General features: G+C 38.8%; 2 protein-coding genes and 1 long non-coding RNA gene across 6 annotated transcripts; 1 reads left to right on the forward strand and 2 right to left on the reverse strand.

The window, feature by feature from the left end:
- Nucleotides 1–11785: 11785 nt before the first annotated feature.
- On the reverse strand, nt 11786–12435 carry LOC124629554. The gene is made up of 2 exons (XR_006984307.1): nt 12023–12435; nt 11786–11816 (listed from the first exon to the last, which is right to left on the reverse strand). It is a non-coding gene; the product is annotated as an uncharacterized LOC124629554 (long non-coding RNA).
- Nucleotides 12436–24554: 12119 nt separating this feature from the next.
- LOC124629550 (serine/threonine-protein kinase grp) lies at nt 24555–44140 on the reverse strand. Of its 4 annotated transcripts, none has more exons than XM_047162983.1 (6): nt 43926–44140; nt 43346–43438; nt 38192–38584; nt 27792–27943; nt 27437–27619; nt 24555–25531 (listed from the first exon to the last, which is right to left on the reverse strand). In XM_047162983.1, exons 2-6 carry the CDS (start codon nt 43417–43419, stop codon nt 25056–25058), a joined length of 1278 nt encoding a protein of 425 aa, XP_047018939.1. In that variant the 5' UTR covers nt 43420–43438; nt 43926–44140; the 3' UTR covers nt 24555–25055. The 4 variants fall into 4 exon arrangements, with proteins under 4 accessions (XP_047018939.1, XP_047018941.1, XP_047018942.1 ...); XM_047162985.1 differs by lacking the exon at nt 43926–44140 and adding an exon at nt 43547–43913; XM_047162986.1 differs by lacking the exon at nt 27437–27619 and having other exon boundaries at nt 43926–44135.
- Nucleotides 44141–47255: 3115 nt separating this feature from the next.
- Nucleotides 47256–54551, forward strand: LOC124629552 (myosin-2 essential light chain-like). Its single transcript, XM_047162995.1, is given in 6 exon segments — nt 47256–47309; nt 47312–47371; nt 47455–47482; nt 47934–48115; nt 50270–50416; nt 54309–54551. Coding segments are annotated over 6 exon segments (540 nt in total). The 5' UTR covers nt 47256–47270; the 3' UTR covers nt 54393–54551.
- Nucleotides 54552–59485: the final 4934 nt, after the last annotated feature.

Raw genomic sequence — 59485 nt, forward strand, 5'->3', positions numbered from 1 at the left:
CATAATAAGCTGTTCCTCGTTATTCTGACAATATTTCAGTCTTACTTTAAAAGATTTTCGCTTCTCACACATTTCATCATAGATAGGACCTGAAGAGGGACGATTGTTTTGTGTCCAGGTTTGAAAGCTAAACCTAGCCTCTCTGTGAGCGTCTTTAACATATTTGTTCCACCCACAAACGCGCCTACCCCGCCTCGGTGCCCCCTCCCGTGCCGGTTTGGACTGCCTAGCCGCCGCACATAGTATTCCAACAATTTGATCATACAATCTGTCCAGAACAACTTTATGCTCGGCCAAGCCGCATGAGCCCCTACCGCAACTCTCAAACTCATGGGGAAAATTAACGTCTCGCAGCTTACTATTACAAAAGTTATGGTAATCTTGCGATTCTGACTTAGTTCTTTCTCCCCATAATACAGAGTTCCGACAGTAACCTCGACTCTGAAACTTTGGCCTAACTACTTCTAAATTACATTCAACACAAATGGGTAGATGATCCGAAACATAAAGATCTTCGGAAACATCAACACCTTTTACAGTATGCCAAGCTGACACTGACACCAGAAGGTGATCCAACCATGTCCTACTTCCATAAACATCACTTATAAAAGTGTAGGTATCACTGTCCACCCCCAGCTTCTCTATGTCAGCACAAATCCAAGACTGGTCACTGCAAAAACTCATTAATTCTTTATAGAACAAGCTGTGAGGGTGAGCATTGAAATCCCCCAACATAAACACGTTTTCTATATCACTACTTGCTATGGTAGCACTGATTTCACTTAGTACGTCTGTAAAGATTGGTAAGTTGTCTGGACAGTTTACAGGCATATAAATGGAGAACACAAGAATCGTACGCCCCATTGATGTAGCCGTTATAGCCACTAATCTAGGACTGATACATTCAACTACCGAGACAGACTCAAAAATCCCCTTTCTCCAGAGAATGGCTACCCCCCCATGAGGTCTTCCTCTCAATAGGCCCTCGGAAGTGTCCACAGCCGACTTACCCGTCCACTCAAAGTCCGGACAAATTGTTCCTAAAATGGGAATATCATGGGGAAGAAGCCAAGTCTCCTGTAGGGCCACCAAATCTGACCACATACATATATCTCTAATATTATCTATGGATCGCTTGACCGACTTACAATTAAAGCTAGTAAACTTGACGTTATTATTGGTTTTATTATCCATTAATTAAAAGACTAACTGACTTTAACTTTAAGTTCCTGAGGTTTCGTTCGATACATAAAGTGTACAAAACGTCTAAACACAATTCCATCAGGCCACAATTCATCGTTTAAAAACAAGTCAACTTTGTGTTTAGAAACATACAGTTTGAACGCATTATACTTTCTAAAAGATTTCATATTTATCTTTTTCAATGTAACGATTTCACTAGTTTTGTCTTTTATGTAACTAATAATGTCATCTTCACTTGCTTCAGTACTAACATTAGAAATTAACAACGGCACTTTGATATCCGCGGCACGAAATTTACCCTCGGGCGCAGTTAAAGCCCTTCCTTTTTGGCTAGATATTCGATTTTGGTTGTACCGTTTATTATGCACTAATTTCCACTCAGTGTTTACGTCCACATCACCTACCGTTTGCACACTACTCACAACAACATCACGCCAACTCGCACTCTGTGTCGCCTCCACCACCGCATCGCAAGGCGCTGGCGGACCACATATCTCACTCGATACTGACGCATGTGATGCCGCTGTGACCACATTCGCTCGCTGACCACTCGTAGGGGACGTCGCATGCGTCGTCACGCACTCGTTCTCGCTCGCACTCACTGGATCCGCTGTCCCTTCTCGCTCGCCCACATGCCTACGATTCTCTGTCGCCCTGTTTTGTTCTTGCGAAACAGAGATGCAGTTATTATCGCATTGATCAGGTGTTGATGACGTATTTTTTCTCGCCGACCCGTTATCATTTGAATCAGCTGTTATTTGCGAAACTTTTATGGGCATATATTGTAAACCTATAGGGCCACTATCTAAATTGATACTGTTTTGTAAACATGCTCCTCTTCGTATGTTTACATTCCTTTCTACCGGATAGTCATGTATCGAAGAGTACTTCATGTTTTCTACTTCTGCCTTAAATAGATCAAATTGTTCTGTTGTGATAACTTTTTGTTCTAAAGCACTAACCTTATTTTGCAGCTGCAGCAAGTCCTTTAACAGCTTAGTGACATCCACATGATCGAATGACACTGGAGGGAGCTTGTGCAACTCCTTGGCCACAAAAATCGGGAACAACTCAGGATCTGATCCCTTTAATAAACATATCATGTCGTCTAGGTCCCGCGACACTTTCTTCTTGCCATTCTTTCTACGTACAGGCATCTTCTTCCCGCTAGGAATAGACTCGAACAGCAGAGTCTTGGCTTTCACTATCTCTTCCGCCGTAAAGGAGGAGGTACACAGCTGATGCACACTCTCTTCATCCATCACGTCAAGGACATTTCGCAGAAACGCCAACAGTTCATTTATAACTACATTGCAACTATTGCACTTCACAGTAATTAGCGACATTTTTCACTACAAATGAGTCATCGAAAAAAAACAACGGCACCGTCCGCTCGTCTCGCGTCCGCGCTCGGTCGCTTGCACGACAAGACTCTATCCTAGATTAGGGCCTTTAACGACTAATATCTTAGATAGAGATAAGTTACCTACGTTATTTAAAGTTAGTAATTAGTAGGCGACAAAAATGAAACTCAGTTTAAATTGAAGGTAAGATTTATTATTATTTACTAGCTTCTGCCCGCGACTTCGTACGCGGATCCTGTCCCTTATGCCAGCGACTACGGGGTCAGCAAAATCAAAGATCTGAATTGTCTGATATTGAATTTTAAGGGCCCGTTGACTTGAAAACAACGGAATACACATAACCATTAGAAACGTTCCATATATTTCATTTTTGTACTTTAACGGCAAAAGCACAGCAGACTAAACAAAACCCTGAGAACTGAACCGCAATAGACGTGACCATAGGGATAAAAGTAGTGATTCTAATTAGTCCGCATTTAAGTGGTGTGTGGCAAAAATATTACACGTATTATTACGCAAAAAAACATTAAATAGATGACAAAGTCGTGGTGACTTAGTGGAAGTCGTGGTGGTTTAGTGGGTAGAGAACCAATCTCTCAAATATGAGCGTGCGTCTTTGATTCCAGGTCTGGCAAGTGCCTGCCAATGCAAGTTTTCTAAGTTCGTATGTACTTTCTACGTATATTTTGGATACCAATGACCGTTATTTGGAGGGGATGTTAATCTGTAGGTTCCGGCTGTCATTGAACATTCTTGGCAGTCGTTATGGATAGTCAGAAGCCAGTAAGTCTTACCAAGGGGTGTTGGGTTGAGCGGGTAACCGGGTTGTGGAGGTCAGATAGGCAGTCGCTCCTTGTAAAACACTGGTACTCAGTTGCATCGTCACTGGAAGTCGACCCTAACATAATTGGGACAAAGGCTCTTGAGATAATAACGACAATAATAATGAGATATAGGCACCGCAGGACATCTGAGGCTGATGACGGGGAGTAGCGACCCCGCGGGGCTATATATACTGAGTTCTCCAGGGAGAGTATACTGCCCCCATCTCCGGCCGGTCGGAGTGAACCATGACGGGGGTAGGTCTCACGCCTCTGGTTTGGCTTGGCCGTCCAGAGTGGAGTCGCTAGAGCACTATTAGTAGCCCTGCTCGGAGGGTGGGTGCCTCATGGTAAGCACAGGGAGCGCGTAATCTGCGTTTAAAGTCCGCCGAGGTATCCTCACCCTTCAGCCGCTCATGTCCCTGTTGCCCTCTTGTTGCTATTCAGTGACTGGTTCCCGGGGGCCCAGTAAGTGAGGTGGCGAGTCTCCACCTGCCATTTTTACATGTACCTAATACATTGTCATCCACTAACATCCCATCACAATAGCCCAAGTAGTTTCCTGTAGTCCCGAGGTATGGAAGAGACATACAAAATAATAATGAGATATAACGCAACAAAGTCGGCGAGTGGGGGCTCGTGACGCCAAGTGCTTATCAGATTGAACCACTTTTGCTAAAACGTCATGTCTTCATATGCTATAGTCTAGCTGGGCTCCTGGAGTTCCACATCAGGTGTTTTAGAGAGTGCTTATCAGATTGAATAACTTTTGCTAAAACGTCATAGTTCTATATGCTATAGTCTAGCTGGGCCCCTGGAGTTCCACATCAGGTGTTTTAGATCTTCAATTTGTATAAGTCAATAGAAAGTGCTTATCAAATTGAACAACTTTTGCTAAAACGCCATACCTGTATATGGTACAGAGAAGCTGGGCTCTTGGGGTTCCACATCAGGTGTTCCAGATCTTAAAATTTATTATCTCAGCTGAAAATGCTCATCACATGAAACAATTTTTGCCATGGCATCATTTTTGTATCTCTTATAGTTTTGTTGGTCTGTTGGTGTTCTGCATCAGGTCTTCAAGTTTCGAAGATACATTATAGCCTATATGTTGACCAGGCTTAATACTGATACAACAAAGAAAAAATCATTGAAATCCGTCCAGTAGTTCCGAAGATTAGCGTGTACAAACAAACAGACATACAGACAGAATTTTTTTTTTGGATTTGTGCTCCATTACTGTTTCTAAACCCCACCCAATTATTATTTTTTTAATATATTCAATGTACAGACACAGTTTTTTTACAGATTTATTATATGTATAGATGATGTTCGAACTGTCGTCCTTCAGCAGCAATACATGCACATCGTCTTAAAAAAGATCTACATATTTGTCGGGCGTATCTCCTATTATTTATGAATTCGGCTGCCTCCGCTATTCTCTGCCGAAGCTCTTCTACATTTTCAATCGGCTTGGAATAAACTTTTTCTTTTAGTGCTCCCCAGTAAAAAAAAATCTATTGGATTTAAATCTGGTGAGCGGGCTGGCCACGATATTGTACCAGACCGTCCTATCCATCTGTTTGGAAATTCTTGATTTAAATATTCCCTAACTGAACTAAAGGAAATAAAGTGGTAAATGTTATACCATTTTAGAATCCCTATAAAATGCGCCAACTTTTTGAGTTACTTGCCAAACTGACGTAGTACATTTTTTTTTCAGTACAGTCAGTTGAAGTTGAGAGAATTAATAATCTGGAATACAGTTTGGAATTAAAACCCACATTTTCTTCCAAACCGGAGCAGTTAGGGTGGGATGTCGGGTTACACATTACAGAAACACTATTCAGAATTGCAAACCAAAAAAAAATAATTGGAATAAGTTAAGATTTGTGGCAACAGGAGTCCAAAAATCATCACAGGGTGTACATTTTTCAAAAAAAAGTAATATTGAAATAACTTTAAAAATAAATACGATAATTTTTTTATTTTATTTTTCTGATGACCACAATAAACAGCAGAATCACCCAGTTGCGGCTTGACGTCGACTTCTGGGACACCCTGTATAAACTAGGTACCTCGTGTTTGGGCTTATATTATTTGAATTGACTAGACCTTTGCAACAGTGAAGGTTCGGAGCTGACCTGATGATGGAGACCAGAGAGGGTCGAGGGAACTCGATAACTGAATATGTAAACTACCTCGTGTTTGGGCTTATATTATTTGTATTGACTAGAGCTTTGCAACAGTGAAGGTTTGGAGCTGACATGATGATGGAGACCAGAGAAGGTCGAGGGAACTCGACAGTTGAATATGTAAAATACCTCGTATTTGGGCTTATATTCTTTGTATTGATGAGAACTTTCCACTTATATGGATAGTGACAACTATTCGTATCACTGAAAAGCTGTAAATAAAAAACTTTTTTACAAAAAAATTAAACCGACTTCCAAAAACACTAAAAAGCAAAAAAACTCATTTTAGGTGCATCGGCCTAGAAGTCGGTGGCAAAATTAACTTAGTAACATCCATTGGACACCGAAAATATTTTTTAATAATAATGCCACTATCTACGATAAAAATAAATCTTCAATTAACAAGTACTTCTCTATTTAAATATCGGTGACCAAAAATATATATTATTATTACTTACATAAATTACTTAACTACGTGATTAAAAATAACGTTAATAAACGTTACGTATTTTAACTAAAATACTTATTATACTAATACTAATATTTATCTTTATCGTACATAGTGGCATTATTATTAAAAAAATATTTTTCATTCAAGAAATGCAATTGTTTTATTTTTTCCTAACGCTTGTGTACGCAACTGTACCATATTAATAAATATACTAACCTTCCAAGTTAAGAACGTTGCTTAGACATATGGCACGGCCGCTTTTTTGTAGCTATCCGAACTTGGTCGGATTATGTAGGGTTTCGATGCTCCGTCAGTATTATAATTGTCTTTCTTTAATTACTGAATTTAATGACATGAAATTTTGCAAGTGAATAGTTGAATGATTAAACTAATTATTGGCATACATTTTACCATGCAATTCCTTTAGAACGTCGTGATATTCGACTGCTTTGTAAACAGTGATCTGTTCATGGTAAAATATCCTATAACTTTTTAATTACTAACGGAACATCATTGATACTTGGCAACATGTTGGAGACACTTACAAGGTTTGTGTAAACGTGAAAATCTAGACCCCAAACTGCATACTTTAAGAACTAAGACCTAATAAGTGTATTTTACGTTTATATTTTTATCTTTTAAACCCTACGACTTTTTCTAAATCTGTTTTTTAAACAAATATAAACAAATTCAAAACAACGTATGTAAAAATCTACAGCTCTCTATGTAAGCGCTTTATATGAAAACTAGCTAATGGCCAAACGTTCGCGTAGCGGAAACTTGAATTTCTCCGAAGTTTATGCATGCACTGATTTCATTCATACATAATCAATTATACACAAATACACACTAATTTTCGGACACGTCTCTTTTCTTCTAAAGTCTATGGATTAAAAAAAGTTCCGCCAGGACAACGTTCGCCAACGTTCGCCTAGCGGAATCTGTTTTTGGTGAATTTCTCCACAATGGCTGCATACACAAATTTTTATTTACCATACACAATTATAGGACGTCTTACACTAATTATCTGCATAATTAAAATCTTTAAATTCAACAACATTCCGCTGCGCGAACGCACACGCGGTTTGAGTGTCATTTGAATTTTTACTTTATTCCCATTAGTATAATGTATATTTTCGCATGACAAACTCGAACGAGTCGCGCCGCGGGAAGTCCCGCGGCGCCGCGGGCATGTACGAAAGTAAAAAAAACTAAGTACATGATTTTTTAAGAACTGAATATCATCATAACTTGTTAAATACTTACAGGATACTAATGAAACTTCAGATACTTTTGAAGGCAGTTACAAGCTTTAAAATAACGTTTAAAGTAAGTCTTTAGACTTCTTATTGAGAGTGCTGGGACCAATTGAAATGTTTTTTCATGTAATGAAATAACTTTTAAGATATGCATTATTTTGGTTTTATTATTGCCGAACAAATTTAAACTAAGTCCTAGGAAGTCATGTACAAAATATGATAAGAATCCGCTTAACCATTTCAGAGATCTAGCAAAACCAAAAACGTTACCCCAGCAAAATCTCGAATAACTTCGCAACCGAAGAAAGAACAAATACAAAATATGGCACAACATTTACTTTATCTAGACAACTAATTTTATAGGTAATATTTATTTAAATATTCCCATTAGAAAGAAAAAGGTCTGGCTGGCGTAACGTTACGCCAGCAGGAAATGTTTTTGTGAAATAATTAAAAAACTATAAGCGCAACTAATTTAAAAATGTGCGCAACAATTACAGAAGCCGCACAACTAATTATCTATAAGATTAAAATGACCATTTTCGACAACAACTGGCCAACATCGGCCTAGAAGTCGGTGTCCAATGGATGTTACTAAGTTAATTTTGCCACCGACTTCTAGGCCGATGCACCTAAAATGTGTTTTTTTTTCTTTTTAGTGATTTTGGAAGTCGGTTTATTACTATTTGTGCATCACTACATAGTATAAGACAAAGTCGTGTGCGTTACCCAGGCCAGTTGTTGTCGAAAATGGTCATTTTAATCTTATAGATAATTAGTTGTGCGGCTTCTGTAATTGTTGCGCACATTTTTAAATTAGTTGCGCTTATAGTTTTTTAATTATTTCACAAAAACATTTCCTGCTGGCGTAACGTTACGCCAGCCAGACCTTTTTCTTTCTAATGGGAATATTTAAATAAATATTACCTATAAAATTAGTTGTCTAGATAAAGTAAATGTTGTGCCATATTTTGTATTTGTTCTTTCTTCGGTTGCGAAGTTATTCGAGATTTTGCTGGGGTAACGTTTTTGGTTTTGCTAGATCTCTGAAATGGTTAAGCGGATTCTTATCATATTTTGTACATGACTTCCTAGGACTTAGTTTAAATTTGTTCGGCAATAATAAAACCAAAATAATGCATATCTTAAAAGTTATTTCATTACATGAAAAAACATTTCAATTGGTCCCAGCACTCTCAATAAGAAGTCTAAAGACTTACTTTAAACGTTATTTTAAAGCTTGTAACTGCCTTCAAAAGTATCTGAAGTTTCATTAGTATCCTGTAAGTATTTAACAAGTTATGATGATATTCAGTTCTTAAAAAATCATGTACTTAGTTTTTTTTACTTTCGTACATGCCCGCGGCGCCGCGGGACTTCCCGCGGCGCGACTCGTTCGAGTTTGTCATGCGAAAATATACATTATACTAATGGGAATAAAGTAAAAATTCAAATGACACTCAAACCGCGTGTGCGTTCGCGCAGCGGAATGTTGTTGAATTTAAAGATTTTAATTATGCAGATAATTAGTGTAAGACGTCCTATAATTGTGTATGGTAAATAAAAATTTGTGTATGCAGCCATTGTGGAGAAATTGTGTCCCTTCGTCCAGCATACTCACCATGGAATCCTGATATTTCATGAATGTCAAAAAACTGTTCTGAAATAGTGCTAAATAGTGCCCAAAGGAAAAAAATAGCGCTCTTGTACTTGCGAAGTTATAGCCATAGTTCGATGAGTATGCTGGACGAAGGTTTCGCCCAGCATACTCACCTCCGTCCGGAGAATCTGTATACGCTTCAAACATAATTCATACTTCAAAAAATAGTTCCCAAATAGTGCCAAACGGTGCCCAAAAAGAAAAAACAGTGCTCGAATAACTTCGGAGTTATAGGCTTCGTTCAGTGAGTATGCTGGGCGTAGGTTCTACGCCCAGCATACTCACCTCAGTGCGCGAATATCGAACGAGCTATAGGTACAATTTACGTCTCAAAAAATTGTGCTTGAAATAGTGCCCAATATCAGTCCAATTTTTGCTTGACTTTTGACCTAGAAAACCATTAAATTTGATTGTAAACTTCTACATACAATACATTGAGTACAGTCGAATACAATATTATTAACTTTCTTTCTAACAATTTTTGTCTTGTGTAAATTATTAATTGTCTATGTAAGGGAGTATTTACTTTAGAATCGCAATATTATTAATTACACATTATTTTAATAATACTTTATAATAATATGGTTAAGCCTTCGCGCGTCGCATGGGACCCCGGTAGCTAGGAACAATGATTTTATATATTTTGTCTAGATCACGGCGCTTGAAGGATTAAGATATCAAATGAAGTAAATCATGCATGAAAAATAAAGTTGCTGTTATTAATGCTTACATTACAACCTTTCATTGATGAAACTATTGGAAAGAGTTTTAAAAATTTGTATAACTATGTCACAGTACTAGTTTTGACTGGTTATAAGTTTTGCCTGCAACATATATACAAAAAGAAACTGTATAATTTCCTTTTTACAATTTTTCAAGATATTAATTTTATTGGCTGCAAATGACTGTTTTTATTCAGACAAACACACAATGCAATGAAGTAATAGACTTCATTTACGCTTAAAGTTTCATTCATTTATTATTATTTATAAAATATATAATAATGCATTTAATCGAAAGTTTTTGACATGTGAGAAAATACCATAATTATTTCCAATAACATGAAGTCTACAATTAGAAAGTTTAATATTTTTGTCCAAAAACATGTGTCGACGACTGTACCCCATTTTACGTTAGTATGTAGAAGTTTACAATCAAATTTAATGGTTTTCTAGGTCAAAAGTCAAGCAAAAATTGGACTGATATTGGGCACTATTTCAAGCACAATTTTTTGAGACGTAAATTGTACCTATAGCTCGTTCGATATTCGCGCACTGAGGTGAGTATGCTGGGCGTAGAACCTACGCCCAGCATACTCACTGAACGAAGCCTATAACTCCGAAGTTATTCGAGCACTGTTTTTTCTTTTTGGGCACCGTTTGGCACTATTTGGGAACTATTTTTTGAAGTATGAATTATGTTTGAAGCGTATACAGATTCTCCGGACGGAGGTGAGTATGCTGGGCGAAACCTTCGTCCAGCATACTCATCGAACTATGGCTATAACTTCGCAAGTACAAGAGCACTATTTTTTTCCTTTGGGCACTATTTAGCACTATTTCAGAACAGTTTTTTGACATTCATGAAATATCAGGATTCCATGGTGAGTATGCTGGACGAAGGGACACGAGAAATTCACCAAAAACAGATTCCGCTAGGCGAACGTTGGCGAACGTTGTCCTGGCGGAACTTTTTTTAATCCATAGACTTTAGAAGAAAAGAGACGTGTCCGAAAATTAGTGTGTATTTGTGTATAATTGATTATGTATGAATGAAATCAGTGCATGCATAAACTTCGGAGAAATTCAAGTTTCCGCTACGCGAACGTTTGGCCATTAGCTAGTTTTCATATAAAGCGCTTACATAGAGAGCTGTAGATTTTTACATACGTTGTTTTGAATTTGTTTATATTTGTTTAAAAAACAGATTTAGAAAAAGTCGTAGGGTTTAAAAGATAAAAATATAAACGTAAAATACACTTATTAGGTCTTAGTTCTTAAAGTATGCAGTTTGGGGTCTAGATTTTCACGTTTACACAAACCTTGTAAGTGTCTCCAACATGTTGCCAAGTATCAATGATGTTCCGTTAGTAATTAAAAAGTTATAGGATATTTTACCATGAACAGATCACTGTTTACAAAGCAGTCGAATATCACGACGTTCTAAAGGAATTGCATGGTAAAATGTATGCCAATAATTAGTTTAATCATTCAACTATTCACTTGCAAAATTTCATGTCATTAAATTCAGTAATTAAAGAAAGACAATTATAATACTGACGGAGCATCGAAACCCTACATAATCCGACCAAGTTCGGATAGCTACAAAAAAGCGGCCGTGCCATATGTCTAAGCAACGTTCTTAACTTGGAAGGTTAGTATATTTATTAATATGGTACAGTTGCGTACACAAGCGTTAGGAAAAAATAAAACAATTGCATTTCTTGAATGAAAAATATTTTTTTAATAATAATGCCACTATCTACGATAAAGATAAATATTAGTATTAGGGCTGATTTTTCATTCGCCAGATAACTTCTATCTGAGGAATATTTTTAACGTTTTGACAGCTTTTGTATGGAAAATATGTCAAACCGCCATATTTATTCCTCAGATAGAAGTTAACTGATGATTGAAAAATCAGCCCTTAGTATAATAAGTATTTTAGTTAAAATACGTAACGTTTATTAACGTTATTTTTAATCACGTAGTTAAGTAATTTATGTAAGTAATAATAATATATATTTTTGGTCACCGATTAGATATGTGTGGGCTGCTTTTGAATCATTCTCTTCGGTATGGAGGAGCATCTGCTCTGGTCAAACTTTTTTTCCTCATCTCTCTGTCATTTCCTCTATTTTTGTCTGCAATTTTAATTCAAAGTTTATTTCAATTCTTTAATTTTGTAATCACAATTTATATTCAATTCAATGGTAAGTATGTCAATTTCTAGATTAGTATTTGTGTCAGTCCTATTTTATAACTTTATATGTACAAATATTCATTTATAATTCAAGGAAGTGGCGTGCCTAGGCATAAAAAAGAAAAATATACAATAATTGTCACTTACCTACGCCATCCTGGTAGCAGGATTACGATCGACCTGCATACTCGTTCACACTTAATACGTTATTTTATTTTATTTTTCTTTCATAACACCATTTCAGACACTCATTTCCACAATTTGAACACAATGATGCCTTGCATAATAATTGTTGATAAGCACTCGTCGCCATTACGTAATTCGTAAATAGTTTGCATTGTGTGTGTATGGTCATTGGTGAACGGCTTTGACCATAGCTAATTATAGAATTTTGTGAAGCACGTCAAGTGTCACTTCCATTCACATTCGTTCAGAATGTTGTTATGTTAGTTAGTTTTTTCTATTTATATTTAGTATGTTTTTATAGCAGTATATTATATTTTATAAATATATATTACACACTTAGTATGTATATACTTAGTTAAGGTTACACACCGATTGACGTCACATGTTAGTGTTGGCCATCGCTGAAAACCAGCGCCGCAACTCTGTCTCGCATAGGGTCGCTGCATATGCTGAGCGAGGGCCATTTCGCGTGATCGTGACGCATATTTTCCTTTTCCCATTCTCTTTTTTTTTCGTTTTCATTCCTGTTTTGTTTTATTTTTGTGAGCTTTTATATGTATTCGTTTTTGTGTGTGCGTCACGAACGCGAATAAACGTTTTGATTTGATTTGATTTGATTTAAATAGAGAAGTACTTGTTAATTGAAGATTTATTTTTATCGTAGATAGTGGCATTATTATTAAAAAAATATTTTTCAATCAAGAAATACAATTGTTTTATTTTTTCCTAACGCTTGTGTACGCAACTGTACCATATTAATAAATACTAACCTACCAAGTTAAGAACGTTGCTTAGACATATGGCACGGCCGCTTTTTTGTAGCTATCCGAACTTGGTCGGATTATGTAGGGTTTCGATACTCCGTCAGTATTATAATTGTCTTTCTTTAATTACTGAATTTAATGACATGAAATTTTGCAAGTGAATAGTTGAATGATTAAACTAATTATTGGCATACATTTTACCATGCAATTCCTTTAGAACGTCGTGATATTCGACTGCTTTGTAAACAGTGATCTGTTCATGGTAAAATATCCTATAACTTTTTAATTACTAACGGAACATCATTGATACTTGGCAACATGTTGGAGACACTTACAAGGTTTGTGTAAACGTGAAAATCTAGACCCCAAACTGCATACTTTAAGAACTAAGACCTAATAAGTGTATTTTACGTTTATATTTTTATCTTTTAAACCCTACGACTTTTTCTAAATCTGTTTTTTAAACAAATATAAACAAATTCAAAACAACGTATGTAAAAATCTACAGCTCTCTATGTAAGCGCTTTATATGAAAACTAGCTAATGGCCAAACGCTCGCGTAGCGGAAACTTGAATTTCTCCGAAGTTTATGCATGTACTGGGCCCCGATTCTCCTAAGTTAATAATGTCAAAATCGAATAGAAATCGAATCGCAATATGATCGTAATAGCAGTTTTAACCATATCGGGCATTCTGCTACTAATAAAAGACCAATCGTATTCGATTGACATTTGATTGGTGTGCGATTGGTCTGCTATTTTGATGATTTTGGTCTATACGGTAGTTTGCTGTACAATCATTTTGCAATCGTAAATCATTTGCAGACAAAATGATTCATTATTGAATGACAGAAAAGGATAAAAACGTTTATTTCAAAGAAAAAATAGCGGAATGCCACATACGCTTCAATAGTAATCGAGTCGGGATTGGATCTCAGTCGAATTGAGTCGAACGTCAATCGAAGGTCGCTTAAGTAAAATTAGGAGAATCGGGCCCCTGATTTCATTCATACATAATCAATTATACACAAATACACACTAATTTTCGGACACGTCTCTTTTCTTCTAAAGTCTATGGATTAAAAAAAGTTCCGCCAGGACAACGTTCGCCAACGTTCGCCCAGCGGAATCTGTTTTTGGTGAATTTCTCCACAATGGCTGCATACACAAATTTTTATTTACCATACACAATTATAGGACGTCTTACACTAATTATCTGCATAATTAAAATCTTTAAATTCAACAACATTCCGCTGCGCGAACGCACACTCAAACCGCGCTTCGCTTCGCTGCCCTTCGCCGCTCTTTTGGTGTGAATTGAGCCTTATAGGACGTCATTCACTAATTATCTGCATAATTAAAATCTTTAAATTCAACAACATTCCGCTGCGCGAACGCACACGTTTATTTGTCATTCGATTGGGCATAGTACACCCATTCCAAAAGTAGCTTCCTATGGAGAGAGAAGAACGGGCAAGTAACTCCATGGTTACTCCATTCATATCCCTTTGTTTTAGCATTTATTTGCTTACTAACAGAAGGTTGCGCCCACGCATTCAGTTACTCATCTATAGGTACAAAATAAATAAAACAAAATCATTATTAATTTTACTTTTATTACAAATGTATTGATTGAATCTTTTTTGAAGTTTTCAATTTTTTGTTTTACTATTACTAAGTACAAAAATAGTACATATTTGATCGATAAGCCCTAAGCCTATTAAGAGGGTCAGTCTTGTTCCTATCTTATAATTATCATGGTTTTGCATAATAATAATACGTGAGTGAGGTCAGCGAATTTCGTTCAGAAACAATCTGTCATTGCTGTGTGGTGTAATTAAGGTAGGTAGGGTAATAACATGTTCGATTACTATTATTTTCAAAATACAACGCTTAAGGTAGAGATCTGTACATCGCGATCGATCGTAGCCAGGCGCGGCCTACGACTGTCGTCGATCGCTCGCGATAACTGTCAACCTATGATCAAGTATGGAACCGGCCACCGCTGCCGAAGCCCGCGACAGGCGCGCGGCCGACGAATGGCGTGAGCCGCGCGCGGCAGTGTCTTGAAATTAGTAGATTTTGCTCAGATCAAGGAAATAAACAGATAGAACGCGCGCGAACAAAGTGAAGCTTTTATTTATATGTGCGCGGCAGGTAAGTGGCGCCGTGTACGGACACGTGCATCTGTGTGCGTTTACGGTTGCCAGATATTGAGAAATACTCCCATATTTTTATTCAGTTAAATTGTTAAACCTGAAGTCTTTAAGTATGTCTTTACCATACACTATAAATTACGACTGCGAGGTGTATTTGTGTGATTTTTTAAAGTCTGCAAGAGTTTTGAGTTGCGTGGTACAGTTAGTATCGTTAGTTGATGGCAGGAGGTTAAAATATTCGTCATGAATTTAAATGCACCATCGATGTTTTTTTATGCACAATAGGTAATTTTCCCGTCATATATACTAGCAACACAGACGATTTACTGTTATGGTTTTGTGTTTTAAGTGAGCCGAAAACATTTTATGGAAAATAAATATTAAAACAAAACTAATAACAAGAGTTATCTGTGAAAAGATATTCCATCTTGTTTAACTTTTGCACAAACATGTTTAAACAAACAGGATGGCTCCTGTTTCGTCAACACTGTTGACGATCGGGAAAAGTTTCATTCGTTCGCAGTGTCAATGAATGATGGTTTTTATTTTTTTTTAAATATGGAAATCAAAATATAACCTGTAACGGATTTTTAAAATGTTTTAATGGATTATGTTAGAACTTTTTAAACACAATTAACTAGAAAATAAAAAATATTGCCTTATCATGTGCATCATAATGACAAATGCACACCGACGAGGCTCCTAAGGGCGCAGGGGCTGGTCACTGCCGTACTTGACTAGATTTCGGTAAAAAATTTAGAAAAGCGCCATCTGCAATCCTCTTCCTAAAGTATTTAATATCTTCAAGTGATAATAGATGGCTCTTTAATCAAAAATTAACTTCCATAAAATATCACTAAAATTATTGAAATCTAAAAATTATTTTATATATTAGTATTACGTAGGAAATCTATCAATTATTTTTATTAAATCTGTACACTATTTTATATACATAAATTATTTTTCTATAATTATTTTTTTGGTTGGCAATAAACCGTGCCAACTGCCAATGCTGAAGTTAGAATTTGAATTTTAATGGCGAGTACAGTACATACAATTTGTGTGTTAAGTTTTCGTCCATTTAAGTGTTTTCTGCTGTTGACTTGCGTTGATTTGAGTTTTACTCATCCGCTGTGTTTTCGGTGAATTAGTGAGTGAGTTGAGCTGTGCTCCTCTGTTTCATTGTTTCACATAACTTGCGAAAAGACGCCATTAGTGTTTAGTATTATTTGCGATAAAGACGCCTTTTTTGTGATATTTGTGAAATAGACACTGTTATTGTGTTATTAGCGATTAGAGACGCTTGTTTGAGTGCATATAATCATGCCGAGGCGGTGCGAATTGGGATGTTCACACAACCCGGGTAAGTGCTTTCTTTATCAAGTTCATAGTACCTAGGGCCCGATTCTGTTAATAGTATCATTAAGTTATTAATATCAAAATTGAATAGAAATTAAATCGCAATATCAGTTTTAACCATTTCGGGCATTCTGCTACTAATATTTATAAGACCAATCGTATTCCAACGACATTCGATTGGTTGCTATTGGTCTGCCGTTTTGGTTTATAGGTACATATTACCATATTATTCTTAGTCTATATTGCCATATTGCCTCAAAGTCGTGGTGGCCTAGTGGGTAAAGAGCCAACCTCACAAGTATGAGGGCGTGGGTTCGATTCCAGGTCAGGCAAGTACCCATGCAACTTTTCTAAGTTTGTATGTACTTTCTAAGTATATCTTAGAAACCAATGACTGTGTTTCGGATGGCACGTTAAACTGTAGGTCCCGGCTATCATTTAACATCCTTGGCAGTCGTTACGGGTAGTCAGAAGCCAGTAAGTCTGACACCAGTCTAACCAAGGGGTATCGGGTTGCCCGGGTAGCTGGGTTGAGGAGGTCAGATAGGCAGTCGCTCCTTGTACAGCACTGGTACTCAGCTGAATCCGGGAATTATTCCCAATAGTCCCCTCTAGCGCTGTCCTCCGGGGTGACAGCCGGGAATTGTCTTCCCAGTTATCACCGGGGTGACAATTTGTGCCGACTGTTCCCTTTGAAAACTGACTAGAGGGGACAAATGGGAAGTCTATTTCTCAGTTGTCACCGGGGGGGTGACATTTGCTACGGTTCCTTCTTCCTTCCTAAGAAAAAAAAATGTAATTACCATAGATTTCAGGTTTTTTATTTATTATGTTACATAGAATCACATAAAAAAATATATATATTATTATTTTAACTAACACAATGTCAACAGGCTTACAAAAATCGATTTTTTTATAGTAGTTAATACTACTATAAAAAACAAAAACAACATTATGTTTCCTATAATAGGCACAATCACAGATAACTTTAATTAATACTAATCACAGATAATCACTAATGGTTAAGTTAAAAGTGCTTATTAGTCGCATGCTTATTTGTAACACAGTTTGTAATCTTGTTAAATTAAATAAAATTAAGAAAACGATTGGTGTTAATAGAAATTAATAATATGTGATGTACCTATTAAAGGAAACACAATGTTGTTTGTTATAAGAAATAAAAACCTGAAATCTATGATAATTACATTTTTTTTTCTTTGGAAGATTCTATGTAGCATAATAAATAAAAAACCTGAAATCTATGGTAATTACATTTTTTTTTCTTTGGAAGGAAGAAGGAACCGTAGCAAATGTCACCCCCCCGGTGACAACTGAGAAATAGACTTCCCATTTGTCCCCTCTAGTCAGTTTTCAAAGGGAACAGTCGGCACAAATTGTCACCCCGGTGATAACTGGGAAGACAATTCCCGGCTATCACCCCGGAGGACAGCGCTAGAGGGGACTATTACTACATAGTATAAAACAAAGTCGCTTTTTCTGTCATGTGTCATGTTGTATGTCCCTATGAACGCTCAAATCTTTAAAACTACGCAACGGATTTTGATGCGGTTTTTTTTAATAGATAGAGTAACTCATGAGAAGGTTTTTATGTATAATAACATCTATTAAATAATGGAGAAATACTGTTACCCGTGCGAAGCCGGGGCGGGTCGCTAGTTGGGAATAATTCGAATCCGGTTAGACTGGAAGCCGACCCCAACATAGTTGGGAAAAGGCTCGGAGGATGATGATATTGCCATATTGCAATCGTAAATCGTTTGCAGACAATATGATTCATTATTGAATCACAGAAAAGGATAAACACGTTTATTTAAAAGAAAAAATAGTGGAATGCCACATACGCTTCAATCATAATTGAGTCGTGATTGGATCTCAGTCGGATGTGAATCGCATGTCGCTAAAGTAAAATTAGCAGGGGCAGGATTCTGCGCAATTTTTTCTTTGAAATAAACGTTTTTATCCTTTTCTGTCATTCAATAATGAATCATTTTGTCTGCAAATGATTTACGATTGCAATATGGCAATATAGACTAAGAATATTATGGTAATATAGACCAAAATGGCAGACCAATCGCAAACCAATCGAATGTCGTTGGAATACGATTGGTCTTATATTAGTAACAGAATGCCCGATATGGTTAAAAAAGCTGTTGCGATGCAATTTCTATTCAATTTTGACATTATTAACTTAACAGAATCGGGCCCCAGAATCGTGCTCCTGAAAGCTCCTAGTCATCCGGATAAACTTGTCATCACGGGAGATACCAACTCAGTCAATTATAAGGTTGGGCGTTTAGAGAAACACAGTTCCTTACGAGTAACCATTTATTACTGAATCCCATATGAAATGATACATGATTTAATAAGATAGACATACATAGATAGACACGCGCACACATACATAGGTAATAGGTATTCATTCATACATACACTATACAATATCAGCATACAAACTTCATATTTTTGTAATTTATTTTTCAGGTGTGACACAACATCAATTTCCACACCCAGAAAAGAATCCTGAGTTATTCAAAGCCTGGGTTAATATAGTTGGTGGAAAACTGGAGACTGCAGATGATATCAAATTTTACAGAAAGCGAGTCATCTGTGACATACATTTTGCAGACAAGTTTAAGAATCGCAACAACCGTTTAAATAACATAGCTGTTCCTACTCTCCATCTTCAGGGTAAGATTTAGATCTTTATTCTTGAACTAGATCGCAATGCCACCTACTGAGTTAAAATTGCCATTAAGAAAACAAAATTCTTAATTATTCACAATTAAACTGAACTGAAATCTTTTAGGCCACCTGTTTGCAGTATATTAATATTTAATTGGATATAAAATGCAGTTCATTCACCCCTTAACCAACTCGGTGAAGGTTGTTGTTTAGTGGGATCTTAGACTTGTTTTTACTATTTCCAGGTGCTCCATCACAAGATGCTCATATGCCTCCTGCAACTCCACATATACCAACTGAACTTCCTATGCCTGAACATAATATATGGAATCTGCCTTCTACATCAAAGCAAATAGTCACTGGTACGTAAATGCTTGGCTACCTACATTCTCAAATTATGTTTAACTAGCTGCCATAATTAAATACTGCATTTTTTTTATAATAATAATCCCCCCCCCCATGGGGCCACCTTGACGTGATGGGGGAAGGCATGAACGCTTAAAGAAGTCAGTAAGAACTAGACGACCCTGTGCCAATTGGTAAACATGAGGTACCATCAGAAAATATAGTCATAACACCTCGGCTAACCCTTTCCAACTAACGGTCCCAACTTCCCAACTAACCTTCCCTTTCCCTTTACCTTCTCTTCAGTGTCTGATAAAATATATATCTTATTACTTTAAAATATGTACTCTGCAGTCACCTTCTCTCTTTCACCTCTTAACTTTTCTTTTTCTTAAGTTTTAAAACATTGCTCCTAATATAATTTAATGCGACTACGAAATAGAGTAATAATACCCCAGGCGGGTACCGGAGCTAATCGCGATGGAGAATCCCGCCCCCTTTGTATTCTGGGTGGGGGCGACGCTTTTTAAATTTCATTTTTTTCATAGATACCTTTAAGGCCACCTGTTTGCAGTATAGTAATATTTAATTGGATATAAAATACTGTTCATTCACCCCTTAACCAACTCGGTGAAGGTTGTTGTTTAGTGGGATCTTAGACTTGTTTTTACTATTTCCAGGTGCTCCATCACAAGATGCTCATATGCCTCCTGCAACTCCACATATACCAACTGAACTTCCTATGCCTGAACATAATATATGGGATCTGCCTTCTACATCAAAGCAAATAATCACTGGTATGTAAACGCTTGGCTACCTACATTCTCAAATTATGTTTAACTAGCTACCATAATTAATTACTGCATTAAGTAATATGTAACTGTTGTGTAGTCATTACAAACACACTTCAACTTGATTTATTGTAATGACAATTTAGGTTAATAATCCTCATGTAACTCACACTAGTAATTTTGATGTTTACAATGACAATGGTGAATTATTATTATTTTATTTTCAGCTGCACCTCCCAATGCGTGTGTTATAGCAGCAGAACATAATTATTGCAGTAAACATGGTATACAACAAAGACGGAAACTTAAAGGAGACAAAAGTAAGTGCCAATGTAGTTTATACCATAAGATATCCAAAAAAAATGTTTATACATAGGCTACTTTTTATCTGGGTGTGGAAAGTAGTAAAGTAAAAGTTTTTTTTTTTTTTGCAGAAAAACTGAAATCAACTTCATCGCTGGAGAATGAATTAAAGATTTCAAGATTCCAAATGAAGAATTTAAAAACCGAAATTATTCGGTTACGTAAACGGAGTAGTAGTTTGAAAGAAAGATTAGCCAGCGTTGATAAAATTAGCAATACAAATTGTTTAAAAAAAATAACGAGAAATATGACAACTGCAGCAAAAATATTCACAAACATGCAGTACACCCAAACTCACAAGAGAGCTCGTGGGCGGAGGTTTACTTTAAAGGAAAAAGTTTTGTCTCTCTCCATGTACAAAAAGAGTCCCAAGAGTTATACTCTTTTATATAAATACTTTACATTGCCCTCTATAAAATCATTAAAAAGGCTTCTTGCGAAAATTGAAATAGAGTCGGGGCTAAATAAGTTTTTATTCATAAAAATGAGAAAGACTGTGAAGGAATTAAGTCCAGAAGATCGCCTCTGCTGTCTTATTTTTGACGAGATGTCAATATCGCCGCAGATCCATTACGACGGATCTAAGGATAAATTAAAGGGATTCGCTTGGCGTAGTAAAAAAATTGCTGACCATGTTTTAGTTTACATGGTCAAAGGATTAAAGAAAAAATTTAAACAGCCTGTTGCATACTTTTTTACAAATTCTGTTAACAAAGCAGAATTAAAAGCCTTGACTATAAAAGTCATTAAATATGTTCAGGGTACAGGGCTTAATATTTTGTGCACAGTGTGCGACCAAAGCACAGTAAATGTCAGTGTAGTGAATGAAATTATTGAAGATAGTAGAATAAAATTCATAAAAGAAAATAAGGAATGGAGACATGATGTAATGGAAGTAGGGAAATCTAAAATTATCCCATTATTTGATGTCCCTCATTTATTGAAAGGGGTAAGAAACAATTTACTTACGAAGGACTTAAAATATTTCGACTTCGAAGAAAAGGTTGAAAAGACGATAAAATGGGAATATTACCAGAAAATTTATGAAGCGGACAAATTACATGGTGAATTAAAAATATGTCAGAAACTAACTGATGAACATATTTATGTGGAGAAAATAAAAAAAATGAAGGTCAAACACGCAACCCAAATTTTTAGCCGCAGTGTTGCTACAGCTGCAGAACATTTATCTGCTAGGGGCGATTTATCTAATGAGTGCCGCCAAGTAATTACATTTACCAAAATGATGGACAATTTATTTGATTCCTTAAATTCAAGCTCATTTAATATGATACATGGAAAAATGTATAAATGTGGTGTTAGAAACAATTCTCCTCATCATGAATTATGGGAAAATGCCAAAAAGGTATTAAAATCAATAAAATTTATTAAAGTTAAAAAAGAAAAGGAAAATAAAATAAGATTAATTGAAACGAGTTCGGTACCTTCAATAAAAAATTTTATACGTACTATTGAGGGCATGCAACAGTTGTGGAAAATATTATCCCAAAAATATTTATTTGATACAATGATGACCAGAAACTTTAACCAGGACCCACTGGAAAATTTTTTTGGGAACATTAGAAGTTTTGGGGTGAGGAATACGGCACCCAACACAATTAGCTTTGAAGGTGCCTATAAATCACTTCTTTTAAATAATTATAACTCACCCCATTCACTTAACGCTAACTGTGAAAATGATGACAATGATTGTCTTCAGACATTGAGTTTCTTTTTGGAAGACAAACTTTTAGAAAACACTTCTAATGTTCCCAGTAATGAGGTTCTACCATTTCAGCAAGAAGAAAATGACGAAATTGAGGTGCCTTTTATAAATTTAAAATCTGAGCCTGCTGATGCTGGTCAGGCCAATTATGTATGTGGGTGGGTGCTGGCTAAATGTTTTAAAAAAGTTGCTAAATCATGCAGGCACTGCAAAACTGAACTAACTGGCGACAGTCAATTAAAATCAAATAGTTATATAAGGGCAAAAGAATATACAAAAGGAAAACATTGTCTGTTGTATCCCAATATAGTGGCGGAAAAAGTTTTTAAAGACATACAAAATATTGTAGTAGAAATTTTGAAAAAGAATGTGCCAAAAACTAAATTAAAAGAAAAGATAAAAATGTTTTTAGACATATTTGTGGATTATCCTTTCACCTGCGATATCCACAAGATAGAATTAAGAAATGTTTTTGAAAACATTACAATAAATATTTTGGTATATAGTTGGTGCCGCTCAATTAATCGAATTTTATCAGGTAAAATCCAATATCGTGATGAGGATGATGAAACTAAACTTTCAGCACAAATTTATTACAATAAACATAAACATAAGTAAATATGATTTTTATTTAATTCCAGGTCGCCTACTAAGTACTTTCTAAATGTTCCTACATAACGTTGTTCTGTTGAGTTGTAGTAATCTGTGTTGTATTTCCATATTTCAATAAATAACTATTTTCTACATTCTGTGGCTATATTTTGTAAGTACGTACGTATGAACAAATTCCCCTAGAATATCTATAGACGGTTATTCGTCATCTCGACACACTAAACTCACCACGAATGTGTCGAGTTGGTGAAACTCAAAATTTGTACATTTATCATGTCGTCAACTCGCCACGTCAAGATTTTAATTCGTGTCCAGTTAGTGAAACTTAGATTTTATCACTTTTATGTTTTCGCCAAGTTTGGGAATCAACTTTTCGCGTTTCAAACGTTTGCAAAATGGACGTTCAGTGGCCGATGATGTTTGTGACACAATGTATCCAGTTGGCGAAAACATAAAAGTGATAAAATCTAAGTTTCACTAACTGGACACGAATGAAAATCTTGAGTGGCGAGTTGACGACATGATAAATGTACAAATTTCGAGTTTCACCAACTCGACACTTTAATGGTGAGTTTAGTCTGTCGAGATGACGAATAACCTGTAGACAATACTGATGTATACATGTGTGTGAAATGGGATGTACGCACACATAAACAATTTGTTTCGGCAGACGATACCAGATGGCGCTTCAAAAATCGTTTGAAGGTTGCAGAAAAAAATCGAAGTGGGTTCTCTATTCCCAATCTATTTACTATACTCTATGTAAGGGCGGCTCGCAGTGCTCTCGCTCTCAGTAACGCGTGTCACATCAAGATTTTTGGTCGCGTTTAATTTTATTTTCGTGTCATCGTGTCGTAGCAGACTAAATTTTTTTCTGTTAATAATTTGTAGATATTAATGAACAATAGGCATTTTTTATGTAATGGGTTTTTAATTACTATACCTACTCCAGCTGTTTTGGTAGTTAAGTAGACTAAAGGGCGATTCCGGTCCAAATGTCCACCACGAACGAGACCTACATGGCTAGATAGCCCGTTAAATATAGATCATTTTTTGTTATGAGTAAAAAAAAATATAATGCCAGAAAAAAGTTATAGCAAAATCAAATAAAACATTTTATAGATTTATTCAATTTCATTTTTTCAATTACTTTTCGTGATGTTCGATTTTCGTATTTTCTGTAACTGCTGACAAAATAGAATAAATTGTTCATTATTAGAGAGAAGACACCACCAGTTACATCGAACTTTCTTTCTTATATCCAGGCACCGCTGAGTATATTCAAGCACTTCTGGCGCCTCAATTGGTTAGTGATTCGTACATCCATCGGGCAAAAACGGGGTTGTTTTTATGCAAATGTGTCTTACTCATCTTAGTTTTAGATAAAGTGCGGAAATGAAAGTGGAATAAAATAAAAAATAATAATGATAACATACAAAAAGTACCGAAAATTAAGAATACATTTTTGGCTATAACTTTTTATTGGCATTGTTTTTTTTTACTTTCTTAGTAAAAGTTACTCTAAATTAAGTAGACTATTTAATTATATAGGTCTCGTTCGTGGTGGACATTTGGACCAAACTTCATACATTCTTGCCCAATCTCCTTTGAAAACTCAGTTTAAAAATAAAGAACAGCTAAAAATAAATGTAAATACAATAATAACAATTAATTAATCAATTGGAAGATTATTTTAAGCAGTATTTTATTTGTTTATATATTACCAATCGACCCCATCTTTAAGAGTAGAAATTAAGAAGGATACTACATTTGTATTGTAATGAAAACAAAGGGAAGTTTTTCCGACTAAATAAAAACAATTCAATTCTGGTTTTACTAAGATTCTATAACTATGTTATTAAGCGCTAGACCATGTTAAGATGCGTACGGCCGCGCGCGTCCGTCGCGGGGCTCGGCAGCGGTGCCGTCGTAGGCCGCGCGCGGCTGCGATATCATATCATTTATTGCATTCCATAATGTACATTACGTGGAAAATATAAAATAATAGAGGTAGGATAGATCGCGATGCTTAAGTTCTCATAAGGCAATTCCTATCACACTTCGTCTTCTGGAGTTTGAACAACACTTTCCTCAGGATTCTTCATAGAGGTAGTCAACGGAGGTCCGCAGCACGTCTCAACTTAACTAAAGAATAAGAAACAACAGTAAAGGGTCAGGCGTCTGCGGGCGGCGGCTCGGGCGCGTGGAGCGGGCGCAGCGCGTCGCGCAGCTCCACGAAGCGGCGCTTGAACTCCAGCCCGCAGCCGCGCGAGCGTCGGAACTCCAGCAGCGTCAGCGCGTCGCCGCAGCGCAGCGCCGCCGCGCGCATGCGCAGCTCCGCGCCGCACTCCAGCGCCAGCAGGCGCGCGTGCAGGCGGCGGCACGTGTAGCCGCGCTCGCGCCCGGCGGCCGCCAGCGCGTCCAGCGCGGCCGCGGCGCCGGCGCGCAGCCACACGCGCGTCATGCGGCGCCCGAGCGACAGCGCGGCGGCGCCGTCGGCCGGCGAGGCGAGCAGCAGGTCGTCGGCGTGCGCGGGCTGCGAGTAGCTGATGAGCGCGTCCATGTCGGCGGCGGACAGGTCGGACGGGTCGGTCGGGTCGGCCGCGTCGGCCGCGGTCGGCTGGGACCGCCACGCGCGCGCCGCGGCCTCTGTCGACGGGAACGGTCGGGAAATTCGTCTCGAGTCGCCGGCGATATTTGATTTTTTTGTGAATTGTCATTTTTATTTTATCCACGACATACGGGATATGGCAGCAAACTTAGCCGCAGCATATAAAAGGAAATCAATAATCGAGCAGTGAAATCAAAAGTGGATTACTTATTCATAAATTTTATTATTAATAAAGTGTCGCTATTGATAATTTGCTGTGTATTTCTGTAGATTAAATAAAGGTATCAACCAAACCAAATTATATTCTTCAAAAACTTCCACTTTAAATATAAACAATACAATGTAGGGACAGAATAAATTCAAAACCCTCACTATCCAATATTTTCGTAACAATATGGATTGTCTGCGCTATTATTGTTCTGAATTTCAAGTAAGTTATGCAATACTGGACAGTGAGACAGACATAGTACAAAATAAATACGCATAGAAATCAAGTTCACGGGGCCGGAAAGAAATGGTTCGTCGTATTTCAAATTGATTCGTACAACGTATTGCCGTAGTAAATATTAAGGAATCTGTGGTAAGCACATGTGTATTACCTTTTGAAACGACACAGAACTTAAGGGAAATAATGTATAATTGATCCTGTAATGTTGTTATCTTTCAACAAGAATTTATAGATTAATGAGAGAGATGCACAATTTCAAAATTCAGTTCAAATTTCAGCACCAGAAACAAACGTAAATTAACCGCATCCAACTATCATATTATTTCATTTGTTGGCCTTTGTGTACGCATTTATAATGGAATCCCAGTTCATCTATCACAACTAAAGGACAGTTCTAGATCAGTCTTATTAAAAAGGCTATAATGATAATGATTATTTCACATATACACGCAGATGGCAGCAATGAAGTGGACACACTGTTTATTTTTTGTTTTCGGTTTTTTAAATACATACATGTGATTATAATTTTAAACTATTTTGTATTGTTTAGTTGTAATTTAATTGTAATAGACAGCAGTGGGTGCTGTCCTTTAGTAACTTTGAAGTGAAAAGCGTTTTTGACTTTGATGTTTTGACATGCCATTATTCAGTTTAAAAAAAATGACAATTAGCAATAGTCAGTGGTAAAGTCAAAGTCGTGGTGGCCTAGTGGGTAAAGAGAAAACGTATCGAGTATGAGGGCGTGGGTTCGATTCCAGGTCATGCAAGTACCAATGCAACTTTTCTAAGTTTGTATGTACATTCTAAGTTTATCTTAGACACCAATGGCTGATAAAAAAAGATGAAGGAAAACATCTTGAAGAAACCAGGACTATATAGTCTGAAACCACCAACCCGCATTGAGCAGGCGTGGTGATTAATGCTCAATCCTTCTCCGTGTGAGAGGAGGCCTGTGCCCAGCAGTGTGGGACTATACGATGGCTGTAACAGCCAATAGTCAATGCAGTGGCGTGCCTAGGGTTTCAAAATAACGCATGCCCAATAAAATCAGTTTTCAACTGAGTATGTATGTAGTATTTTTTCATAGTTTGAGATTACGTTACTGTGTGTGATTTTGTGTGGGCACACTCTGTATATAGCTTGACTTCTGTGCGTACTTATTTTGTGGACGTGTTCCAAACCGAGCTTTAATAATTTTGGTTCAGAATACATTTTTAATATAAATATTGATGATGTTGCATCGATCGAAGACGTAGCATCCAGCGCCGCTCAGGTGCGTAGATAATGCGACGGTGCAGTGCTTTGGTAATCTAGCTTTATGAGCTTTTAGCACGTCACGGAGCTAAATCGCCAAAGAGCCGCACCGCGCTCGTCGCGCCGGCGCAGTCCCCCGCAGCAGCAGCAGCGGCACCCGCCGTGCTGAGGCACCAGGCGGCTCCGAGACCGACCACTCAGAGTCACCTAGTACCTGAGACGGCGCAGCGCGGACACTCACCCGGCTCGCGCAGCCACGGCAGCGCCAGCAGCGCGTCCAGCGTGGCGCGTCGCGCGGGGTCGGGCTGCAGCGCCCGGCGCAGCAGCGCCCGCGCCGCGCCCGCCTTGTCCCAGGCGCCGCGGCCGCCGGCGCACCAGGCCGCGAAGCGCGCGTCGTCCGCCTGCGCGCGCTCCCACGGCAACTCTTCGGACAGACAGCACGTCGTCAGCGCGCCGCTCGCCGGCGACGGTCCCGCTGCGTGCGCCGCGACTCGTAACTTCGGTACCATAACTTTAGGGTTTGCGAACACGCCTACAGCTAGGATACCAAAGAGACGAGCCGCGACAGGGCGGGCTGAGCTGCGGGCGGTACTCACCGCCGGCCAGCATGGCGAGCAGCACGAGCGCGGCGGCCCACAGGTCGGCGGGCGGCGCGCGGTAGGGGCGGCGGGCGGCGGTGAGGACCTCGGGCGCGGCGTAGGGCGCGGTGCCGCACACGCGCGACAGCAGGCGCTCGCGGGCGCCGTGCCTGCGACAACATCCAAACCTACATTCTTCACTTCGTCTCGCACAAAATTACATTAAAATTTATTGATTTTAGTAAACCCTTATTCATTTTTTAAATGCCTATCAAATCATACACCGCTTCTTAGGGTTGGAATGAAAAAGAAAATCACTCCCTACTTTCCGTGTAGGGGGGATGCAACAGTACAACATTTATCTCCACATTTTAGTACCAAATTTCAGCTTTCTAGTGCAATGGTCACTGAGATTAACCGCGGACAGGCGGATGGCAGACTTGTTATTGACTACGAAACCCTAAGGCCTCTGCCTCGAATTTTGCGGGCAGCGGGGCGGCGGCGGCGGCGGCGCGGGAGCGGCAGGATCTTACGCGTATAATCAAATGGACCGGCCCTCGAATACAGCGGCGCGGGAGCGGCGCGGCGGCGGGCAACGAGCGGTGCGCTCCAGTCAAGCGGTGACCGCCCGCGTCGGGCGTCTGCATTGTAGGCATAGTGTTATACATTTTTTTTGTGACTTATCAAAATGTCTTAGGACGTGCAAGAGCTAATTATTTCGGCCATCTTTGAGAGGACACCCATATGGAACAGCAAACACAACAGAACACAACACTACACTGCTATAGTGCCGCGCGATCTGCCCGCTAGTTTCGAGAACAGGTATGCGTTGCCCGCCCCGCTCCCGCGCCGCCGCCGCTGCCGCCCCACTGCCCGCAAAATTCGAGGCAGAGGCCTAAGGGTCAATCCCCACTGCAGAGCAGCGGCCGGCAGCGGCCGTAAATGCAAGTGATTGAGCGCGAGCGCGGCGGGCCGCGCCGCGCTCTTACATTGTCCGTGCTCTTACGGCCGCTGCACATACGTAGATTTAACCAATTTAGGCGGCCAAAAATATTTTACAATGTATTTCGTTTTTTCTATCTTTATTTTATCATTATTTTCGCGGGTTCGATCCCAGGTCAGGCAAGTACCAATGCAACTTTTCTAAGTTTGTATGTACTTTCTAAGTATATCTTAGACACCATTGGCTGTGTTTCGGATGGCACGTTAAACTGTAGGTCCCGGCTGCCATTGAACATCCTTGTCAGTCGTTACGGGTAGTCAGAAGCCAGTAAGTCTGACACCAGTCTAACCAAGGGGTATCGGGTTGCCCGGGTATCTGGGTTGAGGAGGTCAGATAGGCAGTCGCTTCTTGTAAAGCACTGGTACTCAGCTGAATCCGGTTAGACTGGAAGCCAACCCCAACATGATTGGGAAAAGGCTCGGAGGATGATGATTTTATCATTATTTTATTATTTATTTTATTTAAGCATTGTATTTTGATAATAAGCATGTTTTATTGAAAAAAAACCGTAAATATTTTTTTTTTAATGTAGAGTATCATATATTTTCATTTTAAAAGTAGTTATGATATTTTTTATTATATCTATTTCAAAATAATATGTAATGTAGTAAAAAAAAAATTAATATTTTTTTATTCCTCACTTTCTGCCTCTGATATATCAGACTCTGTGTTTGATTCAGCTGGTAGTAGCATATTTTATTGTTTCAGGGCAAAATAATCTTGTTTTGATGTTTTTTTTTTTTGTTGGTCACATTTCTTCAGTTTCGTATTTCTTTAGTTTTCCTTCGTTTAGTCCTCTCACTACAATCTTTAAGTGATTTAGATGGCCGCCCCGGTCGATTTCCAACACTTGTCGGGCGTTCAAATGTTCTGCTTAACCAATTCTCATTAGTTTTAAGGATTTTTTTTACAGTTTCAGTTTTTTACTTTCGTAGCTATTTTAAAATATGCAAATCTTTGTTTAAAACTGCTTATATTATCAGGTGTGTCACCCTAATAGGTCAAAAGTTAGTTTCCTAGGTAATTTAGTTTTTCTTCCAAATTAGTCAGATCTTGCTATTGTATTTTATTGTAAATATAACGTAGGGTCACTATTTTTACGCCAGAGGTACTCAAAACAAAAAAAAATGCACTTTGTGACATTTTAAAGAAAAAAGTATTTTATTTTTGTATGAGCTTCAAATCTTAAAAAGCCTGTAAGTCGGACATCCGCAGCTATCCGCAGCCAAAAAATATGTCGTAAGCTAGTTTAATATGTCAAATATCTAAAACTAAAAAAAATGTTACGCGGTCGAACGCGATAATATAACAAAATTGTGTTTAAACAAGAAAATTACTAAAAAAATATTTTGCTTACACACCCTCTTTTAAAATTGAAATAATACTATAAAAAATTAAGTGATCACACTTAAAATATATTAAAATATAATAACTGTTACCTACACAACTCGAATCCATCATAATAGTTGCTTAATATCAATTAGATAGCACAAAAATAATTTTTCTTTAATACCGTCTACCGAGATCTCTAAAAACGTATAACGTAAAATTTGCACTAAGGTCAAGTTCCAACTCCTGGTGCAAGCGCATATCGCATGTTTGGTAGGTAGATGTGGTAAATTCTTATTGCTGGGGTATTCCTCTTTCCATTTTACCCACAATTTGATGATAACCTTTATTTAAAAAAAAAAGACTTTTGGCCAGCTAAATTGCTCAAATCTACGTTAGTGCGCTGCTCTTTCAGTGGGAATTGACCCTAATAGTACCTAAACTTAATTTAGTTTAATATTTGAGTCAGTGACGTTGCATTATAAATAAGACAGAAAAGTATAAATTCAAATTTGAACAATTTTGAATTTAAACTTGCTACTATTGAACTATTATTTAGATTCATAATGTGAAGTGAATTCTAGCGTCATGTTGAGAAGCAAGTTATCAGAGTCACAGAGAGAGAACATGTTGTTTAGCAATATTTATTTAGCTTTGCTGTGAATGCTTTAGACTTTAGAATTTAGAACACAAAAATTATTCATAGGTCATTAAAATATGTGAAAAAAATGTCATATACATCCTTAATTTGTTTTTGGCTTATATTACTATTAATTACACTATAATTAGATAGGTATAGTAAAAACTTCTATTGTTCTTTATCTATTATTTTCATTTAGTGAACGCGATATCTCGAGATTGGTCATCACTGTCGTCTAATCTCATGTGCATTGCGTGCAGTAAGCAACCCTCCCCTCACCACCGTCGCGCACTAAATTCGTGTATTGTCATCAAAACTCTCAGCATGTGCAAAATTCCAACCTGAACGAAGACCGGGAAGTGGGTCAAATTAAGTTTCTTTATTTTTCTTATATACAGTCATGGTCAACTAATTAAAGACACTGTTGGAATCTTAACTTACCGGGGCATTTCATCTGTATTTATTTTTTCAGATTGCCATTGGAACTTTCTTCTCTATTTTAAAATATCTAAGAGGGCTTTGTGAAATGTTAAAACTAATGACTATATTCAATAATGCCCCGCACCTGGATTTTTTTCGCTTTATCCGAATCGCGGGCGGTATAATAATCCATAATGAGAGCTGGCCATCTAATTAAAGACACTCCACATTTTTCAGAGATTATTAATATTGAAGTTACCTTCCTACAACAACATTCCCTACACCATAATTAAACATTCCAATAAGTATTCATATTTGGTTTGTTTCCTTTTACCTCAATAACAGTACGACATCCCTAAACGAGCAAGCGGTCAGTTTTGTAGAAGTCGCTAAGGAAATTTTCTTCCACGCTTAATAAAAATCTGTGTAAAATTGATCTATGATCCATGTACGACTTATTGCCATGGTATTTTTCGCCCATTACTAGTTTTTGTTTCATTGGATTTGTAATAGGCCAAACCAAAACCGTCATAAGTTGCCCGATCAAAGAGTAATTTTTAATATACTCTTGCAGTGTTTTTCAGAACGTTTCTAATTTGGAAAGTCCTAATGATCGGTAAATTATGCAGTTCTTGAAGTCGCCTATTTTTAATAATACCTTTCTGAAAGGTCTTACACTAAACAGTGGCAAGCAGCCCCACAATATAACATTTTCGCCTCCTACGTTTGAGAACTTTCTTTGTGTACTTTGGTTCCATCACATGATTTGGAGGTGACTAAATTTTTTTTTTTTTTTTAGAATTCATCAAATCCCTTTGGCCTCTGCCTCGAATTTTGCGGGCAGCGGGGCGGCAGCGGCGGCGGCGCGGGAGCGGGGCGGGCAACGCATACCTGTTCTCGAAACTAGCGGGCAGATCGCGCGGCAATATAGCAGTGTAGTGTTGTGTTCTGTTGTGTTTGCTGTTCCATATGGGTGTCCTCTCAAAGATGGCCGAAATAATTAGCTCTTGCACGTCCGAAGACATTTTGATACGTCACAAAAAAAATGTATAACACTATGCCTACAATGCAGACGCCCGACGCGGGCGGTCACCGCTTGACTGGAGCGCACCGCTCGTTGCCCGCCGCCGCGCCGCTCCCGCGCCGCTGTATTCGAGGGCCGGTCCATTTGATTATACGCGTAAGATCCTGCCGCTCCCGCGCCGCCGCCGCCGCCGCCCCGCTGCCCGCAAAATTCGAGGCAGAGGCCTTAGTTTTATCAGAAAAAAAAAAACATTTTTCGATACTTTTTCAGAGCAACTTTCACCTTTGATAGAACACGCCAACTATAGTATGGACACGCGGTGCTTTTCCAAAAGTAACAACTTCCTATACCTACTCCTTGCTCCTGCCAAGTAACATTATTAAAAAGTAACCATTTTTAACTGAGGTATGTGTATGGAACTTGGTACTTATTCAGATCTCACTTCTTTTATAGGCGAAGGATTTCCATATTATCGAACTTGGCAGCCTTTCACATTTTTGTTTCGGGTGGGATTTCATTTATTTTTGTAAGGTTGTTTATTTTATTTTTTTCTTATGATTAAGTTAGTTAAGGAAATGTCTCATTTATACTATCTTTCAGATTTTTGAATATGCACTATGCTTCTTACAAAGAAATAAACTAGATTAACTAAATGGACTAGATTTACCAACTGACTGACATGACATGTTATCATATATTATGTTCGTGGATCAAAGTTACACATTTGTTATTTTCGAAAGTGATTCACACTTGGCCGTTTTCAGATTTTTACGTTACTTTGACTAAATACAAACCTTTGTACCATTCGAAGATATATTATATAAATATAGATAAATTTAGTTCGTTTTAGTTCCTTAGGGGTATAAATTTACACCGGGTATAAAACACCTTCATTATTTTGAAACCGACTCACACTTGGCCATTTTCAGATTTTTCCCTTTACCTTGACATAAAGACCTACCTCCATGCCAAATTTCAAGTCAATACGACCATTGGAAGTGGTCTAGGTTTTTGATGAGTGAGTCAGTGAATCAGTCACTCAGTGAGTGTATAGTAAAAATAGCGATTTTCTGACGTCAATATCTCAAGACCTACAATAGGTATATTAATGAAATTTTGTATTTTAGATAAGTGAGGGGGTCTCAATAGATACTAGAAATTTGATATGCGTAAATAAAATAGATTTTGAGTTATAGGGGGGTCGAATTTGGTCCGAAATGGTTCGTGTAATATAACCCACGGCCGGTGTGTCGCTTTTTTTGCTCGAACTTGGCGGACACTGCCGTGTGTCTAGATTTTATAGATACGATTTAATCGGACTTCTACCATTTCAATTCATGTATTGCTGCTGGGTTTTACCAATGTGGACTAGTAAATGTTAAACAACAAAACATGTCATAACGTGCTCAGCGCATTTCGTTGTTAAATACCAAATAGAGAACTACTGATACAGTTAGATAGATATGATAGAGCAGCGGTTCCCGAATTCTTTTGGCTTCGGAACCCTTTTCGTTTCACCATTTTTCGGCGGAACCATAGCTTAAGTAAGAAGTAAACTAAAGACGTAAATACACTTAGGTATGGCTCGTGGCGCGTGGTAGCGTACCAAATGGTTATATGATTAGAGACATATTCATTATACTCAGGCGTAGCATGGCTATCTGCCACACGGGCCAGAAAACTATTTAGTCGCCCTTTACTTTGTGTATTATGTGAATAGTTTTCAGTTTGAGGACTGACAAAGTAAACGCAAAAAGAAATAGATTGGGTTTGTACAGGTGCGAGGTGACCGAGCGCGATGTTTTTTTTAACTAAAAGAAGAAGTTCCAAGCACCCGCTAGCATTGAAAGACATTCAGTAGTAGCCGGTATCGCGAGCGAAGCGAGCGCGAATTTTTTTTAGTTTAAGTACCCACACAAAATAAACAAAACCACTGTAAATTAATAAGGTCTCAAAAAGTACAATATCCACACAAAAAAGCAAATGCAAATGAATAAGTAGCTAGCGAAGAAAGCGCTATTGCTTTTTCTGAACCAGAGGAATAAAAAATAAACATCAAAGGAAACCTCGACGGAAGAGCGCGAAATTTTTTCGGTGTTGGATACTTGAGCAATTAAACGAACATAAAAGCATCACACGTAACATGGAGTCGCGAGCGAAGCGAGCGCAAAATTTTCGGATTCGCGAAGGTGCAAAAATTGGAAATAATGTCACACTTTGATTCATGGTAAAAATAGCCAATGGAAATACTCGTATGCCGTGTCATTTCACGTCCTGTCAAATGTATGAAAACGTATAATCCCGGCGATGAAATAAGCCCAAAAAATGCGGTGATTTTTGGCCGACTTGCTACCTACTTTTGCCGATTGCCGAAGGCCTGGAGGTATTAAGTTAATCTACAATTTGTAAAAAACGGAATTAAATTATCTGCTGCCGTGGCCTTCCTCCGCCACTCGTCGCGAAAGTACGAGACATACCGTATGGAAATCTTGAATTTTCCACGGAACCCCTGAGGGCCTGTCACGGAACCTCAGGGTTCCGCGGAACCCCATTTGGGAACCGCTGTGATAGAGATTGAGATATTCAGAGAATACAAGTTGTGTTTTAACAAAATAATTTAAATAAGTTGGTTTTAGTCTGTATTTATTACTATCATATGATACCTTTATAATACTATGTACCTGTTTTGTCTAATCTTATATAATATAAAAATGAATCGCAAAATTTGTTGGTAAGCGCATAAGTCAACAACGCCTGGACCAATTTGGCTAATTCTTTTTTTGTTGTGTTTGTTATAGTCAGGAGGTTCTTATGAAAAAAAAAATAGGGTAAAGTAGAGAAGTCAGTTGACTGGAGCGAAGCCGCGGGCAAAAGCTAGTAGTTCATAAAAGTAAATGATTAAGAATTACTCTTTTTTTTATTCCTAAAATCAACATCTACCAGCTGAGAGTGGTTAAACCTAGCATATACTGAACTCGAAAAAATCGACGTATTTTTAGAAATACTCACATTTATCAAATCATGTCGGTAAATCCTAAGACTTGTACTCAAATCTTAAGATTTACCGTTGTTCGAGGTTTTACAGTTACATATACATAGTTACAAGTGAAGCTTATATAAGCGTGTTAAAAAAATATCTAGTATTATACAGGGTGTTTGGCGCATGGACCGACAAAAATTTTTGGGGGATTCGTGAGGCCATGTACTAGTTTTCACTCATAGACCCAATGTCCTATATGTCACTGTATTCGAGATACGATTTTTTTTGTTTGTTTTTAAAAATTACCGGAACTATCACCTTTAAAACGCTATAACTTTTCAGTCTGTTGTCGAATTTACACCAAATCACTTTCATTGCGTTCTCTGATGTATTATTATTCCAAATAAAACATAAATTCATAGCACTAGATGGAAAAAAAATACTTGTTGAGCTTCCAAAGTCTTAAAAATGAAAAAACGTATGAAAAATGTCAAATTCAAAATTAATTATAAAAAAAAGTAAAAGCTTTTATGAACTTCGTTTAATAAAAAAAAATTGCCTACTTAATACCCTTTCCAACGATATGCCACATGGGTGTGAAATCATTAATAATGTCGTCAAAATCAGAGCAGGAACGAACACGCACTCTAACGTCTCTAACAACGAACCCGTTTGATAGAACAATGGTAAGCAGGTAATTGGCAGGTAAACTGCCTGTCTCTTTCTTACGCATGAAAAATATCTCTTGTCTTTGTCTATCATTGGGTTGGAGTTTGTTATGTGATCCTTGTTTAGTCGAGATTTGACTATCTCTGCTATCGGAAGTGTCCGTGTATTTCACGTTTTCCTATTTCGTTGTTTTTTGTTAAAGTTTGTTTTTGTTAAGTTTTGTTTGTTGAACTTTTCTGTTAAACTGTTGGTGTATTCACCGTGCTTGTTACAATGCCTAACTTCAGCAACGAAGAGTATGCTGACATGTTGTTGGCATATGGCAGCGCTAATTGTAACGCTCGTGAAGCGCGTAGAATTTACCAGCAGCGTTATCCTAACCGGCGTATACCACACCACGAGACGTTTGCTACAACCTATCGACGTCTGAGGGAGACTGGAAACATAAATTTCCAAGAGCCTCGCGTTAATGTGAGGCAACATAATGTTGTAATTGATGAAAGCATTTTGCAAGCTTTTGATGAGGATCCAACGACAAGTATTCGAGTTGTAGCTGAAAGACTTCACTTGTCGGTTTGGAAAGTTTGGTCAGTTCTTCGGGAAAATGGAAAGCATGCGTATCACTACACTTCTGTTCAAGGTACGTTAAGTACTTTATTTATTTTATCAGGCGAAATCGTAAAACTAAATTTTGAACCAGTTATCTTCGACCTTATTGTGCTGAAATTTTGCACCCAAAAAACTTGTATTTTAAAATGGTTTTAACCATACACTTATTTTAAACGTTTACAAATATCCTTGTAGCTTTACTGGTTCGTTTTTCAAATAAATACCTAGTAACTTTTATTTTTTCTAATTTTATCTTTTAAATTTATGTTAGTTTTTGCCATTCAAAAAGTGAATTTTTACCAGTCTTTAATGGATTGTTCTAGGTCTCATAGATGATGATCACAGGAGACGGCTCGATTTTTGCCGATTTATGATGCATACGGACGTAGATGATACAAATTTTTTAAAAAGAATTTTGTGGACTGATGAATCCAATTTTAATCACGAGGGAATTGTGAATCTCCACAACCTTCACCATTGGGCGCAAAAAAGACAAAATCCCCGCAAGAAAAGACAAAGTTCCTTTCAAACTAAGTTTAGTGTAAACGTTTGGGCGGGGGTTATTGGAAGACACCTGATCGGTCCACATTTCTTACCAGAGCGCCTGACCGGAGAAAATTATTTGAATTTTTTACTCGAAGATTTACCTGAATTGGTATTACCAGTATTAGATGGAGAACCAATTATTTTCCAAAATGATGGCTGTCCAGCACATTACCAGCGAGACGTGCGAGAACATTTGGACAACTGTTTTCCAAATTCATGGATCGGAAGAGGCGGCCCAATTCCTTGGCCTGCACGTTCACCAGACCTGACGCCCTTGGATTTTTATGTCTGGGGCCGTGCAAAAGAAATTGTGTATGCGACTGAAGTACCCACAAGAGAAATTTTAATCGAAAGAATAAATTGCGCCTTTGAAATTATGAAAGCAGAAATGCGACTGAGGACGACGACTGTAGAAATTAGAAAAAGATGCCGTGCATGCATTCGCAACAGAGGCAGTCATTTTGAACATAATTTATAACTTAAATTTAATTAAAACATTTTAAAACATTTTTGTGTTTTCATTACCCTGGCACTGGTTAATGTGTACCTTTAGGTTTGTGACGACATTATTAATGATTTCACACCCATGTGGCATATCGTTGGAAAGGGTATTAAGTAGGCATTTTTTTTTTATTAAATGAAGTTCATAAAAGCTTTTACTTTTTTTTATAATTAATTTTGAATTTGACATTTTTCATACGTTTTTTCATTTTTAAGACTTTGGAAGCTCAACAAGTATTTTTTTTCCATCTAGTGCTATGAATTTATGTTTTATTTGGAATAATAATACATCAGAGAACGCAATGAAAGTGATTTGGTGTAAATTCGACAACAGACTGAAAAGTTATAGCGTTTTAAAGGTGATAGTTCCGGTAATTTTTAAAAACAAACAAAAAAAATCGTATCTCGAATACAGTGACATATAGGACATTGGGTCTATGAGTGAAAACTAGTACATGGCCTCACGAATCCCCCAAAAAATTGTGTCGGTCCATGCGCCAAACACCCTGTATTATACGATGCCTCATCGTTTGAAAACTAGCACAGATAGTGTAGCTTCCCAACAGTGAAAATATTATTCAAAGCGGTTCAGTAAATCCGCAACTTATTGAATTCAAATTAACAACCAAATATTTTCTCTTTTTACATACCTATATTTAGTATGGAGTTATGGAGTATAGATGAAACTGTAAGTTACCTGAAGAGGGTCGCCATGCCAAAATCTGAAATCTTGAGTTGATCGCGGTTGTCTAGCAGCAGGTTCTCGGGCTTGATGTCGCGGTGCGCCACGCCGCGGCCGTGCAGGTAGCCGAGCCCGCTGAGCAGCTGCCGCCAGTAGCGGCGCGCGTCCTCCTCGCGCATGCCCACGTCGGGCTCGATGCGGTCGAACAGCTCGCCGCCCGGCGCGTACTCCAGGAACAGGTAGTGCAGGCCTTGGTGCGTGCGCTCGCCCAGACAGCGCAGCACGTGCGGGTGGCGCAGCGCGCGGTGCAGCGCCGCCTCGCGCGCCGGCTCGCCCGCCGCCTCGCCGGGCCGCGCCACCTTCAGCGCCACGGCGGCGCCTGAGCGCGCGTGCACCAGCAGCCGCACCCTGCGAAGCGCACCACTCAGTGCCGATTCACTTGGCTACACGTACACTGCAAACGTATCGTGCTAATTGTGCGCCGAAATGACAGGCTTCTCAAAGACGACCGCAGAAGGCGTCGGCGGCAGTGACCGCGCGAGGTGGATAAACTTTCAAGGATGCGCCGAACCGCCGTGACTCGCTTATATCGTTTTTTTCTCCCTAAATTGCAGTCTCGATCTAGTTCCGCGTTGTTACAACTAGTTACTCCGACGCAGAATATTCATTTTACATCTTAATTTTTCAATGCTTTTGTTTTGATTAGTTCATTTTCGTTTGTTTTTAGTAACTCGTTTATTTAATTAGGTATTTATAATCTTAATTAATCGCAAGTTTGCTTGGTTTTTAATCGATTAAGTTTTAAATTTATAGGACATATCATAAATAACTACCCCTGGTAACTTTAATGAAGTGATGGCCTGAAACACAGGTTTGTACATACATCTACATCAGGCAGGTCGCAACATACTATTATGATTTGAATTCCTAGAATAAACATAAGCTAAGAATGTAACTAACTTAGTGTGGTTCTTTATTTTTGAATTATTTCAAATCTTATTTCGTCCCTTTGGGTCCTTGTGCTGTTTTGTCCCTTTGACAGTTAATATATTATTATTAAAGGGCTCCCCAAAAAAGAGGTTTATCAATACGGATGCTTATACGTGTAACGTACGAGAAGAAAGTAACTTTTCTTTCAGAAATTTAGTCACTTAAATATAAATAGTTTTGGGGCGTCTGAAGTTGAGCGCATTCAACGTTAGGTACAACACGTGGTTAAAAGTAGGTAATAACTTTCACATCTAAATGTAAATATGTGAGATGTGCTAGACAGCTAAAAAACGATTTACTAATTTGGTGTATTCGCGGAAGCTACACCATGATTAGTTCGTAAAGCGTGTGTTTCACAAATTGAATGGAAAGTCGGCCTCTCGAGCTGCTACGGAGTAAGGCGCCGACCGCCACAGCACCGCGCTTTTATGCGCATTAACCGAATCTATGCTGCTATTATAATTATGTTATTGCAGAAGAAAAGATTGACGTTGTAAGGGCTACTGATTATCTTGTAACAATAAGTAATTTTCCCGGGACGAGGGAAAAAGCTTATCTATCACACTAATAAAGCGAAAATGTGTGTGTGTGTTTTTACTCCTAAACACGGATTTTTAAAACTTGGCTGTAAAAACATTGCACGGGTATAAAAACACCAGAATAACAAATAATGAGATGGTGGCCTATTGGGTAAAGAACCAACCACTCAGGTATGGTAACGTCTCGTGTTGTGTTCGTTTTCAGGTCATTGTATGTACTTTCTAAGTATAGTCCGTCCAGGATAAGATCCAGGTAGTGAGTCAGGAAGCGAGTGGAGAAGCTGCCCAAAGTTAGTTATGAATACTTTTATGTAATGTTCTTTTATGTAACTTTTATGTTATGTTTTGTGTGTTCAAAATGATGATAAAAAAAAGGTGAAGGAAAACATCTTGAGGAAACCTAGACTGTCTGAAATCACCAACCCGCATTGAGCAAGCGTGGTGATTAATGCTCAATCCTTCTCCGTGTGGGAGGAGGCCTGTGCCCAGCAGTGGGCTCAAAAAAAAAAGGCTGTAACTGTTCAAAATGCGTGAAAAATTTGACTTTTGACGTTTTACCGCCTTTTATAAGATTCCATTAAGGAAAAAACATTAGTACTGCGAATACGAATAACCTTCAGCAATTCTATTGGTGTATAAGTTTTACATGTATAGTCATTGATATAGATTATACTACATAATTTAGCTTCGAAACATCGCTAATAGTTTTGATATATTGTAGTAAAAATATAAAGAACTAGCTTCCGCCCGCGGCTTAGCCCGAGTAGAGTTCGGTTATATCGCGTTTCCAAGAGAATTCTTCAAAAGTCCGGGATAAAAACTATCCTATGATCTTTCTCAAGGTCAATTCTATCTCTGTACTAAATTTTATTAAAATCAGTTCAGTGGTTTAGACGTGAAAGCGTAACAGACAGACAGAGTTATTTTCGCATTTATAATATTGGTAGGGACTAGTAGGGATGTAATTTGGTCTAAGTAGTAGGCAGACAATCAGCCCTTTTGGAAAATCAAGATTACAAAACAGCCCCCAAAACGCCTACTTTCACCACTTCCTGTGTTATTGCTGGGAACAGAAATGTTAGAACACAATCCTCAGCAAAGGTTTTGTTATTGGTGGTATGGTACATTAATAAGTCGGCTTTGAATTACAAAATTATTATACTATTGGAAATACTATCTAGTTTTTTCTTTTGATAAGAATGTCTATGGAGTTTCCTACCGGTTCTTCTCCATGAGAACAACTCTGGAACCGTGCAACCTGTCTGATGTTTCGAAAGGGCTGTCAGGCCGCTGCCTCGAATTTTGCGGGCAGCGGGGCGGCAGCGGCGGCGGCGCAGGCGGTCACCGTTTGACTGGAGCTCACCGCTCGTTGCCCGCTCCCCGCGCCGCTGTATTCGAGGGCCGGTCCATTTGATTATACGTGTAAGATCCTGCCGCTCCCGCGCCGCCGCCGCTGCCGCCCCGCTGCCCGCAAAATTCGAGGCAGCGGCCTCATAGGCCGGTTTGAAAAAAAAAACTACTTTGATAACTAATTTAAGAACAGCATTGTTTCCATAAGAAAATGAATAGATTCCTTCAGTTCCAGATAAATGGCTAACGTCAAGCGTAAGTGTACGTCGGACAATTCTGTTAGAGTCAACAACTCTGTAAAAATTAAATGTAACAATGTAAAAAATAAGAAAAATAACGATAAAACGTCGTAAGAGCTCACTCGTAAATTGGAGTATTCCACTTACGACACCAACATTATAAGCACCAATACTGTTATAGTTTCTGCACTGATCAGTATTTAACGTTTGATTGCTGATGTAAAAGTACAAAAAAAAATCCTCTTAGGCTAGTTTCTAGGGATATGATGTAGAATTGTAGATTCCGTAACGTTTTTAAGTAAAAGCTACCGATAAAACTTGTTAAACTTGTTGTTCTTAAAGGTTTCCACACAAAAAAAAAATTGTTTCAGCTGAAGTGCCAGGAGGCCATAACTTGTAAGTAATGTTGCTAAAGAAGTGAACTCTGTGTCGATTTATTTAAATTGTTTGTTGTGTAGTTTGTTTGACATCATTACACCTTTTTGCTATTTATGATCTCTTGGTACTTCTGTCATCCCTTCCCCCCCCCCCCCCAATCTAAAACTGAAGAACACTAGACATCGGCTAGTTGTGCTTCTATCATTATTGGGCACGTCCACCAACCAATAAACGACATTCATGCGCAATGCCTACAGAAAAATAAATTATGAAGTGTCGATTCACGACTTAAGACAAGACTTAAGTGCCATTGGAAGAGCGATTTTACAACTAAACTTAGAATGCTTTCGTAAGTAATTTGTCAAATAAGCATAAACAATAACCATAAAAATAAAATTAGACATTTTCTTGATATTCAGCTCCTATCACCAGAAGAGATTGTCACAATTGGTGCTGTAAGTGGAAATAAAATTTGTTTTTTTTTTGTCACTTCTACAGCACTGTAGTGCACCTGCGAATTTCTTTAATCTATAAAGAGGAAAACTTTGTTTGTCTATACTAATATTATAAAGAGGAAAACTTTGTTTGTTTGTTTGGTTGTAATGAATAGGCTCAAAAACTACTGGGCCGTTTTAAAAAATTCTTTCATCATTCGAAAGCTACATTATCCACGAGTAACATAGGCTATATTTTATCCCGGTACGGGCAGTAGTTACCTCGGGACGCGGGTGAAACCGCGGGAAACTGCTAGTGTTATAATATTATCAGTAATGATTATTTGTTTGCAATAAATAGAATCAGAGATTGGACCTGATTTGAATCATTTCAAACTCACTTCACTGATGGTACACACTTTTGGGTGACAGTCCGTATTTTATTTTGGGGACGGGAAGAAGTTTCTCTAGCATGTGACACCGCAAGAAACAACTTGTAAAATTAGTCATAGTAAAAATCTGTTTTAAGAGCATCTACTGACTACAGATGTCACCATTATTCCTCCAGTTTTGAGATAGAAAAAAGTTCTGTTTAACCGATTAACAGAAATAAAAGATTTGATTATTATTACTGCAGCTACAGACCTATTAGCAATATAATGCTCATGAGGTTCGAGCTACGCAGCTCTAACTTGTCACAAGGCTAAGCACATAGGCACCCCTTGCCTATTTAGTTACAACTCTGTAGTAAAGATGGCTTAAAAAACAACAGAGGAATATGATCAACATAAAGAACTAGGTATTTAATAATTCTGATGAACACTTGTTGAGCAGTACATACATCACTGCAGCTGAAAGCTCGGGTCTCAACAATACACTTCACAATCTGTTCTTAGTTGTGTTCACAATATTCATACTACACATATGACAAAATGTCTGCATACAACATATACAATTTCATAGAACATGTCTTAAAACTTTAGGATAAGGATTGAGGACAATTATTTTTTTGCTGCTAACTGATTCAGTATAAATACAACCCAACTGGGGTTATTATTCGGGAATAAACGAGCTTACAGCTCTATTACAGCTATCTTTAATGGTAAGTTCGTAAATGATCAAATCATTACTCAATTACGTACCTACTAATCAATACACATTCATACAATTGTTTTCATGAAATTATTGATAATATTCCTCCTGTAAGCCTAGAAACATTGTAAACGGTTTCGTACTTACTCGCCATAAGCACCTTCCCCCAGAACTTGCGCGACCAGCCAGCCCTCGACGAACTCAGCGCCGCCGGCAGCCATCGCCCCGCCTCGCTGTCACCTGCAACACGACGCACTATCAGCACCCGGCGCGCCCAAGCCTGCTGTCTACCAACATATTGTACTACACTACCCATCCCCTCGGTATAATGCTTTTTGTTCAACAGACCTTGCCGCCGAACAGGACCACGCCGCCGGGTTGCGGCTTTATTATTTTTTTTTTAATCGATTGATTCAATTACTAAAAAATACGTAGTCCTATCAACATATTGTAAGGATTTAAATGATTACAAAACAAAAAATCTTTAGATTAACAGCAATCTGACGATAAATGTGCCCTAAATGGCGGAAGGCACGTGGAGATGAGTGAACAAAGCGAAAGCCGAACAGCGCCGTCGCCCGCCAGTCTGTCGACTTGCCATGCCACACAATGCGATAACGGTAATTCAAGGTACTCGTAAAATCTCAGAAATAAAGTTATCACGAATAATTACTTCAAAACCGATAACTATTTTATACCCAAATTATTAAAATTACTGAACACTAACCTTCTACGTAAGATCAATGGATCACACCATTTTGCCATTTTCTTTTCTTCGACGCCCGTCCGTTCTCCAATCGCCATTCGCGCGCTGATCCTTGCTGATTCGCCGATGGCGGTCCGAGGTATTGCCAGCACCACTTCATAGCAAAATTTTTCGCATTTTGGTTGAAATTCCGTCCAGAGCGGGAAATTTAATTTTTTTTATATATATATTTGTTTAATAATAATAATTTGAAGTATTTGTCTTTAACAACCTTTATCAAGTGGTATAACAACAAAGGACGCGCCTCCAACGGCTGGGTCGATCATGCCGATCTTGATGTAAAGCCGGGTCCAGACATGTCGCACGCCCAGAACAACACTGCACTATATTTTTTTTTTTATAAGTCAAAATAGCTTATTTTTCAGAATTGACGAAAAAGTGTTATCTCACTTTACGTCGCAGTTTTTGTGAATGTCTTGCACATTATCTGTGAAGAATCCTATGGGTGTCAGGATTATACAGTGCAATAAATTCTATATAAATGCGTTAATTAACCAAAATAATGCCTTTTTTTACTTACTTCACTGTTTTGGACTGACAGAATGAAATGAAAAAGTATTATTTCGAGTTATGTCTTTTTTACTGATTAATTATGAAATAATGCACTATTATTCTACAGTTTTTGTGTAAAGATTCAATGAACAATAAAGGCTTATTTGTTTTTTTTTTTCAGGAAAAGATCTATTAACAATGAAATAAAACACGAAATTTTAACAAAATCAGTAGGTATATATTTTAAACATAAACAATTACTTGTTACATGTAATACTCAAATAAAAAACAACAGAACAATCTTCTCTTAATCATTAAACAAAAAAGGCAAATTTCGCTGAAATAATCATATAAAATATTAAAACAAGACAGTAATTATCAAAAAACTCTTTGCCTCTCTAAATTACCCAACTGCCAAAACTGTTTAAAAATGTCTTGTCGTATCAACTCGTCTATTTTAGTCTTGCATTTCTACTATGCTCGGTGTTTCTCTACGTGATCGAATCCGAAATGAGGAGATCCGTACACGAACTAAAGTCACCAATATAGCCCACCGGATTAGCAAGTTGAAGTGGCAATGGGCAGGCCATATTGCTCGCACAGCGGATGGCCGATGGGGTCGAAAAGTGCTGGAGTGGAGACCACGGACTAGCAAGCGCAGCGTAGGACGTCCACCAGCAAGGTGGACAGACGACTTTATAAAGGTCGCCGGAAGACGCTGGATGCAGGTCGCCTCCAACAGGTATCTGTGGAGATCTAAGGGGAGGCCTCTGTTCAGCAGTGGACGTCCTATGGCTGAGATGATGATGATGATGATGATGATTTCAACTTGCATTTGTCACCGCAAGGTCTATAAAATCTTCTTCATTTGCTATGTTCAGATAAAAAAGAAGCAGGTACCTCCCTATCGTGTACTTCATCGACTGATGCCTCCACCGCTGACGTACCAGCGGTCGATGCTGCACACGATTTATTTTCGGTTTCTTTTTCCCCGCTGCCTTGTTGAATAGAAGATGTGGTTTCTTCTGTAGTTACTTCCATTGCCTTCTTCACTAACAAAAGACATCGGCCCTTCATTATCTCATCATCAGCCTATCGCAGTCCACTGCTGGACATAGGCCTCTCCAAGTGCACGCCACTGAGATCGATTTTTGGCTTCTCGCATCCAGCTCTTGCCAGCCGTCTTGCGCAAGTCATCACTCCACCGTGCCTGAGACGTCCTACACTACGTTTGCCGAGGCGTGGTCTCCACTCTAGGACTCGTTTACCCCAACGGTTATCGGTTCTTCGGCTAATATGGCCAGCCCACTGCCACTTCAGCTTGCTGATTCGGTGGGCTATGTCGATGACCTTGGTTCTCTGACGGATTACCTCATTTCTGATGCGATCCCTCAGAGAAATGCCGAGCATAGCTCTTTCCATAGTCCGCTGAGCGACTTTAAACTTGTGAACCAGCCGTACCGTCAGTGTCCACGTTTCGGCTCCGTAAGTCATGACAGGTAGGACGCACTGATTGCAGACTTTTGTCTTTAGGCACTGTGGGATTGACGATGTTAGGACTCGACGTAGTTTCCCAAATGCAGCCCAACCCAACTGAATTCTCCTATTCACCTCGTCAAAGTCGTCGTTCCTTCATTATCTGCGAAATAACCATGACAATTTAGATTTATTCAACAACAGTGCATTATATCGAAAAAAAGTATTTTATCTAGTTGTAAATATGGTACAAAACAAATTAGAATTATATAACTTTTAAATTATTATATACAAAGTTACAAAATTTTGTTTAGTCTGACATGCTTTAGTGGGTACTTACGTAGTGTTTAAAGTTATTTTTTGCTTTTTATAGGGTTTAATTGCGTACTTTTTTTGAGTCGGGGGTTTTTTAAAATTTACGTATTTTTTTTATTTGTGCTAATCGACATAATATTAACCAGTATATTAATTAATTTAATTTAAATATAAAGTGAGGAATGATTACATTAGAGGAAGTCTGAAAGTAGCGCCAGTTACAGAAAAGATGAGAAGTAGAAGATTGTCGTGGTATGGACATGTAATGAGGAGGGATGATACGTATGCAACAAAGTGTGTGCTAAGTATGAATGTAGACGGATGGAGAGGAAGAGGAAAACCTAAGAAAAGATGGATGGATTGCCTGAAAGATGATATGAATAGGAAGGGAGTGAAGTATGACGAGTGACAGGGGAAAATGGAAGAAAATGACATATTGCGCCGACCCCAAGTAAATTTGGGAACAGGGCAGGAGAAAGAAGATTAATTAATTTAATTTAAAATGATTTGATTGGTACGACACACTCTGTATATCGATGCTAGTACGTAAATCAACCACTGACCTCTATATTTACACACTGGACCGGCTGTTCCGTACGTTTGACAGCAATTTTTTTGTGCCCATTCGAAGCGCCAATATCGTCTAAGCGAGTGTCCACAGAACTAATTTTGACGTATAATTTCAAATGGCTGTGAGAGACGTGCATGAGACGTGTTTGTTCATTGGTTTACTGTAAAATAATTTTAGTACCACGAACACTCGCTACGTCTAACAGCGCCAAAATGGCGATTATCAAACGGGCACAAAAGCACGTTGACAACAGCCTGTCCAGTGGTAAATATAGAGGTCAGTGAAATCAACGTATAGTACAATTTTATTGTAGGTCTGGCGGTCGCCTAAGAAACTTCTGTCACAAATGACAATTTTAGTACTGTCATTTGTCAGTCTTCTAATATTTCTACTATTCAGCAGAATTTTGTTTGTTGAGTACATACATATACTTATACATAGGCAACTTGTTTATGACTCATACATACATAAAGAGGCAATCAATATTGCAGACATTGCAGAGTACAACACTTATCTGAAAAGGGTTCTATTGTCAAATTTGATTACAAATATGGTAATATAGAAGACATTTATATATATGAAGTAAAATATTGTAACCCTATCGTTGAGTATTAAAAGTGAATAATTCTGTTACAGGCTGGCTATTCCGAAGATCAACTGGCAGGTTAGTTACTAATTCATCCAATAAGTGTAACGGTTGCGACGCACAATTTGTTGGTGCCGTGAACTTGCAACGAACAGCAAGATAGTGTTGCACTCGAACTCGTTATGTGAGAGGGCAGCGTTGTGGCGCTCACGCACATTCCGTGACTCATGTCATGTCAATCAACGTCTTTACCGAAAGCGGTGGCTGTTACAAGCGCCCTAGTTTCCTTATATGGTTTGTATTTTAAAGTGATCCAGGTGTGTCGCCTGAGCCGACGGCCTCGCTTGCGCTGTGGCTCGCGGTTAGTACGTTGCCACACGCCCTCGCAACATGTTCATGTACGAGCCGCCCACTAAGCTAAAGCTCACGTCTGTCGAAGGTAGCTCTCGCATTCTCAGCCACGCCCTCTCCTACTGTTGTGCTCAAACTTACTGTCAAATAGTTATACTTTAACTTTCTACTGTTGTAGAGTTCCAGGAAGCATTCCAGCTGTTCGACTCTCGGGGTGATGGCAAGATCCATGTAGCACAGATTGGGGATGCACTGCGAGCTCTGGGGCAGAACCCCACTGAATCTGATGTCAAGAAATGCACACTCCATCTGAAGCCAGATGAAAGAATTTCATTTGAAGTGTTTCTACCCATTTACCAGGTAAGATCAGTTGCCACCTATGCATTCTGTCAGTTGTGTGCACAACAGGAAAGTTATATGATACATTGTAATGCTGGCATGTACAACATAATAGTAAATACTATAAATTGTTCTAGCTGAGAAACCTCCTCCTTTTGTAAAATTGTTTAAATAACAGATCTAATCTAGAATAAAGGAGTATTATTTAGAAATAAATGATTATGATTTCTTTATTTCTATGCATTCTATGCTATGCAGTGTCTATGATTATTTTGCATAAAACAGTAATAAGCTCATGATTATTTTAAGTAGAATATTTATTTTTATTTACACAACATAAGTAACAGATTATAATATAATGTTTTTAAGTGTCAATGCTCAAAATAACAAAATAATGAATGTACAAATCACACAGGTCATTTAGAATTTGATATAATCTTTACTTTTTAACAGACTTCACTAAAAGGTGGAGGTTCTCATTCCTTCAGAATCTTTTATTTATATTCACTGATGATCCATAGATGCCTGTATAGATTTGCAAAATCCTTTACCTTTTTGATCACATACTCATCAGGTCAAAATCTAGGGGTGGAAACATTGAGAAATTAAGGGTAACATTTGAAAGTTGTAGATTAGGGTTTACTCTATGCATTAGGGTAAAAACGTACTGCGCAATGGTATGTAGTAACTATCTTGTGTTCGGGCGTATTCTCCATAAATTTCTATGGACCCTGGGCTATCGGTGGCCAGCGATTATTTTGGTACTAACGGGTGTAGTTTGGTCCTATACTTACTGTTTAAAGTTCTATTGTTGTACTGTACTTAAAAACGGAAACAAAATATATTTTTGAATCTGAACTTTTGGACTTTTCTGGCAGCCAGTGTAACACAGTGTAACAAGCTGAGATCAACTACAAGCTACAAGTACAAAATAATAAAAAAACATTTTCAAAAACACATATCACATGATCAGGATTGATTAGAACCATCAATCCAATATCTGAACAGGGGTTTAAAAGCTTAGAATTGAGTAAAACTCAAAAACTGTGAATAATTGAATGTTAGCTCATACATTTTGGATACAAAAGTTTTGCACTAGAGCTATCGTTTGATACAAATTTCTTGGCTGGCCACTGATAGCCCAGGGACGCCCAATCTCTTGTATAAAATAGTCACTGAAAACCTAAAAATATAAAAAAAATACTTCTAAAACCACGTATACACACACATCCTTTTAGTTAGATGCATCAGTCTAGAAGTCTGTGGTGAAATGAATATAGTTGCATCCACTCGGTATAAAAAGTCGTGGCCTAGTAGGTAAAGAGCCAACCTCAAGTATGAGGGTGTGGGTTCGATTCCAGGTCAGGCAAGTACCAATGCAACTTTTCTAAGATTGTATGTACTTTCTAAGTATATCTTGGATACCAATGGCTGATAAAAAGGTGAAGGAAAACATCTTGAGGAAACCTGGACTATATAGTCTGAAATCATCAACCCGCATTGAGCAAGCGCGATGATAAATGCTCAATCCTTCTCCGTGTGAGAGGAGGCCTGTGCCCAGCAGTGGGACGATACAAAGGCTGTAACAGTAACAACAGGTATATACCGACAATAGAGACCCACACTTTGGAACCGTGCACCTAGCTATTGACGTTTCTTAAACACCTGTAATAAGTCTATATGAAATAAAAATGTTTGACTTTGACTTCTTCTTGATCTTCAGCCTTTTCCCAACTATATCGGGGTCGGCTTCCAGTCCTATCGGATGCAGCTGAGTTACAAGGAGCGACTGCCTATCTGACCTCCTCAATCCAGTTACCCCGGCAAACCAACACCCTCGATAAGATTGGTGTCAGACTTACTGGCTTCTGACTGACCCGTAACGACTGCCGAAGATGTTCAAGGACAGCCAGGTCCTACAGTTTACCGATTTTGCAAAAGAGTGTAATAACCATTTATAAATATGCCTTCATAGTTCCGTTGTCCATAGATTTCCAATGTATTCACTTCGCAATTTAGCAACACACTAAGTATCCGACGCTATTGTATGGATATGTGCAAAATCAGTTTCAAGAAAAGTGTTGTTTTTTCTTTTTTTTTGTTTCAATTATAAACGACTTTTGAAATGTTTATAAAAATAAATAATGAATATGTACGTGCATGCGCCCGGTGCAGGCCATCTCGAAGGCGCGCAGCGGCGACACCGCCAACGACTTCATCGAGGGGCTGCGCCACTTCGACAAGGACGGCAACGGCTTCATCTCGTCCGCCGAGCTGCGCCATCTGCTGTCCACGCTCGGCGAGAAGCTCAGCGACGACGAGGTCGGTCTCCCATCAACCTCAACCTTCTATCTATTTATTTATTTAGTTTGGCTCTTAATTGGAAAATTAAACAGAGTTGCAGGGTGCCGATAATAACGTATATATTAAAATATAGCACAAACACAATGTCACAGACATTTGACATCAAAGACAGTAATTCGAACAAGCCAATACATGTGGCAGATTATATTATTGTATGTGGCCAGTAAGGGCCACAAGGAGTATCCTTCAACATGCCCCCTTAATCTGCCACATGTGTGTAACTTTCACACATTGTCTTCACATAGCAAAACATACATATACAATGTATAAAAATAACATAAAAACAAGAGATTAAACCATTACAACAAACCAACAAAATTATAAATCTAAACAAAGTACATATTAATAAAAACTTAAGTAACACTTTCATCTTTCTCCACGGTCATCGGATCGCCGTCAATTGCTGCGAGAGCGTTGATGCACGCGTTTGTATAATCAACCGGCTTCCTCGTACGCAGGTTGTATCTCGGTTCTATACTCGTCTCTGTACTCGCTTCTTCATTCGTAGCGGATTCGGTACTTCCTGTATCTGCATCCTGAAAATCTTCTTCAACGTTTGAATGATCGTCAGGAGATACATCCAAAACCGCAGGTTCAGTTCGTTCCTCCTCAAGGGACAAAGGAACAACTGCGTTCTTCGTCACCTTCGTACCATCACCAGGAAAAACATTTTCCAAGAACTTCACATCCCTCGCAACTGTTATCTTGCCAGTCTGTGGGTGCATAAGTCGGTAACCTTTAGTAAGTTCAGAATAACCAATAAAAGTCAACGCTTCAGTCTTCATGTCTAGCTTTTGTCTTTTCTGCTTCGGTTTTAATGCAAACGCCAAACATCTAAAGATTTTCAAATGACTCAAATTTACTTTCTTACCGGACCAAAGTTCTTCAGGTACTTTATTTGTGACAGCCTTTGTGGGGCTTCGATTCTTTAAGTAAACTACGGTACGTACTGCCTCAGCCCAAAACTTCTTGCTTAGATTCGCCTCACAAAGCAACGTTCTTGCTTTCTCCATAATCGATCTGTTCGCCCTCTCAGCTACGCCATTCTGCTCAGGCGTATATGGAACCGTCGTTTGGTGCTTTATACCAGCAGACTTGAAGAACCTGTCGAAGGCATGATTACAATATTCAGTACCATTATCAGATCGAAGACACTTTATCGACTTTCCAGTCTCCTTCTCTACTTCCACCTTATACTCACGGAATTTATCAAAGGTTTGACTTTTATTTCTTAAAAAATAAACATGCGTCTTGCGCGTATAATCGTCGATAAATAGCAACATATATAAAGAACCAGCAAATGATGGCTCTTCCATTGGACCGCAGATATCCGTGTGTACTAATTCAAGAATCTGTTCTGCTCGTGTGCCTTTGTTTTTGAACGGGCTTTTACTTGACTTACCTTGGATGCATGGAATACATGGCTCAATTTGTTGTTTATTGTCGAAACTCATACCAGTCACCATATCTTTTAATATCAACATATAATTTTTACCTAAATGTGCTAATCTTCTATGCCATAGGTTTGACAGAGGTTTTTCTGACAATGTCGAGTTGACATATTTTTCTTTTTCATTTAATTTGAAAATTCCGTCAACCTCATTGCAAGTCGCAACTATTTGGTCGGTTTTATTCATAATAGTGCAACCTCTTTTATCAAAATTAACCGAGAAATCTTTCTTTACAAGATCGCTCACTGATATTAAATTCATGGATAGTTGAGGAACATGAAGAACATTTTCCAATGTTAAATTTGAACTTGCGCTAATACTTGGTATAGCATTTCCTCTTCCTTCAACTGATATATCTTCTCCGTTGGCCACTTTGATTTTAAAGTTACTATTGACCTTCTGCAAGTTACGTAACTTTTCGGCATCCCAAGTCATATGGTTTGAGCAACCACTGTCCACATACCAGCCACTCTTCTTCGTGGTATTCGTATCCGCCGTACTCAGACACACACCGGCATGGATCTGCTTGCACTCAGATGCCTTGTGTCCCGGCTTATGGCATTTAAAGCATTTGCGCACTGGCTTCCGAGCAATTTGTTTTGGTGCCTGTTTCTGTGTAGAAAGAAGCGCATGCTCACCAGCTCCAGATTTGTTTTCAGTCTGTCTATTCGCTTCTTGCAGCAGTTTGGATTTTATTTGCTCTAAGCTGATTTCTTTTCCGCTGTTGTCTACTGCCATGACCATCGGGTTGTAGTCCGAAGTTAACCCGGCAAGTAGAATGGAAATAATCCAATCATCTGCGACTTTCGCGCCAATAGCAGCTTATTGTTGCGCTAAGGATATCACTTTGGATATGTAATGTTCCATGCTTGAACAATTTTCTAGCTTACAGGACCATAATTGACGCTGCAACGCGATTCGTCTGCCCCAGCCTTTGTCTTCATATGCGGCACACAGATTGTGCCATGCCTCACGCGCGGTCTTCACTTCATATACGTAGGCAAAACACTCAGGCTCTAACAGCAGACATATCGTTGTTCGTGCTTGTCGATCGGCATCTTTCAGAGCAGGAGTAATTTCGTCGGCTTCTACAGCCACCCACCAGTTTTTGCACTCCAAGTAGTTTTTGACATGGAATTTCCAAACCTGGAATCCTTCTGCTCCGTTGAGCTTTTTTATTCCAAAAATGGAACCTGACGGACAGTTATTGGCATCCGTCATCATAATCGGAAAACAAAAACTCAATTCACAATATACGTATATATATTTTTCTGCTTATCGGCAAGGCATTTCAGGGCTTACTTGCTTTCTGGGCCCATAACCAATTGGAAAATTAAACAGAGTTGCAGGGTGCCGATAATAACGTATATATTAAAATATAGCACAAACACAATGTCACAGACATTTGACATCAAAGACAGTAATTCGAATAAGCCAATACATGTGGCAGATTATTATTGTATGTGGCCAGTAAGGGCCACAAGGAGTATCCTTCAACACTCTTAAACAATGAGTCCACGGTTAGGTACATCTATAACTATACATTTAAACTTATATCCAAGTGCCTCATCACTTAAAGAAGAGCACTGCATGCACTATAATTTGCACATAAACTTAACTGTGCAAGAAAAAGCAAAGAAAATGAGACAGTGAAAAAAACAAAACAGAACATTTTTTTACAAACTTAATACATAACATGCTGTCAGACAAATATTTGTGACTAAATTAATTGTCACGATTACTCTTAAGCGAGGTTAGAGGGATCTATATAATTATCTATTTTCAACCGACTGCCAAAAAGGAGGAGGTTCTCAATTCGTTGTTTCGTAAATTCTCATTTATTTTTACTTACACATCCCTAAGCCCTGTTGTTAATACATAGGTATAATAGGAAATCATGTTTCGCATAAGAAGTTTGAAAACGATCGTTTTCAGCTCCAGGAAAGCTTTCCGTTATATCGTCAATTGAAGAATACTGGGGCCCGATTCACCTAAGTTAATAATGTAAAAATTTAATAGAAATCGAATCGCAATACCAGTTTTAACCATATCGGGCATTCTGCTACTAATATAAGACCAATCGTATTCCAACGACATTCGATTGGTTTGCGATTGGCCTGCTATTTTGGTGATTTTGGTCTATATGGTAGTTTGCTCTACAATCATATTGCAATAGTAAATCATTTGCAGACAAAATGATTCATTATTGAATGACAGAAAAGGATAAAAACGTTTATTTCAAAGAAAAAATAGCGGAATGCCACATATGCTTCAATCGTAATCGAGTCGGGATTGGATCACGGTGTCGCAGTCGAATGTGAATCGTATGCCGCTTAAGTAAAATTAGGAGAATCGCGCCCCTGGTCGGTGTAGTGTCGGTAACAGTTGTCGCGTCGCAGGTGGAGCAGCTGCTGCAGGGCCAGGAGGACTCGCAGGGCAACATCAACTACGAGAACTTCGTGCACCTCATCATGCAGGGCTGAGCGCCGCGAGCACTGCGGCCGCGCGCCGCTTATTGCATGTAGACTGTTTAACGAAACTTAAGATTCCGTATTTGTATTCCCTTTTTTAATGTATTCCAAAATTAAAATAATTTTAAATAATGTTTGTACAGAAGTTAAAATATATAAATATTAATAATATTTCAAAAGTTTTTTTAGGGATCCGTTGTCAACTAGGAACCCTTTTAGTTTCGCCATGTCTGCCTGTCCGTCCGTCCAATGTGTATCTGGGGGCACGGCAGTGCCCCAGCCAAGTTAATTAAGCCGACAAAATAGTAGGTAAATAGTTATTTTATTTGTTAAATTTTGAATATACAAGAGTGCAAAGTTGCTTTTAAACGCGGGCTCGTTTCGTTTAAACAAAAACAGTGACTGAAATTTAAAGAAACCCAAGGCTTAAACACCCTCTTGCCGATAAAACGCTGATTGAAAGAGCGTGCGCACACTCCAAAGATTTAGTATTCCGATAGTTGATTTTTGCTCTTAAATCATTATGAAGATAAATGAAAGTACAAATAACAACGATTGGGTATTTGTTCGGTATCCAGACCGACTAAAAACTGTGATTGAATTCACGATTTTCTAAAAAAAATCCTGATTAAATAGGATGCAGAGTGCGCGCAGGCAAAATGAACCAAAATCATGCTGCTTGCATAAAGCTATTGGAACCTCTGCCAGGCATCTGTCACTCGACGTACTTGCGCCCGATAAATGCCTACCGCGCGGTGGTCCCTCGCCGGCCCCACGTGACTCAGGCGCGGCTCAGGGTGCACAACAGTCACTCGCACTGCGCGCGTTACAATATTTATTATTTTTATTTCGTGGCCAGTTAGGTACTCGCCGTTTGTTTTTTTATTAGGTTTTTAATTAATGGCGTCCTCGGCCGATTTCGGCCACGGCGCGGCGGCTGTTCTCATTTAAGGAGATCAGCCAGCTGCGCAGGACATATTATAGTGCACGAGTATTTGCGCAGACACAGGTGCACTCCCTATTCCTTCACTCTCATAACCCGATGGGACGGCAATCCGACACGACCGGAAAGAGATCAGGCGCAGGTCCGACATTGACGTGCTTTCCGATGCACGGGCGATTCAATCACTAACTCCCAGACTACGGACAGCTTTGTGAAAGTTTAAGAAAACCCACAAAGCGATTTCGACCCGCCCCGGAAATCGAACCCGAGACCTCGAGAACAGCAGCCGCGCTTGCGACCACTAGACCAACGAGGCAGTCCCCGATACAGGATCAAAGGCGTTCTAGCTCCAATCATAATGCCACCCCAAAAGGACACCGATTTTCCGCCTTGCTGAACTGTTCCAGTGGCAGTTCTTTGTCTTTCACGGTCGCCTGGTCTTCTCCAGACACGGACACGTCGGTTATGGGCCGGCGCCCACTGCCGGCGTGGCACGGCACGGCATGGCAGGTTGTGCAGTGGCATTCCGCGGCATGCAGTGGTATCCCGCGGGGTGTAGTGGCATGCCGAGGCATCCAGCTGAAAGCCTAGCCACTCTGGCATTCATCAGTTTTGCGCCCTGCGCCCCACCGAAATGCTGTACAAATTTCAACCTTATTTCAACTAGCTAGCAATCATATTCCTCAACCCATAGTGTCTCGCGGGATGCAGTGGCGCACCGCGGCATCCCGTGGAATGAATAAGTAAGCCACGTCATGCCACCGCATCCTGCGGCACGTCGCGTCATGCCGTGGCATCCTGCGGTACGTCGTGGCATCGTGGTATACAAATAAAGTAACATAGATTCTAAACTTATTGAAATAAAATAACTTAATAAGCATTAAAATCCTTTGCCGTGCCATGCCGTCCCACGCCGGCAGTGGGCACCGGCCCTATCTGGATGAGTGCTGATTCGGGATTCGTCAACGCACAGACAGTTTTGCCAAATAACCTCAATCATTTTGACGAAGTCTAGCCCACTGCAATCTTCGTTGTTGACGTTGCCGGGAATTGAGCAGAGCTCGCCAAGACCTCCGTGCTCGTAATCCAGCCTGGCAAGCAATTGCGAACGGTCTGCGTGCTAACTTCAAGCCCAGAGGCGGCCCTGACTTCTGCTTTTATTTTAGTGGCATTGATTGTTGGAACACTGGCTGCCAGCAATCTAATATAGCGCTTTTGGGCAGCTGTCGAAACAGTTGGGCGACCGCTGCGGGGTCGGTCAGCTAAATTCCCCATTCCGCAGTGGCGTGCCTAGAGTTTCAAAACAACGCATGATAACGAGAGCTGGCCATCTAATTAAAGACACTCCATCTGCTCAGAGGAAGAAATACAAATTATTAATATTATTGGAGTTACCTTTCTACAACAACATTCCCTACACTAGAATAAAATATTCCAATAAGTATTAATATTTGGTTTATTTCCTTTAACCTCAATAACAGTAGGTACAACATCCCTAAACGAGCATGCGATCAGTTTTGTAGAAGTCGCTAAGGTAAGTTTCTTCCATGCTTAATTAAAATCTGTGTAAAATTTATCGATGTTCCATGTACGACTTATTGCATGGTATTTTTCGCCTATTACCAGTTTTTGTTTCATTCAAAAATTTGCCACTACGCTTCAATCGTAATCGAGTCGGAATTGGATCGCAGTCGAACGTGAATCGAACGACGCTTAAGTAAAATTAGGAGAATCGGGCCCCAGATCAGGCAAGTACCAATGCAACTTTTCTAAGTACTTTCTAAGTATATCTTAGACACCAATGACTGTGTTTCGGATGCACGTTAGGTTCCGGCTGTCATTGAACATCATTGGCAGTCGTTACGTACGGGTAGTCAGGAACCAGTACCTAAGTCTGACACCAGTCTAACCAAGGGGTATCGGGTTACCCGGGTAACTGGGTTGAGGAGGTCAGATAGGCAGTCGCTTCTTGTAATGCATTGGTACTCAGCTGAATCCGGTCAGACTGAAAGCCGACCCCAACATAATTGGGAAAAAGGCTCGGAGGACGGACCAGTTTTTGTTTCATTGGATTTGTAATAGGCCAAACCAAAACCGTCATAAGTTGCCCGATCAAAGAGTTTATTGTTACTATTCTTGCAGTGTTTTTCAGAACTTTTCTTATTTAGAACGTCCTAATGACCGGTAAATTATGCTTAGCTTATAAAAATAAGCTTGTTTCTGAAATATTATTTTACTTAAATTCGCCTATTTTGATAATACCTTTCTGAAGGGTCTTACACTAAACAGTGGCGAGCAGCCCCCCACTGTAACATTTTCGCCTCCTACATTTGAGAACTTTCTTGGTGTACTTTGGTTCCATCACATATTTTGGAGGTGACTAAAATCAATTATTTTTTTTTATTATTCATCAAATCCCATCGTTTTATCGGATAAAAAATCATTTTTCAATACTTGTTCAGAGCAACTTTTCTTTGATAGAAAACGCCAACCAACAAAAGTAACATCTTCCGATACCCATGCGCTAGAGGTTTTCCCGACCCGGCTGTCATCTTAAAGTTCTGCAGACAAAATTTTCGTCCTTGTAGCATCAGATGACTCCGAAAAAAACAGTACCTACGAATAATTTGAATGGTTCTCTATTTCCTTATAAAACCACTGTAAAGTCTGTTTGCGGACAAGTTTTCCTTGGCGCCGGTTTTCAGTTGTTCTCAAACCTTGACTTTTTAGTGCCATTAAGAATTCATTTTTATTAATAAATTGCCATGTCCTAATTAGGTACAGTTCAAGTGGTATGAATGAATCCGCATGACAAAACTTTATTTAAAAACCCCTAAAAACTTACCAGAATGTTTGTTTTAGTCGTATTGATTGGACTAAAATGGAAAATTTTAACGAAGGAAACCTAAATTATTAATAATTATGCGAATATCAATGACATAATCCGTCGCGCTCTTGTTGCCGTCGGAGTTCCAGCCATATTAGAACCCAGTGGTCTGGCACGCGACGATGGCAAGAGACCAGACGGTATGTCGTTGTTCCCGTGGAAGATGGGTAGGTCTTTAGTATGGGACGCGACCTGTGTCGATACTCTTGCACCATCTCACCTTCCTAGCTCGGCGCGATGTGCTGGTTCCGCTGCTGCGGCTGCAGAGGACCTCAAACGGCGCAAATATAGTACCCTGGTGGGTAACTATACGTTTGAGCCGTTTGGGGTTGAAACCCTCGGGCCGTGGGGTCCAAGTGCTCATCTCCTATATAAGGATATCGCTAAGCGACTTGCTGCTGCACTTTTGACCCAAGGGCTGGTTTTTATTTTGGCCAAAAAAGATTTTACTCTATATTCTCATGCTCAATTAGGAAATTCTATTAAATCAAACTCCGAAATTCCAACCCCACAGATAGCTGAGCTAAATCATATCGTAAACATCTCAATATCTCACTACCCTGATTACGTAGATCCGTTGAACGATACATTAGTTAATCTGGGAGAACGGATAGAACAACTGAAATCCGCCAATTCCAATCTATCAGATGACCCTCTGACCACCCACGACATACATCAGTATACCGTTAGCTACGGCCTACTGGGTGCAGCAGTCTTGTTGGCTGCATACTTCCTATGGAGAAGACGACGGGCAGTCTCTTCAGTGGAGTTAACTCAAAGTGCAGATAATAGTGTTGTGTTATCGCGAAAGCAGAGTACGGCTGACCGTCAGCCGAGTGAAGTGGAATTAACTAGTGTCAACAGTGATAGTAAACGGGATATAGCTACGTCGCCAATCGTTAAAAAATGTCGGTTCCAACTAGAAGATGAATGAAATGAATCTTTGTATCTTTTTGGCCCGGGAGCATGTACGGTGAAACCGAACACTTTGAATTAATATTGTGCAGTCATCAATTTACTTTACAAATTTAATTTGCATGAACGATCAGTACACAATTAGCGGCCATCGCGTGTGCTCCCTCGCTCCTTTGTTTGACAACCTTTGGTCCGGTGATTAAATCTATTTTATATCGGTAAACAATCGTATCACTCAAATAACCCCGAAATCTTTACAGTAAGCATTGCCATCCAACGTGGCAATGCTGCCAGCCTCTTGGGTACACTCCCGGTGGGCAGCGATGAGGAGGAGTTTTTTGATGCAATTTTTTTAAAATA

This window comes from Helicoverpa zea, chromosome 4 (genome assembly GCF_022581195.2).
Source record: "Helicoverpa zea isolate HzStark_Cry1AcR chromosome 4, ilHelZeax1.1, whole genome shotgun sequence".
Lineage (NCBI taxonomy): Eukaryota > Metazoa > Arthropoda > Insecta > Lepidoptera > Noctuidae > Helicoverpa > Helicoverpa zea.

Coding starts and splice junctions, on each gene's coding strand:
- LOC124629550 (XM_047162983.1), bottom strand. CDS start 43,419: ATGGCTGCCGGCGGCGCTGAGTTCGTCGAGGGCTGGCTGGTCGCGCAA. Junction 38,585..43,345: donor GGGGAAGGTGCTTATGGCGA/GTAAGTACGAAA, acceptor TGCGCTTCGCAG/GGTGCGGCTGCTGGTGCACG. Junction 27,944..38,191: donor GGCATGGCGACCCTCTTCAG/GTAACTTACAGT, acceptor ATGTTGTCGCAG/GCACGGCGCCCGCGAGCGCC.